General features: G+C 36.9%; 3 protein-coding genes and 1 long non-coding RNA gene across 4 annotated transcripts; 2 read left to right on the plus strand and 2 right to left on the minus strand.

The window, feature by feature from the left end:
* Nucleotides 1-10,457: 10,457 nt before the first annotated feature.
* Nucleotides 10,458-12,753, minus strand: LOC141621904 (uncharacterized). The gene is made up of 3 exons (XR_012532773.1): nt 12,605-12,753; nt 12,398-12,507; nt 10,458-10,647 (listed from the first exon to the last, which is right to left on the minus strand). It is a non-coding gene; the product is annotated as an uncharacterized LOC141621904 (long non-coding RNA).
* Nucleotides 12,754-33,862: 21,109 nt separating this feature from the next.
* On the plus strand, nt 33,863-35,803 carry LOC141620392 (uncharacterized). The gene is made up of 4 exons (XM_074437276.1): nt 33,863-34,171; nt 34,256-34,627; nt 34,769-35,032; nt 35,084-35,803. The coding sequence occupies exons 1-4, from the start codon at nt 33,863-33,865 to the stop codon at nt 35,801-35,803; spliced, it is 1,665 nt and encodes a 554-aa protein (XP_074293377.1).
* An 18,529-nt stretch (nt 35,804-54,332) lies between these two features.
* Nucleotides 54,333-55,739, plus strand: LOC141621905 (vascular-related unknown protein 4-like). Its single transcript, XM_074438039.1, has 3 exons — nt 54,333-54,666; nt 54,978-55,040; nt 55,503-55,739. Exons 1-3 carry the CDS (start codon nt 54,418-54,420, stop codon nt 55,629-55,631), a joined length of 441 nt encoding a protein of 146 aa, XP_074294140.1. The 5' UTR covers nt 54,333-54,417; the 3' UTR covers nt 55,632-55,739.
* Nucleotides 55,740-58,630: 2,891 nt separating this feature from the next.
* Nucleotides 58,631-60,541, minus strand: LOC141621906 (uncharacterized). The gene is made up of 2 exons (XM_074438040.1): nt 59,217-60,541; nt 58,631-58,920 (listed from the first exon to the last, which is right to left on the minus strand). The coding sequence occupies exons 1-2, from the start codon at nt 59,665-59,667 to the stop codon at nt 58,886-58,888; spliced, it is 486 nt and encodes a 161-aa protein (XP_074294141.1). The 5' UTR covers nt 59,668-60,541; the 3' UTR covers nt 58,631-58,885.
* Between the last annotated feature and the right edge of the window lie 11,548 nt (nt 60,542-72,089).

Consider the following 72,089-nt stretch of genomic DNA (forward strand, 5'->3'; position numbering starts at 1 on the left):
AATTTGTATCATCAAGAGGTGAAACTAGTGTGATTTCCTTGGGCAATTAACGGTATGAAATGAATTTTTGTTTCTAGAGGCGAAAAAAAGAAAAAAAAACATTGATTGTGTGGACTGATTGGTGACAAGTGTGAGTGATAGCATAATGAGAGAAGACCCATGGTAGGAAAGAGTGAGATGGTACTGATATGAAATAATGTGATTTGAGTTTAGGAGCAATGAGAAGGTAATCAGAGCACTAAAGAGTTAGGAAGAAGGAATAACGAGTTGAATTGTTAATTGATTTTAGTCAAGTATAAAACGAAAAGAATGGGGGGAGTAAACTAAGACAATGTTGACCGGAGTAATGCGATATAGAAGTAAGGAATCGTCGAGATGTGGGATACTATCATGAGGGTGTGAGTTAATGGTTATATAGGAATTTCAGGACGACATGTTAGTCATGAGTTTTGAGGAATTAAGGGAGTAAGAAGTTGGTAGAGTATCTGCACGATATGAGATTTTGGTGGAGAGTTAGGTGACGATACAATTAAGGATAGAATTGGGAAGAATGTTGAGGTAAGATTTGTTGATGGATTTGATGCTCGTTATTTGGGATGTTAATCGAAGATAGGAAATGAACTGTTATATTTAGAGGTGAGTGTAAGAGATTTGTTATATGAACAGTGGTGGTGTTGTGGTGGTGTCACTAGTGGTTAAGGATGATGATTAATAGAAAAGGTAGCCATCTTAAAGAGGTTGATTTTGTAGAGGCCGGATTGGTATGTATGGTTGTGATGGAGTATAAGATGTGGTTATAGAAGACGATTGCTAGTAGTTCAGTATTAATGATATGAGTACTTTTGTCAGGAGGTAATAGTTATGCGAATGGGAGAATGTGTTATGAAGGGCATACGAATTAAGCTCTGGCGAGAGATAACCTTTATCAAGTGGTAACTTACGTGATCAGGATTGACTAGTTAGATGTAATTACAGGTCTATGATGTGTGTAAATGTTTACGTGAGGCTCTGACCTCACGAGTAGTGGTATGGTGTGATAGTTGTAAAGTCGTTACCTGAGTGTTCCGCGTCATATGTTGTGTACGGTAACTTAAAAGGATGATATTCAAAAAGTAGTAATTTGGGTGATCTGGCATGGCTAGTTATACTTGTATGTGTATTTATGATATATGTAAGTTATAGTGTGATGTTCCGACCTCATGAGTAATAGTATGGATGACATTCGTATATTCCGTGTAATATGTTGCGTTGTGATCTAGTAAAGCGGTTTTATGGGAGTTTTCTCGTCAAGGAAGTTATACTGAGTCAGTGTTTATGGGATTGTATAAGTTGGAATGACTATCGATGTGGTTGTTGTGCCTCAGGTGGCGATCCGGGCACGGTACTTTGTGTTGTGATGCATGTACTTTCGCGCTGCGCTACGGTGCGGCTGTTGGTGGCGGTGTCGTGATGCCATCATCGGTTGTGGTGGAGTAGACGGGATACTTATGAGACGAGTTTTCGAAAGTGTATACCAGTTATACAGATTGTTGTTTTGTTTGCTGTTGTTTCCTATGAGTTTCGGTTTGGACATATAGACTGTTGTTTTGTTTATTGATGTTTCTTAACAGATTCGGCTTGGGAGTGAGGGTAGAGTATGATATGAAGGAGAGTTGGGTATGTTTCCGTTGTTATCATGGTATAATAATATTTTGTTAATGGGACATAGTTATGAGAGGTTGTTGGAGTACTTTTGCTTTTGTTTTAGAGGAGGCATCGGTTGACATAGTAGTGGCAAGTGATTTGTGGAACATGTGTTGTACTGAAATAGAAACTATATGTGGTTTATAACTTTTATCGGGGCAGTAGGTACGTAGTGTTGGGACTTAGTATCATGTTAAGTTATGGATGAGTTTTGCGGTAATAAAATAAAAGAAATTGAGGATCTAGTGTGAGTGTGTGTAACAATTGTGGATCGTCAGTTATGATCGTGGAGATAAGTGCATGTATAAAGAAGTATGTCATCTTGCGGTAATGTTGAAGGAGTTGGGGTAGTGGTTATGCTGAGGATTTTATGGTATAGGTTAGATGGGGTGCAGAATAATTTGAGGTAAGAGAACTGTTAGAGAAAGAGAACCCTGGATATAGGAATGGTTGTAGGTGTTGAGGTTATAGGTGGTTATCATTGACATACGATGATGGTGAGGATAATGAGAAGATATAGCTAAGGATCTAGTATTAGTGAGTTACGAGGAAGTAACATTTATTTTAAGAGGAGTGGGATGCGACAAAGAGAGTTTGATGGTTGTACATGTTGTAGTATAATTGGAAGTTTGAGTGTTGGTGTAGAATAAAGAATAGATTTGTATTGTGGTTGATATTATTAAAGGTCATGGCAGTACTTGTAGTAGTATGATGTTTATGCGTGTGAGTAAACTTCGATAGTGTAGATGGATTGGGTGATGATGTTTATGTGTATGAGTAAACTTCGATAACGAAGTTCGTTTTAAGGGTGGTAGAATATAACATTCCGTTTGGTGGTTAATCTCGCTTGGTGGATTGTCTTGATATTGGATTTGCTAGTGGCTAATATGTTAGTGAGACGGAGCTAGCGGCGTTTGTGGATGGTATTCGGTAGTGTGTGGAGTTAGTGACGAGAGGCTATAATGTAGTTGATACGATATCGTGAGCCATGTTGTGGAGCAAGGCATAGTTGGTGGAAATAGTGTTAAGAGTTCATGTTTTATAGGTTGGGTTAGAACTTCGGAGAGGAAGTTCGTTTTTAAGAAGGGAATACTGTATTACTCCGATTTTCTGTACTGTTGGGTACTCTATCGAGTAAGGCTTAGTCTGTCGAGTAAGTGACTTTTGCGTAAGAAATAGTGTTCTGTCTGTCGGGTACTCGATCGAGTAGGGGGCACTCGATCGAGTAAGTCACTTACTCGATCGAGTAAGTTGGTTTTTACGGGTTATTTGCCGGGTTTAGATAGCAATGCGAGAATGATAAAAAAAAACATATTCCGTCAGTTTCTTTTCACTTTTATCCTATTCTAAGTTTCATAAAGATTAAAACAAAGTACGTTGCTTCTCTCTTTCGCATTGCTATCAAATCCCAAGGCTTGTGTCGTCGGATTTCTAAGTTCTTTACGCCGTTGAGATCGTCGCATTGTGGGTAAGCTTCTAGTGTGATTTTTATATCGTTTCATTGTTTTTAGTTGAAACCCTAATTTGGTATTTTTTGGGGGTTTTGGGAGTATTGTGACTGTTAGATAGTAATTATATGATTGTGTGATTATAGGAGGTGATTTCGTAGAAGAACGGTTTTGATTAGCTGATTGTGACGATCTTGGTGATTGCCTTTACAGGTAGGGTTTCCCTACTCGGTTATTGATTATATTATATTTGATGGTTGATTGTGATTAGAGCTGGCAAGTCTGACCCGACCCGAACCCGAGCAAACCCGACCCGACCCGAACCCAAAAATATTGTGACCCGAAACCGACCCGGCCCGACCCGATGACGACCCGTAACCCGACACGACCCGATTATCAGTGACCCGAACCCGACCCAGACCCGACCCGATATTGACCCGACCCGATACTGACCCGATTAAATTGATGACCCGACAATTATTAAGCTTAATTTTGATCAAAATGAAAGTGATTTTGTGTTTAGATTGATATGTTTGACTTAGTAATGGATTAATTAAACCAAATAATAGGTTAAAAACTAAATAATGGTAAAAAATTATAGTAATGCGATTAAGTTACCGGACCCGATAATGACCCGACCCAAAACCGACCCGACCCGATACATCATTTGACTCGAAATGAGCCGACCCGATAATGACCCGAACCCGACCCGACTCGACCCGAAAGGGTATGCTGACCCGATATGACCCGAACCCGATATGACCCGACCCGACGTGACCCGACCCAAACCCGACCCGACTGACCCGATTGCCACCTCTGATTGTGATGGTTGTTAATGTTGGTTATCTATATCATATTGGTATTGGTAATTGGTAATTGTTGTTGTATAAGTTGGTTGGTTGTATTTGTCTGTGGTTCGCAAGGTGCGTCCTCGGCTGAGTGGAGTCACTTGAGGGAGTGACTTCACACCCTTGATCCGCCCCTTGTGGTTCCCGTCACAAGGGGGATGAGAACATTAAGGAACTTAGGTTTTCGCTCGGTGTTGATGAGCGGGGATTAGGTGGGAACGGCTGCGGTCCCCCACTAGTGGCAAGGATTACTGGTTGCGGTCGTAATCTGGCAGGACTAGACCTTCTGGCTAGTCAGGTGTTTGGAGATGTGACGGAGTTGGGTGATTGTATGTATTGTTATATTCCTTGTCTTGTACTGTGTAATCAGTAACTGACCCCGTTTAAATGTTTTAAAAACTACTGTGATCCATTCGGGGGTGGTGAGCAGTTGTCTAGCAGGTATACTGTGGATGCGCGCGGGATTAGCTGGGGATGAAGTCACCACGAGTCTGATAGTAGTCTTCCGCTGTTTTATCATTAATACTTTTGTTACTTTAGTTGTATTTTGGTTTTAGAACAGTTGTACTTTACTTTGCGGTTGGTTTTAATGTAATCACTTTAAACTTCATGCTTAAATTATGTTTTTTGATGGTCACTTTTGATTACTATGCCTCGGATAACCGAGATGGTAGCATTCTTAGGCGCTAGGTGGTCTTGGTAAGGTACCTTGGTGTATGAGGGTGTTACATCATGAAAGTGAATATCTGAGGAAAAGTCATGTGAGAATATGAGACTCGTATATGCCGCAAGAGTTTGATATGAGAAAAGAAAAAACAATATACGAGCTGAAATTTTGATATTCATACTATGACCAAAGTTCATAATGTTTACAGATATTAAAATTGTGGTCTGAAATTCATAATGTTTTTGTATGCCAAGTAATGAGGCCTTATTTGAGTCGAACTCTTTATTGAAAGAAAATAAATTATGACTAGAAGTTCATAGTCGTTCCTGAGAAATGTTTCCAAACATAATTTATCGTACGAGTATGAAATTTATCTTCATTTGGTTCTTGCAGTACTATATCCCCTAACTATTTCATTTTTTACTTGCACTAAGTTACGAAATTTTACATGGTCCTCCATTTGAGAGATACCCAAGACCACTAATAGTTAAAATTTGACGTGAATGTAATACGTGTATTTGATTTTGACCAATATCAAATTTATCTAATACAAATTTGTTTTCTTTGATACGATTAATCAAATAATTTAGGTAAATGTAATTTAAGAGGAAAACAAAGGAAAATAATTTCTCTCTCTCTCTCTCTCTCTCTATATATATATATATATATATACTATGTAAGATTCAAATGTTACCTAGTCCTTAGTTTGAGCTTATCAGTTTAATTCATAGTTTGTCAGACGTCAACCTTTTTGTTGCAACATGATAAAGGATATGACATTTGTGTTAATAAATTATCTGACTTGCATATCATTTTTGCCTAATTATGTAGAATCATAGACTTCCACATATTGGATTACATCTTGCTTTCAAGCATTGACTTTTATTAGCCACGAAGGTAGTTAATATATAATATTACTTTCAATAAATTATTAAGTTGAATGTTTTGAGAAAAGATACTCGTAGTAATAAGATGACATGTAATTTTTTATTTGACATGATTTTAGTGGAGTAATGTTATGACATTATACTATGTTAAAGATTATAATTGTTGGTCATATGTGTGATACTACGATTTTCTATGTATGTGGGTACTCTATCGAGTGGGACTTATTCTGTCGAGTAAATAACTTTTTACGCAAAATAGTAGCTGACTTGATGGGTACTCGATCGAGTAAGTGTGACACTCGATCGAGTAAGGGGCACTCGATCGAGTAAATCACTTACTCGATCGAGTAATTGTGTCTTACGGGTTTAATAGCCGGGTTTTTTTTTCTTTTTTTTTTGGTAACGAGGGAACCCGCAGCCGTTACCTTTGGTGCGATAGCTAGGTTTTAATAATGCGAGATTAATATAAAAAGGATTCCGTCACTTTGCTTAATCACTTTTAACATTCTAAAACCTTTCAAGAGAAGAACAAGAGTTACGTTTATCGCATCTATCGCATTATTAGCAAATCCCAAGGCTAGGATCGTCGGATTGTCTCGTTCGTTATACCGTTGTGATCGTCGTGTCAAGGGTAAGCTTCTTGTATAATTTTTATAATGATTTAGTAAGTTTGTTTGAAACCCTAATTGGGTAGATTTGGGGGTTTTGGGTGTATTATGTTGATTAGATGGTAATTGTGTGATTATATGTTATAGGAGGAGGAGTCGCTGCGGAAAGGTTTTGATTAGCTGCTGAGACGGTCTCGTGTGATTGCTATTTCCAGGTAGAGTTTCCCTACTCAATATTGATTACATAATGTGTTGGTGGTTGTTTGTTGTTGTTGTTGTATATCATATTGGAATTGGATTAGGAATTGGTGATTGTTGATAGTATAATGTGATTGTTGTATAATTGTATGTGGTTTGCGAGGTGCGTCCTCGGCTGAGTGGAGTCACTTGCGGGAGTGGCTTCACGCCCTTGATTCGCCTTCTGTGGAACCCGCCACAGAAGGGATGTGCACATTTAGGAACTTGGGTTTATCGCTCGGATGAGATGAGCGGGGCTTAGGTGGGAACGGCTGCGGTCCCCCACTGGCGGTGTGGAATACTTGTTGCGATGAGTATTCTGGCAAGACTACACACTTTAGTTTGATTGATTGGATTGGATTGTAGTATTGTTTTATTGCAGCTGTTTGTTTTGTGTAATCAGTATTGACCCTGTTTAATTGCTTTAAAAACTGTGGTGATGCATTCGGGGATGGTGAGCAGTTATTGAGCAAGTATGAGTTGATGCGCATGAGATAGCTGGGTTGAGTCATCATGAGCTGTTTAATAGTCTTTCATTGTGTCATGAACTAGTTTATTTCTTTTGGTTTGCAGTTTGAGGAACAGTTGTATTTTACTTTATCAGTTTTGGATTTTGATCTTGTATCACTTTAAACTATTCTATTAAAGTACGTTCTTTTATGGTCTATTTGATATTCATTGCCTCGGGTAACCGAAATGGTAGCATTCTCATGTCTTAAGTGGACCTAGTAAGGCACTTGGGGTATGGGGGTGTTACAATATGGAAATACGTAAAGAATAATACATTTTTTTATTGAAATATTAATGAGTTTTGCCTATGTATATGAGACACTTATTGTGTCTTATGTCACATCATTTATCTGGCGGATAGAGAAATCTAAATATTGTTAACCAGAAGATTAGCATGAGAAATATTGTCAACTAAAATGTGGTATATAATAAGTGACTGAGACACATTTTAATCTTATGAAAGATTGCCATGGATTTTGAGCAATTAAGAAAGTTGACACGAAATGATCCAGATGTGACAATTAAGGCCATCCGGGTTCCTATTATACCCGTTTTGATATAACTGAAGTTTATCTTAAGGAAGATATAAATGGTGAAACTCTCTCGTGTAAATTTATTAAAGGCAATATATTACACGGAGAGTGAGTATATTTAAGGGAGATTTAACTACTACTAGGAGTGTAATAAAGAACTTAAATGTTCATATAATATTAAGTTGTTTATAGCCACATAATGATTTTCCGAGTGGTTATTGTGTGGAAATCACAATTTATTTATAATATGAAATCGTTAGTCCCCGAATTGGGCATTGTAATTTAGCACATTTAAAAAACCAACTGCATAAGACAATTAAGGTGGATATAATGATTTATTGCCCATTAAATTTATCTGATATAGATTATTTTTACCACCTTAGGGGGAGAATGATAAGGAAAAGCTGGTAAAAACAAACCAGTATGTTATCCCCAACTGAACCTGAAGTTCAACGGTTTGTTTCACTATGAAATACATCAAGTAGAGGTTCATGGAATTATAAATGATGGTATTCATTTGGTTATGAAGATGTATTATGATACTAGTTTGGTCACCTAATGTGATATGTTCATACATTGAATTCTATGATTTAATTATAGACAGATTATGTAATACTATGGTTTTATGTGTCTATGGGTACTCTATCGAGTGGGGCTTACTCTGTCGAGTAAGTAGCTTTTTACGCAAAACAGTAGTCTGCCTCTAGGGTACTCGGTCGAGTAAGTCACTTACTCGATCGAGTAAGGGTGTTTTACGGGTTGATTAGCCGAGTTTTGTTAATAATGCGAGATTAATATAAAAGGGTATTCCGTCACTTTGTTTAATCACTTTTAACACTATAAACCTTTCAAAAATAAGATTAACAGTTACGTACTTCGCATCCATCGCATTGTTAACAAATCCCAAGGCTAGGAGTGTCGGATTGTCTCATAGAAAAACGTCGTTGTGATCGTTGCATCGAGGGTAAGTTTTTTATATAATTTTTATAGTGTTTTGATAAGTTTGGTTAAACCCTAATTGGTTAATGTTGGGGGTTTTGGGTGATTTGTATGATTGTGGTGGTAATTGTATGTATACGTGTTATAGGAGGGGGTTTCGTTGAGGAGAGATTCTGATTAGCTGCTAGATCGTCTGTGGTGATTGTTATTCCAGGTAGGGTTTCCCTACTCAGTATTGGTTACATAGTATTGTTGGTGATTATTGTTGCCGTTGTTGACTCTTTATCGTATTGGCATTGGTTTTGGTAATTGTTGTTTGTATAAGGTGATTGTTGTGTAACTGTCTGTGATCTTCGGGGTGCGTCCCTGGCTGAGTGGAGTCACTTCCGGGAGTGGCTTCACGCACTTGATTCGCCTTCTGTGGAACCCGCCACAGAAGGGAAGTGCACATTAATGAACATAGGTTTATCGCTCGGATGAGATGAGCGGGGCTTAGGTGGGAATGGCTGCGATCCCCCACTGGCGGAAAGGAGTACTTGTTGCGATGGGTACTCTGGAAAGACTACACACTTCAGTGTGTTGTCAGGTGTGTGGAGATGAGATGGAGTTGTGTTGATTGAGTTGTGCTGATTGAGTTGTTTGTAGTGTTGTTTCATTGCAGCGGTTATTTTGTGTAATCAGTACTGACCCTGTTTAATTGTTTTAAAAACTGTGCTGATCTATTCAGGGATGGTGAGCAGTTGTTGAGCAGGTATGATGGCTTACGCGAGGGATAGCTGGGATGGAGTTATCACGTGTCGTAGAGTCTTTCCCTGTGTCATGAACTAGTTGCTTTTAGTCGTTTGGATTTTGGGAACATTTGTATTTCTTTTACCAGTTTTGGATTTGGTTTTTATCACTTAAACTTTATTAATATTTAAGTACGTTTCGTTATTGTCCATTTGATTATCATTGCCTTGGGTAACCGAGATGGTAGCATTTTCATACCTTAAATGGTCCTGGTAAGGCACTTGGAGTATGGGGGTGTTACAAAGTGGTATCAGAGCGACGATCTTGAAACTTGTAACCAATGAACCTAATGAACATAGGGAGTCAAACTAAAATGAACCTGGGTAGGAGTTGTAGGAGCTAATGCAAAGACTTGGGTGTTGGAGCTTGTGTCCTCCACAAATTAGTGTGATAACATTTGTAAATCTCTTACAGGTTCACAAGGGTATACTTCGTATATTTAATCAGTTGATTAACGTTTACCTAATAACGGTTGGCTTGCTAGAAAGTTTGACGTTATTATTATACAGATGGCGGTGATCAACTGGTCCCTAAAGGTCACACCTATAGGATGTGTTTGAGAAATGTGGTTATAGAAATATAATCACATTGATGCCCAATATGACTAAAAAGTTAGTCAATGTGTTGATGAGATAATTATTTAATGAAAATTAAAATAATATTAGTTGAGACAAATTAACTGTCAATTCGTAAATTAAATATAATAAGTTATATTTAATTAAATGTATATAATGTTAGCTTGGACGAATTAATCTGTTAATTCATAATTAAATATAATCAGTTATATTTAATATCAACAAGATGAATGTGTCATAGTGGTAATAGTGAGGGTACACAAACCAAGAGGTCTTGGGTTCGATCCTCACTAGATCACAATTCAACACATATTATATATTTTTGGAAAGACCAAAATAAGGAGGAGATACTCCTTATTTCGGTCACTTTGACCGAAAATTAGGAAGGATATTTCTTTCCTAATTGACTCCAAGTTTCGGTCTGTATAAAAAGAAAGGGAGAGAATTATTTCTACCCTAATGCTTTTTCTTGACCTGGCCTCCTCTCTCTCATCAGAAAAAACACAAAAACAACTAAATTTTACAGAAAATTTTAGATCGATTCTAGCATAATCAAAGGGCTCTGATACATCTAGCCTTAATTAATTACGTAAATTCTACAGAAAAACTGGTAGGATATGTTTGTAAATGGTTCAACTAGTCAAAAACCTGCAATTTCAAAAAAATTTCTTCCTAAACCATTCACAACTAATCCAACTCAAGAAGAGTGTCAAAAACCCCGCTTGGTGATAAACTAATTTACATACATAACTAAAGACGCGGAAATATAAGGATACAAACCAAAAATAGAAAAGGGAGACATATGTCCCTTCAAATAATATACAAACCAAAAGTGTAAAAGGTTTACTAATAGAATAGCCAAAACTAGGACCAAGGTTCCTTGCTCACTAGCCCGTCTGTGACCCCAACTAAGCATCAACAACCTGTCAATCGCATTTTATACAAACACGAAAGCCACAATTCAGTGGGGAGTAACTTCGAGTCCTCCCAGCCACGAATCGTCAAAATTAATGTAACATGTAGTAAAACATGTAAACAAGATGATAAATAAATCAATTATCCAATATTCTAACATATGAGCCCTAAATTGACCAAACTAGACTATCATGTGAAACATATAACAACTTGTAATCCAAACTCTATCAACCATAGCCGGCTTGCATCTCACCTTCTATGATTCATAAAATCATCAAACAAGAAAGGGCAATATATCAAAGACAGGCACAAGTTCTTAGTACCGTCAATAGTCACTTTGTAACTCGAGTTTATACCACGAGGTAGGGAAGGTAATCGAACCGGTATCTTGGCTCAGCGGTTACTATTAAAAAAACATGGCCAAGAGACAACACAACCCTAGCCTAAAATCTGCGCAGACCTAGACATGCGGATACACACCACCGCACCCAAGACCCACAACTTTTTTTTAAAACAAAGTGAAGTGAGTACCCTAAGGACACCACCGAAGGGTTGGCTAGTACTTAAGCTGACCCCATACTATCAAAATAAGTACCTGAGATCATGCCCCAACTTGGATATAAATCCACTAGTCAGGAACACAAAGGCTATCAAGCAGTGAACATATACTCGTCAGAGACTATAAAGACCTATCTATGATGAAGGCCGAAATACTCACCTAGGACCTAGTCCCAGCTAGTCCCAGCTTGAATACTTTAGCCCACACCACACAAGACTCACCACACAAGTCAAGTAAGACACCCACTTAACCTTAAGAGGGCAAAAAGTCCTACTTACCAACATAAAATCTAATATTCTATCATGTGAAAGGCTATATAAATGTCTATATACAGCATACAATCCAACAGAATCCTCAATACTAATTTCTAATTCTAACAATAGTAATCATATTAAAGGCTTCAGGGAATCTAGGGCCGTTTTTACAATATAAAAAGCTACTTAAATCAACTAATTACACATGTGAGATAAAAATATAATGAATGGCCTAAAACAAGAAAAAGGCCGACTATCTAATTCATTCAAAATTTCATCCAACCGAATTTTTACCCGCAACCCCAGCCCTGCGACAGGTACGGGTTAAATTGCGGCTGACCAATCACTCAATTGACTGACATCGAATCAGTCAAAGGAATTAAGGCTCAGTTTTCGGCACAATCAACAAAGCATTACAATTATCGCTATACAATTCATTCTGAGCCTATTATTTACAATTTCATTTTGTAAACTATCCTAACATGTGATAACTATTAATATAAGCATAGTTTTACCCTTAACATAATTTTTATTACTAATATGATTCAATTCAAAATACTACCCATTTGTTACTTATACTATTCTATTATTAATTAACCCGAAAAGACCAAGATTGTACGAAAACCCGCGAAACAAGCACGGACCGACCCGGGGCAGCCGTGGGCTAGCCGTGGGCCTGCCACGGGCCTGCCAGCCTGCTGCCCCGCCCTTACTCCTCTTATTTTTTTCATTTTTGCTCAGTATAAGACCGTCTGAAAATTAATTAATCGTCCCCAATTCAACTTTGATAATTTAAACTAACAAAAGGCATAATTTAAGCTAACAATTGACATGCATGCAACCATTCTAAACATGTGAAAATTACCACACCAACAAAAATTACAAAACATACAAAAACAACAAAGATTGTGACGATAATCCGTCGAGTGACTCGAAATATGTTACCTTAAGCTAGAAAATGAGCAATTAGCACCTCAAAACCGAAACCCTAACTAGCAACTATCCGCTATCTTCAATAATATACGAGTCCCCAAACTCGTCTTCCAATCCTTCACCTAAATAAACAATTAAAACACAATAATAAGCATATAAACCGAAAATTCCGAAATTTGGTCTTAAAACAACTTAATGAAAACTGAAATTAGAACATACTAAGTTGTAGATCTCGGCGAGGGGATTCCGGAAAGGTAAATTTCGTGAAAAACCGCTAAGAAACGAAGAATTTATGGCCTAAACAGCTTGAAATTTTGTTGAAAATGGTGTTTGGATGGTTTTTGGTAAGTTGAAGGTAAGAAAATCAGAAAAAGAAAGATAGGGGGAAGGGGGTGCGCGTAAGAGAGGAAGGAAAGGAGGAAAAAGGAAGTGCGGGATTTTTAGTCGGGATTTTTACGAGTCGGGTTTGACTTGTTTCAATAATAATTAAATCCGTAAGTCAAATGCAAATTCCGTCAAGACCAAAGTCTTTAAACACGAGATTACAATAAAATTGAGTATTCATACGACCCATTTCCAAATTCGTTTACCCAACGTTCAAACGAATTGTCATTTTCCCCCCCGATACGCCCTTATTTCGAAATAAAAAGTTTTACACGGTTTAAACTATTTTTAAACATTTCGAAACTATCAAAATAAATACTTTTCTTCAAAATATAATAAAATTATATTTCTTTGAATTATTTTTACTTTAAATACACTAATGTCAAATTTTACTTGATTAATTAATTATTTTCGAAATATATTAACGGTCCGAAATTTACGGGGCGTTACAATATCTCATATCGTCTTGGGTGCAACTAATAGGTGAATATCAATTTTGATATTGTTCTTAGGCCATATTTGCTAGGACCGAAGGTTAATTCTAAATCCTTATACTTTGTTTATGTATTTTGTTTATGACCTTTAATCATCATTGTTAAATTCATTATAATCCTTCTAGTTTAAGGGAAGTATACAGATTATTTCCCACAAGTGGTATCAGAGCACTAGGCCACGTTTTTAATCTTGATGATTTTCATAAATTTGTATATGAACAATGAGAATTTTCGAAAAAATTTTAGGGTTTCGAATTTTTTAGTTCGGCAAAAAAAATTTTTTTGTGCCGATTTGTTTTTTTTTTCCTCTGCCGTTTTTTTGTTCTTTTAGTTTGATGATATTTTTCCATGTTATTTTTCATATTATAGTTTATAATCAGTTAAAATTATCATATGAAGAATTGGTAGTTTTTGATTTAATGCAGATTAAGTTAAAATTAAATGGAATCATCATGTTTATGATAAAAAGATTGTTTTTGCTATATAGTTTTTGGCATATAAATTAATCATGTTCATTATTTCATATGCTAATCATGTTCTAATAGCAAAGGTAAACAATTTAGTGATCAAATCTTGTTTTAGGGCATATTGCTGCAAAAGAAAGAAAAAAAGAGGGAGGACGTTTTTTAGGGTTTGCCGTATAAAAAAAAAATACTTTTTGTTTTTGTTTTTTTGGTAAACCGAGAAAGAAAAAAAAAAGGAAAGTTTTTTTTTGCCTTATTGCCGAAAAAGAGAAAAAAAAACAATATGGAAAGTTTTTTTCATGTTTTTTTCCTAATTGCCGAATAAAAAAAATGGGGGAAGGGACTGTTTTTTTTATGATCAGCCGTGAAGTAGCTGTTAAAAATAAAAAAAAATAAAAAATTTTTTTGTTTATTTTTCCAGCCGAACCAATTTTAATTGGATTTTATTTTATTTTTTATTTTGGCCAATTAGTTATTGTGAATCGGTTCACAATTTAAAGATACCGAGTTATTTTAAAGCGGTTTAAAATTTTGACCGATAGAATACATATTACAAGTTTAATATGGATTGAGGATGAAATTAATGTGATTAAATTGCGGAATTGTCACTTAATTTAATTTAAATAGGTGGTTTGGATAAATTAATCAACATAATTAATGTATTGTATTATGTATGTTTAATTTATTTTAGTTGATGCTTTTATTTTTGTTGAATGAATCGAATGAATGAATTTTATTTACGTATTTATTTTAGCAATCGGTTGTATTTTGTAATACTTAGTGTGGCCTTAGTCAAATTATGTTTTCGTAATGAAGGAAACATGATTTCTTATGTAATTATGAGATCTCGAATCTCCTTTATTTTAGTTTTGGGTTTTGAAATTAGAATGTAATTAATAGGTCAATTATGTAATTTTATTTATTGTAATTTCAAAGAAGACTAAAGATGAAGATTCAAGCTCACTCCCGCTACATGGATCAAGATGGAACATCAAGACAAGCTTCTCGGGTCCAAGGATGGATTCCAAACTTGTATTTATTGTTCATTTTGATAGGATAGGCCACACTAGGACTTTTACTGTTTTTTTTTACGTTTTTCATTTTATTGCTTTTCATTCACATGCTAGTAATTGCATCATATTCCGCCTAAAACCAAACCACCTACTACTAAAATGCATGAAAATTGACTCATATAGTTGTATGTTAGTTTTCATGGACATGCAGATGTCACAGTCAATAAGCCATCACCTTAGTTTATTCATTCTCGCATGCTAGTTTATAGTTCACTTAAAATGAATTAAAATAAAGTTGATGAGATCTTCCTCTAAAACGGAAATTGAGATTAGTCTTTATAAGGGCAAACATCTATGAATCCCTTCTTCGTCGGTAGGCCTAATATGACCCCTTCTACGTTGGGTAAGTAGTTGTGTTGACTTAGTTTACCTCAACATCATAGTCTGAAGAGTTTCTCGTGATTATGATGGACTAAAGATAGATTTTACAGAAATTTATTGACCAAGAATTCTAACGGTAGAATTAGCTAAAAGGTTAGCTTATCAATTTGCAGAGAATTGAGTCTTGGGGTCATTTATATAATTCTTGAGGGAGGTCAATTGTATAAATGTTTTGAGTCTTCGCGTTATGACATTAGTTCATTAGACTTAAAATCAAAACGATGCACATGCTTATTATTTTATTCTTCTTTCGCAGTGTAGAACAAGTTTATTATCAATAATACTGTTACAACAAATGGCTGGAAATAACGCAATCTCAATGCCTAGTGCCACACTAGATCGTTCGTCCTGGCTAAAAATGTTCATGGACCAAATGAATCAGTCCACTCGACTGAATAATGATGGGTCCAATTTTATGGATCGGGAGGCGCACTACGGAATGCGGCCATCTGGCGACGGTAAGCTCAGGTATTTAACTGAGCCATTACCGGTCAACCCAGGCCCCAATGCAGGAGCCAACGAGTCACTCGCTTATAGTGATTTTGTTATGGAAGCGGGTGCGATAAAGAACGTACTTATCTTTGCAATGGAAACCAATTTGCAGAGACGCTTCATTGCCCAAGGTGCAAACAAGATTTTCACCACGCTCACTAACGAGTTCTCAAAAACACCGAGAATCGTTACATATGAGCATACCTGTCGCTTCTTTGATGCGAAACTCCAGAAGGGCCAACCGGTTAGCCCACACATTCTTCACATGATTGAGAATGTCGAGAAGCTGGAGGCACTGAATTGTAAAATCAGTGAGAGCATTGTCATTGACCGAATGCTTCATTCTCTTCACGATGGTTTTGACCTTTTCAGGGCGAACTACTACATGAATGACTTGAAAAAGAGTCCTCATGAGCTACACTCCCTTCTCGTACAGACCGAGAAAGATATGAAATTGAGTGGGAGCATGAAGCAGGATGTTCTCACGATTCACAACAAGAGTAAAGGTAAGGGCAAGGCTCATGGCGACCTAGCTGTAGGTAAGCCAAAGTTTAAGAAGCCAGGAAACGGTAAGAGTGCGCCTGGTGAGACTAGTGGCTCACAGGGCAAGACAAAGAGCAAGGGCGGTGACATAGAGTGCCACCATTGTCACAAGACTGGACATTGGAGGAGGAACTGTCCCGTCTACCGTGAGGACATCAAGGTAGCCGCGTCGTTCCTGTTGGTATGTCATCTTATATTCATATGATTGAGATTAACCATGCAAGTTTCGGAACTTGGGTACTAGATACTGGTTGTGGTTCTCATCTGTGTAATCATTTGCAGGGCCTAAAGAACATCATACCTCTCGAAAAAGGTGATGTGGACCTGCGAGTCGGGAATGGAGCACGAGTAGTAGTTTGCCTCGAAGGGAACATATGTAATCCAACTCCTAGTGGTTTTGAGTTATCTTTAAATAACTGTTACTATGTACCCAGTTTATCTAAGAACATTATTTCTGTTTCCGTACTAGCTAAAGACGGTTTTGCATTTTCAATAAAGGATAATAGTTGTATTTTCTCTTTTAATGAAATGATTTATGGCAAAGCAGTTTCCATGAATGGAATTTATATCTTAGATCAAACCACGGAAATATTACACATGAATAATAAGAAATTAAAGGTTGGTGACAAAGATCAAACCTATCTATGGCATTGTCGAATGGGACACATAAATGAGAAACGCGTAAAGAAACTCGTCGATAATGGGACTATTCCCTCATTCGGATTTTCTGCATATGGCACGTGTGAATCATGTCTCATTGGCAAGATGACTCGAATTTCCTTCAAAGGTGTTGGAATGCGCGCTAGTGACCTATTAGGACTCATACATACGGACGTATGTGGACCTATGTCAATTACCGCTAGAGATGGCTATAGATATTTTATCACTTTCACGGACGATTTGAGTAGATACGGATATGTCTACTTAATGAAGCATAAAAGTGAGTCATTTGAGAAATTCAAGGAATACCAGAATAGGGTACAAAACCAACTGGGTAGAAAGATTAAAGCACTCCGTTCAGATCGTGGTGGCGAATAACTTTCAAATGAGTTTGATCAACACCTAAAAGACTGTGGAATCGTTTTGCAGTTAACTCCACCTGGAACACCTCAATTGAATGGTGTATCCGAACGGAGAAATCGAACCTTACTTGATATGGTTCGATCCATGATGAGTCACACCATAGTGCCTGATTCATTATGGGGTTATGCTCTTTTGTCAACTGCTCTTATACTTAATCGAAGTCCGTCTAAAGCTGTCGACAAGACTCCATATGAAATGTGGAAGGGAACAGTACCTAACTTGTCCTTTATTCGGGTTTGAGGCTGCGAGGCTTATGTCAAGTGGAGACACGAGGATAAGCTCGGCCCGCGATCGGTCAAGACATACTTTATAGGTTATCCAAAAGGAACATTTGGTCATTACTTCTATTCGCCAACCGAACATTGAGTTTTTGTTGCGGCTAGTGCGACGTTCTTAGAGAAAGAATTTCTCGAGAACAAGTCGAGTAATAGAACCTTCGAGTGTCGGAGATTCGGAACCAACAACCGAGGAACAGATGGAGGAAGTTGTACCTCCAATCGATGATACGGTTAATATTCTGAGGAACCTAGGAGGTCGGGTAGAGACTCTCATCCTCCGGACAGATACATTGGTATGGTCGAGGAGAATGACGTTTTACTTCTAGAAAGTAATGAACCCGCAACCTATAAAGGTGCTATGGCCTGTTCCGACTTAAAGCTATGGCTCGAAGCCATGCATTCCGAGATGGACTCCATGTATGAGAATAACGTATGAGATCTAGTTGATTTACCTAATAAGGTAAAACCTCTACAGTGCAAATGGCTTTACAAAATAAAGCGTTCTGTAGACGCGCAACCAGATATCTATAAGGCACGACTTGTGGCAAAAGGTTTCACTCAAGTGCAAGGATTGCATTATGATGAGATTTTTGCACCTGTAGTCATGCTACGTTCCATTCGGATAATCTTAGCGATTGCCGCATTTCATGATTATGAAATTTGGCAAATGGATGTGAAAACCGCCTTCTTAAACGGTTATTTGGAGGAAGAGTTGTACATGGTGCAACCCGAAGGTTTCATAGAACCTAAGCATCCTAAGATAGTATGCAAGCTTAAGCGTTCCATTTATGGACTTAAGCAAGCTTCTCGGAGTTGGAATCATCGTTTCGACCAAGTGATAAAAGAGTATGGTTTCACTCGATCGGTCGAAGAACCATGCTTATATATCAAGTCGAGTGGGAGCAAGATTGTATTCTTGATATTGTATGTCGATGACATACTCTTGATTGGGAATGACATTCCTCTCCTTTCTTCGGTTAAAGAATGGTTGAAGAACCATTTCCAGATGAAAGATCTGGGTGAGGCACATCGTATTTTGGGAATCCGTATCTACCGAGATAGATCACGACGGACGTTATCACTTAGTCAGGAGTCTTATTTGGATAAGGTTCTTGAGAGGTTCAGCATGACCAACTCCAAGAAGGGGAACCTTCCTATGACGACTGGGATGCAGTTGAGCAAGTCTCAGTCACCCACGACGCCTGAAGGGATTGAGCGCATGAGTCGTGTTCCTTATGCATCTGCAATAGGATCGATCATGTATGCCATGATATGCACACGTCCAGACGTGGCATATGCATTGAGTATGACGAGTCGGTACCAAAAGACCCCAGGTGAAACACATTAAATAGCAGTAAAAAATATCCTCAAGTACCTACGGAGGACTAAGGATTGGGTATTGACCTATGGAGGCGATACTAAGCTAGGCGCAACCGGTTACGCAGATGCTAGCTTCCAAACGGATCGAGATGATTCAAAATCTCAGTTCGGGTTCGTCTTCACTCTTAATGGTGCTGCGGTCAGCTGGAAGAGTTCCAAAAAGAGTGTTGTACCAGATTCTACTACTGAATCCGAGTACTATGCCGCTTCGGAGGCAGCAATTTAAGCGATATGGATGCGTCAATTCTTACAAGGGCTTTCGGTAGTTCCTAGTTCGAATGACCCGATCACCATCTATTGTGACAATAGAGGTGCCATCTTCCAGGCTAAGGAGCCAAAGTCTAGCAACAAATCTAGACATGTACTTCGGAAAGTTCAACTGATCCGTGATTACGTGGAGCAAGAAGAGATAGTGATTGACAAGATTGCGACGGATGATAACATCGCGGATCCTCTCACCAAACCGTTGAATTATGATAAGCATGTAGGGCATGTTAATTCCATGGGAATTAAACATGTTCCTGAGTTGTAGTACTTGATTATGGATTTGATACATTATCTTTTTCATATATTATTTATAACTTCATCGTTTTATATATAATATTTTGTTTTTCATGTGGATTGTACTGACAACATTGAACACCACAAAGTGAACTGAATTACATTATATTTGTTTTGGTCCGTAATCGCCAATGTGAGCTGATAACTCCGGCTATTATATTGTGCAGTCGATTGATGGTGGGTTCAACGAGCCATAAGTTAAACGGTTGACTAATTGATCACAGATACGAGATTATGACGATACCTCGTAGGACAACTTTTTGTGACAACGTAATGGAGTCCTAAATGTTTAATAACATTCGGTGCCAGGTCGTGGATAGGACATCCATTGTGTTCCTAGAGTCGATTCTTTTGACTATCAACTGTCTCTTGAGATTAAGGCAGTTTTTGGATGACTTTGGTTTCTTTCTCACGGTCTACCGTAACTGGGGCTAAGTAGATTTTTTCTGGGTCATTTCATACTGTGCTTACATCTGCAGGATTAGAGTTGAGGAAAATATCCAACCCTTATCAGGTATAGTTATTTCGCAGGGCCACTCGAGGAGTTGTAACTGAAATGCATGGCCATGCTCGAATGTTGATTCGTTTATCAGTTAAGTTACTCTCTAGTCGGGGAAACCACTCTTGATATTGATCACTTGCAAAATACGACCTTTGTGAATGCGGATTTGCAAATTGTTTTACATTGAGTGGGAGAAATTTTATAGGATATGAGAATCGGTTATCGCACATACACTTGTGAGGACAAGTGGGAGTTTGTTGGAGTTTGTGTCCTCCACAAATTAGTGTGATAACATTTGTAAATCTCTTACAAGTTCACAAGGGTATACTTCGTATATTTAATCAGTTGATTAACGTTTACCTAATAACGGTTGGCTTGCTAGAAAGTTTGACGTTATTATCATACAGATGGCGGTGATCAACTGGTCCCTAAAGGTCATACCTATAGGATGTGTTTGAGAAATGTGGTTATAGAAATATAATCACATTGATGCCCAATATAACTAAAAAGTTAGTCAATGTGTTGATGAGATAATTATTTAATGAAAATTAAAATAATATTAGTTTAGACGAATTAACTGTCAATTCGTAAATTAAATATAATAAGTTATATTTAATTAAATGTATATAATGTTAGCTTGGACGAATTAATCTGTTAATTCATAATTAAATATAATCAGTTATATTTAATATCAACAAGATGAATGTGTCATAATGGTAATAGTGAGGGTACACAAACCAAGAGGTCTTGGGTTCGATCCTCACTAGATGACAATTCAACACATATTATATATTTTTGGAAAGACCAAAATAAGGAGGAGATACTCCTTATTTCGGTCACTTTGGCCGAAAATTAGGAAGGATTTTTCTTTCCTAATTGACTCCAAGTTTCGGTCTGTATAAAAAGAAAGGGAGAGAATTATTTCTACCCTAATACTTTTTCTTGACCTGGCCTCCTCTCTCTCATCAGAAAAAACACAAAAACAACTAAATTTTACAGAAAATTTTAGATCGATTCTAGCATAATCAAAGGGCATATCTCATATCGTCTTGGGTGCAACTAATAGGTGAATATCAATTTTGATATTGTTCTTAGGCCATATTTGCTAGGACCGAAGGTTAATTCTAAATCCTTATACTTTGTTTATGTATTTCGTTTATGACCTTTAATCATCATTGTTATATTCGTTATAATCCTTCTAGTTTAAGGGAAGTATACAGATTATTTCCCACATTGGGAGACGTCCTAAAGTCGCAAACTCGCCTTACAACTTTGAACCGGTCACTATGGGGTGTGTGTCGGGATCGCTATGTGTTTATCTTGTGAGTTGTGTATCTATATAGTAATGCGTTGTGTGAATTGGTGGATGCATGCATGTGGAGGATGAGAGATGTAAGGTGAAGGATGATGATGATATGAATATATATGTCGTTGATTGAATACGTGAATTGCACGATAGTTGATTTAAAACGTGGCATATTAGAAACATGGAAAGGAAGTTATTGTTGTTTGTGTATATAAAGAGATATCGTATATATATGTTTGTTTGTCGTTTTCATAAAAGTATAGATGGTCGGAAGTGTTGAGTTGAACATGCGGGTAGTATACGATTCAGCATGACTCGATCGAGTGGGAGGCACTCGATCGAGTAGGTGTAACTCGATCGAGTATGTAGTTTTTCGTTTCTGGGCAGTAGTCTATTTTTGGGCACTCGATCGAGCAGGTTTGGGCACTCGATCGAGTGGGGTCAACTCGATCGAGTAAGAGGTGGCTCGATCGAGTACGTTTTTGGGTGCTTTCTGGTCAGGTTCTGGAGTCGAGGCACTCGATCGAGTAAGTGGGCAACTCGATCGAGTGGGTTGTGGCACTCGATCGAGTAGGTGTTGTACAAGTCGTTATTGTGTTTTGAGATATGGGATGTGTGTTCATGTTTACCTTTTCTTATATAGTTTCAAGATGCAGCCGAAAAGAAACGCGTTGTATGCTAGGGCCGAAAACATGAGCGTGGACGAGATTGTTAAGATGTTGGAGCACCAAGATGCTCTTACTAAGGTTTTGAAGAGAGTGGGGAAAGATAAAGAGGCGGGGCCAGATCACTCCAAAATAAGTATACATATAGCGAGATTTAATCCTAAGGAGTACATGGGAACTGGAGCGTCAATTCTGCTGGATAATTGGCATAGAGAGATGGAGAATATACTTAATTTGGTTCATTGCCCAGAGGAACTTCGAGTGGAACAAACTGCGTTCTACATGAGGGAAGCAGCCGGTGAGTGGTGGGATAAGGTTAAGGTGATTGCTCTGGACTTATATGTGAAACAGGGGTTACCTACTATACCATGGGATGAGTTTAAGAGAGCTATGAGGCAAGAGTTTGTGCCGGAACATGTGCGTAGTAAGCTGAGAGAGGAGTTTGATGACTTTAAGATGACTTCTGACATGACAGTTACTGAGTACTACCATAAGTTCAACGAGAAATATAGGTACGCCGAGGATATGGGGCTGAGCCAAGAGAACTTGGCATTGAGATTCGAGAAGGGGTTGACACCCAAGATCATGGAAAAGTTGTCGGTAGGGGTCCTTACAGATGTTAAGGAAGTGTATGAGCATGCCGGGAGAGCTAAGAGGTTAGTTGAGACGACTAAGGAGAACCGAGAGAGAGCTTCTGAGAAGAGGAAGGCTGAGAGTGAGGGTGGTGGTCAATCTAGTTATAAGAAGGGCGGCCATAACAGGTGAGAGCTTACTCTTTAGGGTCGGGGTTTAGCGGTGGAGCTTCTTACGGGCGTGGCCGTGGTGGTGGTAGCAGCAGTTGGGGCTTTTCTTGCTTTAACTGTGGCGGTGTGGGCCACAAGAGGCATGAGTGTACCAGTGCGGTGAGCGGGGGTTTCCAGAGGCCATCACAGGGGAGTTTCTCTCAGGGTCCGTCTCAGAGTTATGCTAGTAACAGGCCGACGGGGTCGTGGAATAATCGGGTTGGTCAGAGTAATAACAATGGTGGGGCTAACTGATACCGTCGTTTTAGTACCAAAAATAAATACCTAAGTACTACTAACATAAGTCAGCGGTAAGTAGGGTCGATCTCGGAGGCGGTCACTATCTACTTGTCAACTCGATCTGTCTACGGTCACAGTTGGGGGTTTTTAATTGTTTGAACTAAACTAAAGGAGATTAAAGCGAGAGAAAAGGATAAGAGGGAATAACAATAAGAGAGGGGACTAGGATTGTCGGGTCATCAATGAATGTCAGTTAATTGCAGCTAAGGTCACAGATCAGTCGATGTGTCGGTCTAAGGGGCAATGAATATCTCCTTCCGGTCTCAATTCGCCCTAAAATACTATTAGCTTAGCTCCCGCCCTCACTAAAGCATCCTATTGTTCACTGCGGGTCTCACCCCTTCCAACCTTCCGGTCTAGGTTAAGGTTTACCAAAATTAATTAAGCTAAATGCATCGATTCAAAGAGCTAGTCACAATTAACGGCAGTGATTAACAACATAGACAAAACGATAACAAAGGATCTGTAACCTAATTAGCAATTAACATCAGTTCACTGACTCCCCTAAATCCTAGCAGGGAAATTAGCTAGACATAATAAATAAAATAAAAGCAGGAGATTTAGAACTAAATAACATTGCAAAAATAAAGAGAGAATAGAGAAAGAATTACTAAATAAGATCTGGAAGAAAGGCAGTGTTCAACAGAGAGAAGGGGAAAAGATTAATGTATGAGGTGGTGTCAAAGTGATCCGTCATCTTTCCTATTTATAGGAAAGACAAATTATTTGACCTAAAAATGAAATAAGACTGAAAAAGCCCGAGCCCAATAGAAAACCACTCGATCGAACAATTTAGAATCACTCGATCGAACAGATTCCTGGCAAAACCTCTCGATCGAGTAGAAAACCTACTCGATCGAGGAACTCCAATTATGCGCATTTCGATCGAACATAAATGTTACTCGATCGAAGACTTCTTCTATCCAAAACTACTCGATCGACCACAAAAGCTTTCGATCAAATAACTTGACTCAACCAGCTACTTGTTTCGTTGATTTCAGCTTTGACTTGGTGATTTAGCTTCCGAAATGACTTCATGCATCCCATAATAGCAGTATTTCTGCTCCAAATCTACTCATCCTCCAAATGCATGCTAAACGGACGATAAAAGGCTTGATTCCATCACTTTCAGGTCCATTCCTGCAAATAAAGTAAAACAAACCAAAGTAGAATATTCGGGGCATTTCGTAGCATAAAACTACGAGGATAGCATAGAAATACATGCATAAAGAGACCTAAAAAGACTATTATAAAATGCATGTATCACTAACCGCAATGGCGATAATTCATATCAGAGACCGGTGACGAATAACAACAACAACCAGGGGTCGGCTGCTAAGCCGTCTACCTCAGCTAGTACTGTCCAGGGAGGTGGGCAGAAGACCAGTGGTAAGTTGTTCATGATGGAGAAGAAAGCAGCAGAGGATGATGCTCACGTTATCACCGGTACTTTTCTTGTTAATGGAGTCTTTACCTTTGTTTTGTTTGATTCGGGGGCGTCACAGTCGTTTGTATCCTCGAGTCATGCTAAACTTTTGGGTTTGAGTGAGTATGAGTCTGTAAAAGAGGAGGTTTTTATACCGTCGGGTGAGTCTGTATCTTGAGGGCGGTTGTATAGGGGTGTATCTATGATAGTTGGGCAGGTTGACCTACCAGTGGACTTGTTAGAATTTTCTTTGGAGGGTTTTGAGATGATAGTTGGTATGGACTGGTTGGGTAAGTACAAGGCTAAGATAGATTGTCATCAAAAGAGGGTTTCTTTGAGAGGTCCTAATGGGATTAGTGTGTCTTATCGTGGGTTTGTTGTCAAACCCAAAGTTAAGTTGATTGCAGCAGTGACCTTGAAGTCGTATCTGAGGAAGGGGTGTCCGTTGATCTTATGCCATGTGAGATACCATAGTATGGTGACTCCGACAGTTGAGCAGATACCAGTGGTGGAGAGTTTCCAGATGTCTTTCCAGATGAGATACCGTGTTTGCCACCGACAAGGGAGATAGATTTCAGTGTTAAGTTAAAACCGGGGACGGGGCCAATCTCTAAGGCACCGTACCATATGGGTCCTAAGGAGTTGGAGGAGCTGAAGAAACAGCTGGATGATATGATTGAGAAGGGATTCATTAGATCTAGTGTATCACCGTGGGGAGCACCAGTCTTGTTTGTGAAAAAGAAAGATGGGAGTTTGAGGTTATGCATCGATTATAGGGAGCTGAACAGAGTTACAGTGAAGAACAAGTATCCTTTGCCGAGGATAGATGATTTGTTTGATCAGTTGAACGGTGCAGCGGTCTTTTCTAAGATCGATTTGAGGTCAAGTTACCATCAGGTGAAGATTCGGGAGGAGGACATACCAAATACAGCTTTTACATCGAGGTATGGTCACTATGAGTATGTTGTGATGCCGTTTGGGTTGTCTAATGCACCTGCAGTGTTTATGGATTTGATGAACCGAGTCTTCAGTAAGTTCCTGGATTGGTTTGTTGTGGTCTTTATCGATGATATCTTAGTCTTTTCTAAGACTAAGGAGGAGCATGAGGAGCATTTGAGGATAGTGTTGCAGACTTTCAAGACAATCAATTGTATGCAAAGTTGTCTAAGTGTGAGTTATGGTTAGAGGAGGCTGCTTTTCTAGGCCATGTAATTTCAAAGAAGGGTGTTGCTGTGGATCCTGCAAAGATAGAGGCAGTTACTCGGTGGGAAGCACCGAAGAATGTGGCAGAGATCAGGAGTTTCTTGGGTTTGGCAGGGTACTATCGACGGTTCGTTAAAGACTTTTCCAAGATAGCCAGACCAATGACAGCTTTGATGAGGAAAGAAAACAGGTTTCGTTGGGATGAAAGTTGTGAGACGGCGTTCCAAACATTAAATGAGCGTTTGACCACGGCTCCAATCTTAGCATTACCTGAAGGGAGTGAGAACTTTGAAGTGTACACAGATGCTTCAAAGAATGGATTGGGTTGTGTGTTGATGCAGAACGGGAAAGTGGTTGTCTATGCTTCTAGGCAATTGAAGCCTTATGAGGAGAACTATCCGACACATAATCTAGAGTTGGGTGCGGTTGTGTTTGATCTCAAGATTTGGAGGCGTTATCTGTATAGGGCGACCTTTAAGGTGTTTTCAGATCACAAGAGTCTCAAGTACATCTTCACTCAAAAGGAATTGAACATGAGACAGAGGAGGTGGATGGAGCTGATTGGAGATTATGACATGGATATTATATACCATGAAGGGAAAGCTAATGTGGTTGCAGATGCCTTGAGCAGGAAGAGTGTGCATTCTCTATGCACAGCTATGTCTTTGATGAGGTTGAGAGATGAGGTGGGGAAGATGGGGATACATATGATACAGAAAGGGGATGTTATAGGGGATTTGACAGTGGAACCAGACCTTTATGATGATATTCGTAGGAAACAGGCTTTGGATCCAAAGATTGAGGAGTGGATAGCAGGAGTAGAGAAAGGGACGGTGTCTAGATTCTCTATTCATACAGATGGCAGTGTGAGATTCGATGGGAGGTGGTGTGTACCCAACGATGAGGAATTGAGGAAGATGATCATGACAGAGGCCCATTGCACACCATATTCGGTACATCCAGGCGGTGACAAGCTATATAAAGATTTGAAGAAGACTTTCTAGTGGCCTGGGATGAAGAAGGAAACAGCTGAGTTCGTGGCTCGTTGTTTAACATGTCAGAGAGTTAAAGGGGAGCAGCGACGACCACAAGGTAAGATTCAGTCTCTTGAGGTACCTGAGTGGAAGTAGGAGTCCATTTCTATGGATTTTATAGTGGGTTTGTCGAGGAGTCAACGTGGTAATAACATGATATGGGTAATAGTTGATCGTTTGATCAAGTCAGCTCACTTTGTGCGGATGAAAGATAATTGGACTAAGATACAATTAGCTTTGGCTTATAGGAAGCATGTGGTTCGTTTGCATGGGGTGCCTAAGGATATAGTGTCCGATAGAGATGCGAGGTTCATATCACGGTTTTGGAAAGAGTTACAGGAGATGATGGGGACTACTTTGAAGATGAGTAATGCTTTTCATCCTGCGACAGATGGCCAGACAGAGAGGACCATCAAGACTTTAGAGGACATGTTGCGAGCTTGTGTTATGGATTTTGGTGGTAGCTGGGAGGAGAGGTTGGATTTGATTGAGTTTTCCTATAACAACATCTATCACACGAGTATAGGGATGGCACCGTTTGCGGCTTTATATGGGAGAAGGTGTAGGAGTCCAATCTGCTGGGATGATAGAGCTGAGGCAGTGGTTTTAGGGCCAGAGATGGTACAGGAGATGGTTGAACAGGTTAAGCGGATTAGACAGAAGATGAAATTAAGCGGCCCAGGATCGACAAAAGAGTTATGCGGATTTACATCGTCGTGACATAGAGTTTCAGGTTGGGGACAAGGTTCTTTTGAAATTGTCTCCTATGCGTGGGGTCATGAGATTTGGGAAGAAAAGAAAGCAGAGCCAGAAGTTTATCGGACCATATGAGATTTTGGATCGTGTGGGTGAGGTTACTTACCGGTTAGCTTTACTAGCTGTTTTGGATAGAGTGCATAATGTGTTTCATGTGTCTCAACTGCGGAAGTATGTGAGTGATCCTTCACATGTATTAGATGTAGAGAACATCGAGCTGGATGAGTCCTTGTCTTATATTGAGGTGCCGAAACAGATTCTTGATCGCAAGGTTAGGAAAACTAGATATGGGGAAATAGTGTTGCTTAAGGTTCTTTGGTCTAACCATGAGGTTGAGGAGGCTACTTGGGAGGCAGAGGAGGCTATGAGGGAGCGGTATCCGTCTCTTTTTTATCAGGTATGTGTGGTTACGGGGACGTAACCATGTTTCTTTTAGGGAGGATAGGAGATGGTCGCATAGAGTTTTTGCATGTTTTATGTTGGTTTAGTACATTTAGTAGTTGTCTTGAGTCGGGTTGAGTGTTGTTTTGGGAGGTGAGTTTTGAATTTTGTTTTGAGTTTTGTTATGAGTTTTGGTTATGTTGTTATGTCGGAGTGGTGATGGTGTGTTCTGTTTTTGTCTATGGGTTGAACTTTGGGGACGAAGTTCTTTTTAAGGAGGAAAGACTATAATACTACGGTTTTATGTGTCTATGGGTACTCTATCGAGTGGGGCTTACTCTGTCGAGTAAGTAGCTTGTTATGCAAAACAGTAGTCTGCCTGTAGGGTACTCAATCGAGTAAGTTGGGGACTCGATCGAGTAAGGGTCACTCGATCGAGTAAGTCACTTACTCGATCGAGTAAGTGTGTTTTATGGGTTAATTAGCCGGGTTTAATTAATAATGCAAGATTAATATAAAAGGGGATTCCATCACTTTGTTTAATAACTTTTAACACTCTAAAAACCTTTCAAAGAGAAGATTAACAGTTACGTACATCCCATCCATCGCATTGTTAACAAATCCTAAGGCTAGGAGTGTCGTATTGTCGCGTTCTTTACGCCGTTGTGATCGTTGCGTCAAGGGTAAGCTTTTTATATAATTTTCATAGTGTTTTGAGAAGTTTGGTTAAACCCTAATTGGGTAATGTTGACGGTTTTGGGTGATTTGTATGATTGTGGTGGTAATTGTATGTATACGTGTTATAAGAGGAGGTTTCGTTGAGGAGAGATTCTGATTAGCTGCTAGATCATCTGTGGTGATTGCTATTCCAGGTAGGGTTTCCCTACTCAGTATTGGTTACATAGTATTGTTGGTGATTGTTGTTGTCGTTGTTGTTGATTTTTTATCGTATTGGCATTGGTTTTGATAATTGTTGTTTGTATAAGGTGATTGTTGTGTAACTGTCTGTGATCTTCGGGGTGCGTCCCTGGCTAAGTGGAGTCACTTGCGGGAGTGACTTCACGCTCTTGATTCGCCTTCTGTGGAACCCGGCACAGAAGGGATATGCACATTAATGAATATGGGTTTATCGCTCGGATGAGATGAGCGGGCTTAGGTGAGAACGGTTGCGGTCCCCCACTGGCGGCGAGGAGTACTTGTTGCGATGGGTACTCTGGCAGGACACAAGTGTGTAGTCAGGTGTGTGGAAATGAGATGGAGTTGTGCTGATTGAGATATGCTGATTGAGTTGTTTGTAGTGTTGTTTCATTGCAGCTGTTGTTTTGTGTAATCAGTACTGACCCCGTTTAATTGTTTTAGAAACTGTGGTGATCCATTCGGGGATGGTGAGCAGTTGTTGAGCAGGTATGATGGCTTACGCGAGGAATTGCTGGGATGGAGTCATCACGTGTCGTAGAGTCTTCCGTTGTGTCATGAACTAGTTGCTTTTAGTCGTTTAGATTTTGAGAACATTTGTATTTCTTTTACCAGTTTTGGATTTGGTTTGTATCACTTAAACTTTATTAATATTTAAGTACGTTTCATTGTTGTCCATTTGATTATCGTTGCCTCGGGTAACCGAGATGCTAGCATTCTCATACCTTAAATGGTCCTGGTAAGGCACTTGGAGTATGGGGGTGTTACAGATTAGCCCTATATGTTGTATAGCGAGCTATAAATTAGTCATAGAAAATATATAATGAACAATTATATTCTTGCCAAAATTGAACTATAATCACACATGAAAGGTAGTGTGAAAGTCATATCGGTTCACATATTTCAAGTAATAAGAAAATGGCAAGCATGGGCAGTTGGTACTCCTATGGAGTAAAGAAATTTGGATGTCCCGGAAGTGACATAAATATCTGAATGATAATAGATGGCCTATATAAAAAAGGAATGGTACCGTATATATATTTAGATATCACTAATTCAGTATTGACAATATCATGAGATGTTGAAATTATATCGATATGGTTAAGGAACCGATATGCATTTGCGAGCGGAGTTTAATGGACTAGAAAATGGGAATCTTATATTTAAGTCCATTTTGATTATCGACATATAATCTATGATTATAAATGAGCTCATGGACTAGATGTCCAGTTATTGACTTGGAGTCAATTTAAGTTATGAATATTGAAAAAGGAAACTGTACAGTTTGCATTTTGAGTCATCATCATGTGCATATAGATAGTAAGTTTATCATTGCATTTTAATTTTAATATTTACATTTTTATTATTGCATTGTTTTGGAATATGTTATTTTGAAATTTGTTTCATATCATATGCATGCACATGTTAATAAATGTTTAAAAAGGAGAAATGTTATCCTATGAGATACTTCAACGAGGATAACTCTCTATAGGAGTCTTTTATAAATGATCATCATTTGATGATGATTTATTAATTGAGTTTTGGGAACTCGTGATTATATATGAACCTCTAAGACACGATTAAAAGGTTATCGTGATTATTTCCAAAATGAAATATTAAAACTCCTGTAGAGTTTAGTTGAAGAAAATTATTATTGTCTCAACCTGAAGGTTGAGCATATGAGAATTCAGATTTAAATCTTCTTGCTAAACATGTGAAATTAGCTTATGGTCCTGAAGTACCATAACGATTGGAAAATAATGTAGTTAAAGTCTACAATGAGAATGACAATCCATACATATGTGGTTTAGCAAAGAAAATCGCTCAAAGGTATTGGATGATTTATTCAATAATTATCGGATTGATTCTCCTTAAAACAATAAATTAAGGAATGATGGCTACACTCTTTTTCCCTTCGACTAGGTTTTTTGTCTAAACGGGTTTTTCCTAGCAAGGTTTTTAACGAGATAGCAGTATAAGCGCATTATTACGCTATAGTCGTGATCATCAATATTGTTGAGATGACAATTATTTTAGACATAAAATGTTATGTCGTTTATTGAAAAGAAACTATATCACTATTGCGGAAGTATTAATTGAAATGAAGATCCAAGAGTTATTATGAAATGATTATATCCAGACTCTGAGTTCTCAAAGAAATATGATATCGACGCTGTCATGGATTTCTATTGATCGAAGATTCAAGTTTATTAACCACAATGGGTACTACTTCAATGATCGAGAAGTTATGTCAAATCATGGTTCAATTCAAGATTTATCTAGTTATGTAATCATCAGAGGGAGTAGCACGCGCTGTACTCTTTTTCCTTAGCTATGGTTTTGTCTCACTGGATTTTCTATGGAAAGGTTTTAACAAGACAGCTTGTTATACGTGTCTGAAGATTAGTGTACTTTTTGCCTTCACTAGTGTTTTTCCCATGGGGTTTTCTAGGAAGTTTTTAACGAAGCATCTTCTTCAGTGATAGACATCTAAGGGGGAGTGTTATAAAATATTATGGTATAATATTATATGGATATCCATATCTTAGAATATTCTAGAGAATATTATCTTATGGAAACTTTACTCTCATTGTATTTGTATATATACCCCTTCATAATGGAATAATATACAATTCTGTCTCTCTCTATATTCTCTCTTTTCTTCTTTCTACTTCCTCTCTATAATTATCTCTTATTTTTATTTCACAACAATCTTTTATTTTTTTTCTATAGGAGAAATATCGGACAAAGATAACTATTGATTAGAACAAGTAGCGGATTAGGGAATTATATATTTTGGCTAGCTTGTGCTGTCACTCTTTGTGGCTGAAACAAGTGGTGAATGATGTCACACTTGACACATGGAATTGTTGATAGATACCCTGGCCTCCAAATAATGAGCAAACAGTTAGTTAGTTAGTTAGTTGGTCCAATCACATTCTTGATTTGTCAGATAATTTAGGGGAAAGGGGGTGAGAGAGTAATGATTGTAACTAATAAATTCAAGAACAAAATCTTCCTTGATAGAAAAGTATAGTACTTCGTATTCCCTCCGTATCACACAAAAGGTAACGTAGGGAAAAGTGAAATATTTAAGAAAAAGTGGAAAAAGTAAGGGTAAAGAGGGGAAAAATAGGTGGGGTATGTAATTGTGGGTTTAATTGTGGGTTGATAGGTGAGGTATGTAATGACATTTTGTGTAAATATCAAATAGATATAAGGATAACTTGATAATGTTGTGGGCCAAATAAGGAATGTTACCTTCGTGGACCCCTGCACTTTTTCGTTTTCTAAAGTGTATCCCTCGTTTTTTACAAAAAAAAACTTTGACCAACAATAATTCTTTGTTACGAGTTCAGAAAACGATAATTTTTTTTCAAACTAATTATCTCGTCAAGGCCTTAAATTTGAAAAAAAAAAATCACCGCTTATTGAACTCGTAGCCTGTACTTATGGTTGGTCAAAGCTTTTTTAACGAATAAACTTTGACCGACCATAATTCCCGACTACGAGTTGAGACGTCGGTGAATTCTTTTTCAAACTGAAGACCTCTTCAAGATGGTCAATTTGGAAAAAAAAAAAGTTTATTGTATTCTGAACTTGTAGTCAGGAGTTATTAACGGTCAAAGTTTTTTTTGCAAGAAAAAAGGGGTAAATCTTAGAAAATGAAAAAGTTGAGAGTTACACGAGAGAATATATCCCAAAAATAAATAAAAATTAAACATATGTCAGTCTTCAATTGTGTCCATCACTTAGATTTCATTATAGAGAATTTTGCTGCGAATTTTTTAAGATGTTGATATTCCGTAAAATCAACTTGATTTTATGGCAAATTCTCGTTTAAGACGGATATTTATCTGCTTTAAACTTAAAACAGATCAAATATGCTCATGTCGGAAGAACAAGTCAAAAGCATAAACCATTGAGAAAAAATAACATATTTGCCCTATATAACTATGTGGAATGATATTCGACCCGTATTGTTATTAGATGGATATCAACTTCTTAAAGAAAGAAACGGAATTACTTTTTCACATACTGATTTTATTTTTCACATACATTTTTTCATTAATTTTCCAGGTTGTATCTAAACGACTAAACCTAAGAAAATTATCTTATGCCAACCTTTTTCTCCCTAAAATTTAATCCAATTGCTTCAAAACTTAAACAATGGATCATAAATCTCCAATTAGTGAAGTAATTAAGTTGTTTATCAATTATTAGTATCTTTTGTTGAGTTTTATTTAAATTTATCAATGATTATTTGTTATTATAGAATGAAATTAGGGTTTATAGTTATGGTTGGTGGATGACATGTACTCGCTTCTAATGCATAAATGTACACCAACAAATTTTCGTATATTATCAAAGCTTTGTGCAAACCTAAATGTTGATTAAAACAAATAAATTCAACATAAAACACACCATGCTTTAGCCAGGGTACAAACTTGGCCGACAATAGAAACTATCTCATAATCATTCACGGACAAAACCAATATTTTAGGGCCATTTGTGAATCAGGTGCCTCTATCCGAGCAAGCAATCAAAGCCAACTCCTAAAAGTGTTCAAGCTTAGAGGATGAAGATGATGACTAAGCATCAAACCTGGTAGAAGTACTAGAAGAACCTAGAAGGTACCATTATACAGCTAGCAACCTCAGCTAACAAACTTTGACTCTGTAACAACCCGTTAACTTAGTTAGTTAGAAGATATTTTTGATGACAGTTCTATATAAGCTCAAATGTAAACAGTGATGGTTAAGTTAACACATTCACAAGTTCTATTTTCTCTTTCTCTACTTCATTTTACTTTTCTTCTTGCTTAAGCTTTGACAACAATGGCGTCTTTCAACCCTCTTAATGAAGGATTACTTTGTTATTCTACTCCATTTTACATGGCATCAGAGCAGGAATAGCCTGTATCTGTTTCAATTTCTTCACTGCTTCCGCGTATTACTTTGATTTCTTATTTTTATTCCGCTCGTTTACATTTCTTCAATCACTCATAATCAATTAAATTCGCATTTTTCTGAAAATTTTACTCAAATTTTTCTTCAATTCAAATTCGAATTCAATGGCGACTGAATATGCTGTTGCTAGTGATGCTTCTTGCAACAATCCTTATGACGATCCTACTTTTCTTGCTACTTCTGATTCTCCTGCTATGGAGCTTGGTAACACGAAGTTTTCTGGCAAGAATTTCTTGCTATGGAGTCGTTGTGTGGTTATGGCGTTAGGCACCAAAAACAAGCAAGATTTCTGGACTGGAGCTGTTGCCATGCCTTCTTCGACATCTCCTAAGCTTCAGCAATGGCAGCGAAGTGATCATATGGTGCATTGTTGGTCGTTAAACTCTATTGCTCAGGAGCTCAAGGAAAACTTTGTTACTTGTAAGTCCGCTAAACATCTCTGGACAACAGATCTATGTGAGAGGTATGGACAGTCTAATGCACCTCTATTGTTTTAGCTTAAGAAGGAATTAAGGAATGTTGCTCAAGGAAATGATTCTGTAGTTGCTTATTTCACTAAATTGAAGCGTTATTGGGATGATATTGATGAATTTGAGGTCATTCCTCAATGTGATTGTGGTGCAATGACTGCTTGTACTTGTTATTTGTATAAGCAAATGCTTGATCTGTCTTCTAGGGAGAAGGTTCTCAATTTTCTTATGGGATTAAGTGATGTTTATGAGCATCCTAGGTCTAATATCCTAGCTATGGATCCAATTCCACCTTTGAACAAAGTGTATTCAATTATACATCAAATTGAGAGTCATAAATTGATTTCAAATGTTGTTAATTGTTCACAAGATGATAGTGCATTGAATGTGTCCAAATCTGTTGGTAAAACTCCCTGAAATGTTTGGAAAAGAGAGAATAAGGATGATAAGAAGGTCAAGAATGATGACAGGGAGTGTACACATTGTAATAAGAAAGGTCATCTTCCTGCAAATTGCTTTATCAAATTTCCTGAATTGAAGGCAGAGTACTTCTCTAGATTCTCTGGTAATGCTGCTGGAAATCAATTTCCTGGTTCTACTTCTGGTGGATTTAGTGACACTAGCCATATGTATAGCCAGCACCCTCCAGGATCTCAGTTTTTTGGTCAATCCTCACAGTATGCTCCACAATATTCTCCACAACATGGCCAGGGTTCTTCTTTTCAGAATCAGCAAGGTTTTGTTGCTGCATCTTATCAACATCAGAACCATCCTCAGCAATCAGGGCCACATCGTATTTCACCTGTCCAGTTTAATCCAGCTATGCTGACTGCATTGTTCAATCACATGATGTAGGTAGCTCAGGCTAAATATGATACACCTGTGGATGTTTCAGATGCTTCTGTCAAATTTGCAGGTATCACTCTAGCTTCTCCTAAAGATTGTGATACTTGTTATGATACTTGGATTATTGATTCTGGTGCTATAGATCACATGACTGGTCATAAGCATTACTTTGATAGTTTGAATTTGCTAAAAAAGCTTATTCTGATAGGTTTGCCTGGTGGTTCATCTAAGTATGTGTCTCATGGTGGTCACATTACTCTAGATTCTGGTATAAGGTTGCATGATGCTTTGTATGTATCAGCTTTTAAGCATAATTTGCTGTCAGTTGGTAAACCGTTGTTGACCACTGGTTTGCTACTTCACTTTACTGTGGATAAATATGTTATTCAGGACCCTGCTTCTAGCATTCCTGTGGGAATTGGTTTTCAAGAAAAGGGTTTATACAAGCTGAAGAATAAGACTGTCAAGCTTGCTAATACTGCTGTGTCTTTTCTACCTGTTCATTCTGCTGATAGTTGTAATTGTTCTAAACCTGTCACTTGTAATAATCATACTGATATAGCTGTTTTTGATGCTAGGTTAGGCCATACTTTATTAGCTAAGATGCAACATATTGATGTAGTTCCTTGTAAAAGCATGAAACAGTATGAGTGTGAGACTTGTTTACAAGCCAAGATTTATAGATTACCTTTTAATAGGAGTGCAAATAGAGCTGCTTGTAAATTTTAACTCATATATGTTGATCTTTGGGATCCTTATAGGACTGCTACTATTACTGGTGCACATTATTTTTTTTACTATTATTGATGATCATACTAGAGTTACTTGGACTTGTCTGATCAAGTATAAAACTCAAGTGGTTTCCATTTTAGATAATCTCATTGCCCAAGTAGAAAATTTATATAATTCCAAAGTAAAAAGAGTGAGAAGTGATAATGGTACTGAGATGTTCCAAGATACTTGTTTGGGTGTTCTGGCCAAGAGAGGCATTATCCATCAAAAGAGTTGAGAGGAAACATAGGCATTTGATTGAGACAGCTAGAGCTATGATGTTGTTTGCCAAGTTACCAAAAAGGTTTTGGGGTGAAAGTGTTTTGACTACTACTTACATTATCAACAAGCTCCCATCATCTGTGTTAGGATGGAAGAGTCTTTATGAGGTTTTGATGGAGAAGGTCTCAACTTATGATGAGCTAAGGATTTTTGGTTGCCTATGTTATGCTCATTTCAATTCACCCACTAAGGATAAATTTGCTCCTAAGGGGAGAAAATGCTTGTTTCTAGGATATCCTTTTGGCCAAAAGGCTTACAAGCTTTTTGACCTAGATAATCAGCAGATTATAGTTAGCAGGGATGTTGTTTTCTTAGAAAATAAATTTCCTTATTATACTGCTACTGTCAACACACATCTGCTGCCTTCTGGTTCTGATAATTCTCAACAGCTTTCATTTTATACTCTTTACATTATTAATGAATAGGTTTCTATTTATGTTCCTTCTACTCAAATTTCTTCTCCACATATGAATTGTGAGGTTGACAATTCCTCTGTCACTCATTCAGATACAAATATAAGTCCAGATGCTGAGATTTCTTTTAATCAAGTACATACACATTTCACACATCCTGAACATCATGATATTAGTAATACTATTACTTCTAGAAAATCTTCAAGCCCTAGAAAAATTTCTTCCAGATTACAACATTTTGTTGTTCCAATTACTATACATAATATTTTGCAAACTAATATCTCAAACACAAATCCTCAATCTTTTTCTATAATCAACACTGCTAGTCATTCGCCTGCATTGAAAGCATCTTTAAATGTTGTTCTCCAAACCCCAGAGCCATCATCTTACAGTCAGGCTAAGACTGATCCACGTTGGGTGTCTGCTATGAGTAAAGAACTCCAAGCTCTGGAGGCCAATAGAACATGGGATTTGGTTACTTTACCAGCTGGTTTTAGGGCTATTGCCTCCAAATGGGTTTATAAGGTGAAGTTCAGGCAGTTGCAGCCACTAAACAGTGGCAAATTCATCAATTAGATATTAATAATGCCTTTCTTCATGGTTTCCTTGATGCGGAAGTCTATATGAATCCTCCAGAAGGTTATACCAAAGCTTTGCCAGGGCAAGTTTGCAGGCTAAAAAGGTCCTTATATGAAGCAAGCATCCAGGCAATGAAATATAGAATAAACCAAGCTTCTCATTTCTCATAAATTTGTTCAATCTAAAAGTGATTACTCCTTATTCATCAGGCAGAAGGGTGATTTGGTGACCATTGTACTGGTTTATGTTGATGATTTGTTTATCACTGGAAATCATACAAGTTTTATACCTATTTTGAAGAAATCTCTTGATCAGGCATTCACTATCAAAGACTTAGGTCTTATCAGATACTTTCTAGGTTTAGAAGTGTTACAATCCTCCGAGGGCATTTTATTAAACCAAAGAAATTATGTTTTGGATATCTTAAAGGATACAGGGCTGTAGGAGGCCAAGACTACAGATTTCCCTCTGTCTAGAGGGTTACATCTTTCCATAGTTGATGGAGTGCCATTAGAAGACCCTGAAAGTTACAGGAGATTAGTTGGGAGGCTTCTGTATCTCAATTTAACTCGTCCAGATCTGTCATATGCAGTACAACACCTCAGTCAGTTCTTGAGTGTTCCGAGGGAACCACATTTTCAAGCTGCCTTACATGTAGTAAGGTATCTTAAAGGGACTATTGATGCTGCACTCTTTTATCCTGCTCACAATGCTCTTAACTTAAGGCATATTATGATGCAGATTGGGGATCTTGTACCTTTAGCTGAAGATCGATCTTTGATAGGACATTGTGCTTTCTTAGGAGATTCATTAATTTCATGGAAAACAAAAAAACCAAAAGACCATTTCTAAGAGTTCTGCTGAATTAGAATATAGGGCAATGTCTTATACAACTTCTGAAATAGTGTGGATACAAGCATTGTTGCAGGACTTTGGTGTACAAGTCTATTTACCTATTCAGCTCAACTGTGACAATAAAGTTGCACAACATATTGCAGCCAATCATGTCTTCCACGAGCACACTAAACATATCAATATAGATTGCCACTACATCAGGGAGAAGATTCGGGAGGGGTTGATTTCTACTAATCATGTTAAATCTAGTTTACAGTTAGCTGATCTAATGACCAAGCCTCTTGGTGCTCAACAACATCAATTTTTGTCTTCTAAGTTGGGATTGCATCTCACTCCATTTCATGCACATCTAACTTGGGAGGGGGGGGGGGGTCAATGCCAACTCCTAAACTGTTCAAGCTTAGAGGATGAAGATGATGACTAAGCATCAAACCTGGTAGAAGTACTAGAAGGACCTAGAAGGTTCTATTGTACAGCTAGCAACAGCTAACAAACTTTGACTCTGTAACAACCCGTTGACTTAGTTAGTTAGAAGATATGTATATAAGCTCAAATGTAAACAGTGATGGTTAAGTTAAGACATTCACAAATTCTATTTACTCTTTCTCTACTTTATTTTACTTTTCTCCTTGCTTAAGCTTTGACAACAATGGCATCCTTCAACCCTATTAATGAAGGATTACTTTATTATTCTGCTCCATTTTACACCATTTAATAAGTCCATAATCACAGGCCATTTATAGTCGCAGCGGGGATTGGGTGGTCGGTCAGAGGGGAGGTTCACCGCCTAAGGGACAACCGTCGGTGGTGAAGGGAAAGGTTGGATAAAATAAATTGGGGGAGGGTGATGGAAAAATGACAAGGGTGAAATTGTAAAAAAAAAACGTATGTAAAAAAATAAAATTCGTATGTGAAAAAGCACGGCCCTAAAGAAAACTAGATGTAATTTTATTATTTTCTATGAAAAATAAGAGTGTTTTTACTACCTATGACCTTAATTCCCATCGTAAATTATAATAAATATTGGACATGGTAAATGTTTAATCAAATATTATATTATTATTGCTTCTCTAAATCCTCCTTCTCTCTAAAAAAAACAAACCCTAAATCCTCCCCCTTTGCTGCCGTCGTTCTCCTCCTTCCTCCCACCGCCACCCATCAACCCCCTACCGTGTCGCCGGGGATGGGGTCATTCAAGACCTTTCTCCGGCGACCCATCTCCCCTCTTCCGATTAACCCTCCTCCTCTTTCTTACCCACACTCGGTTCTGGATCGTACGGATCTGCCCGTTCCTCTCGGTCTGCGTGGTGTATGTGGGCTGTTTGGGTCTTATCGGACGAGTTTGTTGAGGTTGGTGTGGCGGGGTGGTGCTTGGATCTGGCGGTGTTGTGGGTTGGTAGGGAGGCGGTGGCTTCCGTTTTTTTACTGTGTTCCGCTTTGTTTCCTTTATGTTTTTGTTTAATTTCCGCTTTCGTTTTTGTTTCGTCTCTCTTTATGAGGGCTCTGTCCCCGTCTATCGGTGTTGTCCTTCTCTCAGTTTGAGAGCTTTCGTTTTCTGGTTCGTTTGCAGTTTTCTAATAAGTCAGCAGAAGATCAGCGTTGTTATAGATCGTTATATGGTTTTACATATTTTGTCCGATTCATGGCTACAATCAATCACGTCAGAAGAAATGGATACTCGTCAAGGAAGATTTGGAGACCCTCTTATGAATGAAAGCCTTTTGCGGCGAATCGATGATAAAGACTCTGTTGTAGTGTTTCATTCTTTGAACAAGAATTTATTTCCTATGGTTGTAATCGATTTGTATCCGATTGAGCTTGGCATATGTTGTAGATGTCGTATGACTTTTTATTAATGATAATGATCTTTTCTCAAAAAAAAAAAAAAAAATATTATACTCCCTCCCAGTCACTATAATGTTCCCTCTTTCCCGAAACGGATTATTCAACTAATGTTCCCCTTTCTATTTCTAGAAACTTTTACTCTTATTTTATTCATTCCTCTCTCCTATCACCAAACCCCACTCAACTCTTTTACTTCTATTTTATTACTTTCCTTTATGTTTTGGGCCCACAATTCTTTATTTAACTACTAATAATTCATCCCTCTCTCCTATCATCAACCCCACACAATTCTTTTACTCCTATTTTAATACTTTTCCTTAAGTATTGTGCCCATATTAAATGGGAATAATATAGTGACTGAGAGGGAGTATTATTATTGCTCAGGTTCTAAAAAGAAGTTTATAATTACAAAACAAGATCGTTTGGCAGCATGAAAGAATTTTATTGATTAAACAATCACTTGTTAATTAATTTCAATCTATATATATATATATATAAGAGAGTTTTTTCGGGCGATCTGAGAGCGTCCACATCATCAAAAATCAATTTAGGAAAGTATAATTTTTAATGTAAAAAATAAAGTGTAGAATCTTTTAATTATTATAATATGTGTATTTCCCAAATTATATTCAAGTGATATTTCCAATTTTTATATCAACCTTCTACATTTCATTTGGCAAAAAAATATCGTTAAAAAAATTATGAAAATAATATAATTAGCTTTGTGGTAAAAAAAATGCTATCATTAGAGTATAGATTTTATATTCTTTGCACATATTAAAGATGGTGTACTTCGTAATATGTAAAACTAGAAGTGGAGCCCGGCTTCGCCCGGGTTACCTCTACTTACCATTAAATTTGTTTTTTCATTATATAAAATTATTAAAGCTGCATAACCCATAAATTTATCATTAATATATTTTTCTATGACATATCCTAAAATTACGATGAAATAAATTTTGACATATTCATTACTCCTGCTATTAATATTTTACTCTTATTAGTGAAGCAATAGTAATAAATTTCACTACTTGCCAGTAATCATTGTTACTTTCACTACTCCCGTCGTAATTATTGTTACTGTCACTACTGCCACATTGATATTGATAATTTCACTACTTCCACCGTAATTATTGTTACTTCTACTATTGCCGCATTAATATTGATTATTTCACTACTCCCATTGTTGTTTGTATCCCTTTCACTAATCTCGCTGATAATTAATATTGTTACTTTTATTATTCAAATTGATTATTTCACTACTCCCATTGTTGTTTGTACCCCCTTTCACTAATCTCGCTGATAATATTGTTACTTTCATTATTCAAATGAGTGATTACTGTAATATAACTATATCCAATATTACTACAATTCTTTTCTTTACCGACGAAATTAATTTTACTAATTAGGCATGCAATTTTAAGAGGATTATATATTTATATAAATATATTACATATATATGCATTAAATCAAATCGAAAGAATTATGCAATATTATATATTATGGAATCTAACTTGAATTATTTATAACTTACTTATTATATTTTTGTATGTTAAATTATTAACATCTCTATGCATCTAATAAATTATAAAATTTAATAAAATTGCATAGATTTTAAATTTAATATATAATTTTATGATGATAATAATTAATACCATAAGTGCGCATGTTTATACTAATTAATTATTTTATTTTAAGAAAATTGACCATCTTCTCGTCTTTTATAAATATTTAGGAAAATTACCAAGCATTTCTTTCTTTTAGTATCCTTAAAATTGACTATCTTAATTAATTATTTTATTTTAAGGAAATTGAACATGTTTTATTCTCTTATAAATGTTTAGGAAAATTACCAAAGCTTCTATATAATTTAATTTTAACCCAAACCATATAATATTTGCATTGAGATCCCTTAATCGGGTCCATCACACGGTGCTATTAATTTAAAACTATATAGTATAATTAATTTGTATAACTTTCTTTAATTACATTGAAGTCCCTTGGTTTCTGGATTTAATATATAGTATTGATTGTGTACTTTTTAGTATGTTTTGTACCACATTGGAAAATATCGTAGGTGCGGTGAATATGCTACATATAAATAGTAGAATTGTCCCACATCGAAAGATTGGTATAAGGTGATGTGATCATATGATTATAAATAGGAGGCATATTTGGAACTTATGATCCACCCAAAAAAAAATGAGTCTTATAAATATTGTTTTAAAGAGGCTCTTAAGATTTTCAATCATTATCTACGATATGATATAAAAAATAAAGTGGAAATCGTTGGGAACTACCTGGGAAAGAGTTAAGAACATGAGCAAGAAAATCAAAAAATACAAAACTAAAGGTTTTACTAATGGTAGTCTCCTGACAGAGTACAAAACTAAAGAAATAATGTCGGTAAAAAAATTACGAAAATAATATTATTAGATTCATGGTAATAAATGCTATCATTAGAGTATGTATAGATTTCATATCATTTGCACATATTAAAGATGGTGTATTTCATAGTATGTTATATGTCCCACATTGAAAAATAATATAGGTGTGACAAATATACTACATATAAAAAATAGAATTTTCCCACATCGAAATATAACATAAGGTGGGTGATTCCATGATTATAAATAAGAGACATCCTTGGAACATAGGTATCAACCCAAAATCATTTGAGTATCTTAAGTTAGACCTGGCAAACATATCGGGTCGTGCCGGGTTCGTGTTGGTGTCACATGTAAACGGGTCACAATCTCTCCAACCCAAACCCGACCCAATTAAGTCTCGTGTCGTGTCCGTGTCGACCCACTTACATAAATGGTCCATAAGGCCTCAACCCTAACCCGTTAATTTCGTGTCGGGTTCGTGTCGTGTTTTCGTGTCACGTCCATATTTTGAAAGTTTAAGTATATTTATATGATGCAGGATCAAGAAAAATTAGGATTAATTTAGTAAACAGGTCATTCGTGTCGGGTTCGTGTTTAGAGAGGTCAACCCTAACCCAACCCAATTAAATATCGTGTCGTGTTCGTGTCGACCCACTTACATAAATGGGTCATTAAGTCTCAACCCAAACCCGTTAATTTCGTGTCGGGTTCGTGTCGTGTTTTCGTGTCGTGTCATTGTTTGCCACCTCTATCTTAAGTGCTATCTTGGAGTGCTCTTAAAAGTTTATATTATTATATTTTCTACCTATTGATTTTATATGTCCCACATTTAAAAAATAATGTAGGTGTGATAAATATACTACGTTTAAATAATATAATTAGAATTGTGTTAAAAAAACTTCTATTATTAGAGTATAGGTTCATATCATTTGCACATATTTTTATTATGATAAAAAAATAGAAAACAAATGTATGAATATTAATAGATAATATAGTATTTACTTATTATTAAATCGGGTTGGATGTCGAATTAGGTTAAAAAATATGATGTACTTTTAAATATGTTATTCGTCTCACATTGAAAAAGAATGTAGGTGTGATAAATATATACTACGTATAAATAGTTGAATTGTCCCACATCAGAAGATTATCATAAGCTGAGGTGATCCCATGATTATAAATAGGATTTATCCTTGGAACTTAGGTATCACCCCAAATATATTAATCTCTCAAAGTATACTTATTATATATATAAGAGACTTTAAACATAATCTTGAATTAAATGTTAAATTTTTAAAGTTGTAACATTTTTTTTAGGTGGGAGAAAGAGCGATAAAATGGTCAGTATTATAACGGAAATTTTTCATGATACCCTCGAATTTTGGTAGATTACACATAATACCCCTAATTTTAAGTTTCGACATATAATACTCTTGTGTTTACTTTTTTTTCATAACGCTATTACTCATATGAGTAACTAGATGAGTAATTGAGCATGCCATGCTATTTGTGTTTTGTTATTTAGGTATTAAATGTTAGTTTATTAAATAAAATATGGATTTAGGAATTAGATAATGAAGTGTTTGTGTAATAGATAACAAAAGAAAAAGGCGTCCCCAAGTCATAAGAGTAATGGGCTTATGACGGAAGTTGTCAAATGGTATTCTGAGAAAGAAAAAGGTGAACACAAGGGTACCATTTGTAGAAACTTAAAATTAGGGGTACCATGTGTAATCTATCAAAGTTCAAAGTTACCATGAGAAATTTCTAATATTATAATGAAATAGTTAATTAAATTTTCATTTAAAAGAGAGATATATTCGTACCAATAAAACAATAAAGGGGGAATTATTTTTTAATTGTTATTTTATTGCCACACCATCAAACTTAACGTCCATTTAATAACCTTTACATTAGGGGTACCATGGGCAAAAAAATGGAACCTCAAGGGTACCGTAGACAGATTCTTAAAAGTAGGGGTAACATGGAAAATCTGACAAAATTAAGGGGTACCACGGAAAATTTCCGTATCTCAATTATGAATTTTTTTTTTTTTGAAAAAAAACAACGTACAAATATTAATTGAGAGTACTTGATCATATTATTAAATTTAAATATAACTATTAGATATAATGAGTAGTAATTGTCCGTATTTGGTATTTGGGATCTGGTTGGATGTCAAACTAAGTGGAAAAAAGATAGTGTAATTCTGAGTATGTTATTTGTCCCACATTGAAAAATAATGCAGGTTTGATGAATATATATTACGTATAAATAGTAGAATTGTCCCACATCAGAAAAATAATCCAAGTTTGGTGAATATATTACGTATAAATAATAGAATTGTCCCACATCGAAAGACTAGTATAAGGTAGGGTGATTATATGATTATAAATAAAAGTTAACTCACGTATATATTAATCTTTTATTTTTTTTGAAAGAGATATTTTAATAATATGTAAACCAAGCATTAGACATAAAATGTAAACATTAAACCCTTATAACGTTTTTTTTTTTTTTGCATTATAAATAAGTTTATTAACCCGTTGCAACGCACGGACATTCAAACTAGTAAATGAGTATTTTCAAATATAGAGTACGTGAAGTATAATATAAACGGATCATTATACGCTCTTAGAGAGACTTGCATAGTAATTATTGATTTTGTTACTTAAAGACAATACATATACATATATCTTCCTGTAAAAATGGAGGTCGGCCTATTTGATGAGTATAGAGTAGACTTTAGATAATCTTGTAAAAAGATACAAGTAGCATTGAATATTTGCTTACTTATCAAAAGAAAATTGGATATTTGTTTTAATTTGATGATCCTAACATAAAGAAGATATAAGTAAACTCATATATAACAAGAATAAAAGTAAAATAAACAAATTATAAGTAGTCAGCATTAGCCAATAGCAAATGGCACATCTCTTTAAAATATCCTTAAAAGCATCTTTTGACCATGTATTATAAATTGTAATTAGGACATCTGTTGATGGCCAATTCAAAAGCTTGTACTCCGTATTAGTTTATTGGTTAAACTACGTATTCAACGATTTTCTTAATATTAATAATTAATAAAGAATTTGATTCTAGCTGAAGTCATGCATATAAATCATATGCTAATATATATATATATATATATCCTAATCTCCCTCCATAATCCTGTATAACTCCTCTTAATTTTGTATAACTCTTCACCATTCTAATCTCCCAACTCACTTCCTCATTCACTCATCCTCTCTCATTTCTCACATTACTCTTTCTCTCTCATTTTCCTCCCACCCTCTCTAAACAAAAAAAAAAAAAAAAAAAAAAAAACCAAACTGAAACCAATAACAACAACGACATCAACACCAGCCGGCCTCCATCAACCAACAACAACAACGACAACAACCAGAAACAACAACCATCAACAACAACCAACAACAACAGCGACAACCCCACCGGCAACCACCACCCCATCACTCCCTTCTTCCCGTCGCCTGCCACCACCACATCCCGAGACAACCATTCACACCACACGCCTTCACGACAACATCCCGACCACCCTCTGCCGGCAGCCACAACTCGCCCACCACCACCCGACACCGGATCTATTCCCTCCTTGTCGCCGCCTTTCTCCCTACCTGATGCCGCCTCACCGACACCGATCTCCCTTTCTCCTTTTTCCTTTCTCCCTCCCTGCTCTTCCTTTCTCCATTTTTTCGTTCTCCCTTTCTCCTTTTTCCTTTCTCCCTTCCTGCTCTTCCTTTCTCCTTTTTTTCGTTCTTTGTTTCGTCCATTTTTTTTTTTAAAAATGTTCGTTTGGTTTTATGTTGTTTTTCTGTGATTGTTGTTTTTTTGTGGGTGTTGTTTTTTTGTGATTGTTATTGTTATTATTGTTATTATTGTTATTTGGTTTTTATTATTGGTATTTGGAATTTGGTATTTGGTTATTTGGTTATTTGTTTATTTGTTATTTTTCAAGTTTTTTTAAGTTTCATATTTTGGGCTAAAGTTATACAATAATCAAAATAGAGTTATACTGTTAATGTCTAAAGTTATACATTGTATAAATTGAAGTTACACAAATTTTGGACTAAAGTTATACATCTTGTCTATTAAAGTTATACACTGCGTGCATTAAAGTTATACACTTCTCTATATAAATTTTTCAAATTTTAATATTTAAATGTTTAGATCTGACGTTTTTTATTTCAATTATTGTTATTGTATTGTATTTCATTGTTAATTTTTTTTTTGATGAATCATGATTTACTTCTAGGGTTTTTTTTTTGTTATTGTTATTTGTTTTTTTGTTTATATTTGGTTTTTTTTGTTAGATTTACAGGTTTTTTTTATAGATTAACGGTTTTTTGTTATTATGGGTTTTTTTGGTTTTTGTTATTATGGGTTTTTTTTGTTATTGTTATTTGGTTTTTTTTTTATTATTAGTTTTCATATCTAGTTTTCTTCTTCTCAATTTTCATCACTTTTTTTATTTTGGATTTTCAAAACTATATGTAAATACAACTAAAGTTATACTATTTACGACTAAAGTTATACCCTTAAAACATTAAAGTTATACTATTTACGACTAAAGTTATATCCTTAAAACATTAAAGTTATACTATTTACGACTAAAGTTATACCCTTAAAACATTAAAGTTATACTATTTACTACTAAACTTATATTCTTCAAAAATTAAAGTTATACAATATACTATTTTGTTGTGTGTTGTTATTTACTTATTATGTTGTTATTTAATATTTTATATTTTTTTTATTTCAATTATGTCTTATATTACATTTTGATATTTAGATAATGGCTTTTTTTTTTCAGATCTAGTATTGTTGGTTTAAAGTTAGTATTGATGGTTTTTAGGATTTCGGTTATATATTGGACTAAGGTTATACGATTTTGGACTAAAGTTATGCGATTTTCTAGTAAAGTTACACAATTTTGGACTAAAGTTATACAAATATAGACTAAAGTTATACATATGAAGGACTAAAGTTATACCAAAATGGACTAAATTTATACAAATATGGACTAAAGTTATACAAATAAGGACTAGTGTTATACAAAAATGGACTAAAGTTATACAAAAATTACCTAAAGTTATACAAATATGGACTAAAGTTATATAAATAAGGACTAAAGTTATACAAAAATGAGATTGAAGTTATACAAAAATAGACTAAAGTTATACAAAAATGGACTAAAGTTATACAAAAATAGACTAAAGTTATACAAAAATGGACTAAAGTTATACAAATATGGACTAAAGTTATACAAAAATTGGACTAAAGTTATACAAAAATTACACACATTTTACTGGAGTTATACATTCATTGAGTAGAAGTTACTCATATCGTTACTAGAGTTACACATTTACTGAGTATAAGTTATACATTTACTGAGTGGAGTTATACGTTTAGTCCATTTTTGTATAACTTTAGTCCATTTTTGTATAACTTTAGTTCATATTTGTATAACTTTAGTCCATATTTGTATAACTTTAGTCCATATTTGTATAACTTTAGTTCATTTTTGTATAACTTTAGTCTATTCTTTGTATAACTTTAGTCCACCAAACTACCACCACAAAATGAGATAATAAAGTTATTTTTTCAAAAGATTAAAATTAACTTATTATATGAGATTTATTTTACCCAAAATCTTAAGAAAAAAAATGTAAAAAAAGCGAGAATGAGAAAATAGATAAAAAGACAAGAATAAACAAAATAAAAGAAAACAAAAATAACAAATGAAAAAAACACAACAAATTAAAATTAACTTATTATATGAGATTTATTTTACCCAAAATCTTAAGAAAAAAATGTAAAAAAAAGCGAGAATTGAGAAAATAGATAAAAAGACAAGAATAAACAAAATAAAAGACAACAAAAATAACAAATGAAAAAAACACAACAAAAATAACGAATGAAAAAAGCAACTCAAAACATAAAAAATAACATCAAAACGAAAAAAAAAAAAAAAAAAGGTACGGCGGCGGTGGTTGTGAGACTGTGGGTCGTGGCGGTGGGTGGTGTAGAGGAAGAGAACTTTTTTATTTGTTTGGATTTTTGATTTTTTGGGTTTTTGATTTTTTTTGGGTGTTTTGGGTTTTTATTTATTTATTTGGATTTTTGGGTTTTTTTATTTATTTGGATTTTTGGGTTTTTTTTATTTATTTGGGTTTTTTTTGGAGAGTTTGAGAGAAGAGAGAAATGAAATGTGTAAGATGAGAGAGAAAGGGATGAGTGTAAAACAAATATATAGTAAATTAGTGATTAATTAGAGTGGATTAGTGAAGGAGGAGAGAGATGGTGAGATTAGCTATTAAACACACTTTTTTGGGGTTGATCTTGGTCATTCATTTTCACCATCCAATGGCCCTTAATAGAACTTAAGGACTCAATACTTATATATGGCCTTAGTTGATCTCATATATATATATATATATATATATATATATATATATATATATCACCAATTTTCAACGAGTAACTCACCACTATAATACCTAAATAGTTTTTTTTGTTTTTTTACACTATAATACCTAAATAGTTACGATTACTCCATAATAAATAGTTCATTTGTTTTTAAAACGGAAAATTTTTCATTGATATATTCATTTGCGAAAACCCTAAAATGTCAAATCAAGAAATTTATCTAATTTACTTGAATAGATTAATTTAAGTTGTTCAAATAAATAAATGAATTTAAGTTGTTCAAATAAATAAATGAATTTAAGTTTCATGTTCTAATAACGCTTTGAAAAGTATTCAAGCCTGGACTATATCTTTTGAGTTAGAGTATGTCAATTAAAAAGGTTAACCAACATCGTGCGCGAGATTATGGATTATCATGCATACCGTAAATTTACCTAGTGTTTACCAAAAATAGCGTAAATTTTAACAAGTAATAAAAAAAGAATTTAGTTGAATAAACTTACGAATGAATTATTTCTACTTATATTGTGGAGCAACATTACCTTGACACAATTTTTTCTTGACAATTTTCATGCATTATAGGTCATGGTTGAATTTTGTGTAGAAACTCAATAGTCCCACGTGTATTGTCTATAAGATGAGGAAGTGTTTTTTTTTATGATAAACAAGAGCAATGTACATGAATTTATATACTTTAGGTATTACCTAAACCTAAGGCTAAAAATATACAAGTATAAGGAAAGAATAAGCTAAAAGAAATATATACAAAGATCTTATAACTAAACTAAAGATACACATATCAAAACCGTATAACAATACTTATAGTTTGCTTGATGGAGAGGAGCGAAAAACGAGTAGCAAACTGGTGAATGAATGAATTGAGGACGCTATTGGAGGGACCTGTGACGATGATATCGTCCACGTAGACAAGCACATAGATGATTTTGTTGTTGATGTTGTAAATGAATAAGGAAGGGCCGGCCAGAGATGCAGTAAAACCGAATTGGAGGAGAGAATTTTTGAGCTCCGTATACCAAGCCCGAGGGGCTTGTTTAAGACCATAGATAACTTTCTTGTGGCAGCAAACATGAGTAGGATGCGAATCATCAATGAAACCGGGAGGCTGAGACATAAACACAGTGCCATGAAGGGTACCTTGAAGAAAAGCATTGCTAACGTCAAGCTGGCGAAGAGACCAACCATGAGCAAGGGCGAGAGAGAGGATGAGACGAATGGTGATAGGCTTGACAACGGGACTGAAAGTATCAGCGTAGTCAATCCCATGTCGTTGATGAAAGCCGCGACCAAGCGAGCCTTGTATTTTTGAATTGAGTTATCAGGATTATACTTGACACGAAAAACCCATTTGCAACCTATGATGTTTTGAGCTTCGTGTGCAGGAACAAGAGACCATGTATTGTTATGAATTAAAGCATTGTATTCTTCAAGCATTGCATCACGCCATTGGGGTGAGGAGAGAGCTTGTTTGGCGGTTGTGGGGAGCGAATGTGGTGAAGGGACAATAGCTAATTTGGCATACTTGGGGTTAGGCTTCCTAATGATGTTGGCTAAGCGATTGATGACACGGGAAGGTGGAGGTGGTGGTGGGGGAGGGGGAGGTGACTGGTCAGGAGGAGAGGCAGAAGGAGAGGTGTCAGGGGTCTTGGACAAAGGAGAAGATGGCTGGGAGGAGTCGTGGGATTGATTAGGAGTGGCAGAGTGTGGTGTCGGGTTGGCAGGTGAGGAGATGAATGCAGGGGGGGGGATTATGGGACTGGTGGCAGGGAGAATCTGCACAGGTGAATCACACCAGTCCACGACAGAGGGAGCAGGTTCAGCGGGTGGAAAGGAGGTAAGACGAGGATATGGGAAGTCAGTTTCGACAAAGGTGACATGTCGAGATGTATAAATTCGGTTAGATGTAGGGTCGAGACAGAGATACGCGCTTTGTGTCGTAGAGTATCCAAGAAAGACACAAGCTAATGACTTGGGATCGAGTTTGTTGGTGGTGTAAGGTTTGAGCCACGGGTAACAGAGACAACCAAAGGCGCGGAGTTTATTGTAATTAGGAGACTTAGAGAAGAGACGAGAGTAAGGGGAGTCATGGTTGAGAGTGGGCGTTGGCAAACGATTTATTAGATAAACCGCTGTGGCAAAAGCATACGGCCAAAAGGAGGTGGGAAGATGAGCATGTGTAAGCAGTGAGAGACCTGTTTCCACAATATGACGATGCCGTCGTTCGGCATATCCATTGTGCTCGGGAGTATGTGGTGGCGATGTGAGATGAGAGACACCATCTTGGAGAAGGGAGGGCGTAATTTTGATGTATTCTCCTCCGTTGTCGGAGAACATCTGAATTATAGGCCGTTTAAAATATTTTTCGACTAATAGCTTGAATTGTTTGAAGATGTTAAATGTGTCGGACTTACGTTTGAGCGGATATAGCCAAGTGTATTTCGTAAAATGATCAACAAAGAGTACATAATATTTGAAATTATCATGGGATAAAACCGGAGAACTCCAAACATCAGAAAAAATTAATTCGAGAGGGGCGGTAGACGTAAGAGATGAAGTAGAAAATGGTAGTTTATGGCATTTTTTAATTTTGCAAGAATGACAATGATCAAAACTAGAAATAGAAATAGGTAAACTAAATTGTCTTTTTAGAAAAGAAAAAACATTGGATGAAGGATGGCCAAGACGATGGTGCCATAAGAGTGGAGCGGAAGCAGTTGATGTAGCTGTGAAGGCGTGTGAGGCAGACGGGTTCCAGGAGTAGATACCACGATCAATTGGGCCGTGGAGAAGGATTCGTCCCGTCATTGAATCCTTAAAAAAGAAATGAGACGATGTGAATTCGATGAAGGCGTTATTATCATGACAGAATTGAGATACAGACAAGATATTGCGAGAAATAAGCGGAACATGAAGTACATTACGAAAGTAAAGAGAGGAAGAATGAGAGTGAATGTCAAAAGAACCTATGTTAGATATGGGCAGCGAGGAACCATCACCAATGACAACGTCATCGGGACCGTCATATGGAGCATGTAGAGCAAGATTGGATAAGTCGTTTGTGATGTGGTGAGAGGCACCACCATCAACTAGCCACGAGTTGGGAGAGGAAGGGGTTGCAGTGGCCGTGTTTCCTTGAGGACGACCACTAAGAGGACGGTTGGGACGAGTGTAAGGAATCACGGTGAGAAAGGGGTGTGCTTTCTTGAAATTGCGACAATTGGTGAACGTGTGACCTTTGTAGCCACAGTATTGACAGACCGAGACATCAGGGGACAGATTGGGAAGGAGGGGAGTGGTGTTGGGGCGATTTTGATAACGGGGTTGATTAGAGCGATATTGAGCAGCAAAGGCAGTGGTGGGAAGTGGTGAGGCAGACGTGGTTTGAGGATTTTGGAGGTCATGATTGATAAGCTTCTCATGTAGGGCATCGAAGGTTATAGAGGTGTCCCGGGCTTCAACCGTTTCCTTGATGGCTCGATAGTGTGTCGAGTCAAGGCCACGAAGTACCTTCGAGATGATGTCTTCGGGGTCCATAGATTTACCAAATTGGGCAAGTTCTAGGGTACAAGTTTTGATTTGATGCATGTATTCGGTGACAGTTTGGTCGGGTTTCTTGATGATGGATTCAAGACGATTTTTGATTTGGAGTATGTGACCCCGAGAGGGGTTGGCAAAGGTGGAGGCAAGGGTAGACCAAGCCTCGTGAGAGGACGTGGAACGGGTGACTAAAGGGGCAATATTGGCGTCGAGGGTTCCAACAAGGGAAGCAAGGAGAAGACGGTCTTGCCGAGCCCATGTGGAGTATGCGGGGTTGGCAGTGGATTTGTTGTCAACGATGACAGTTTTGGGAGGGCTAGGATGCGTGCCATCGAGATAGTAGAAGAGATCGAGCCCCTCGAGGAAGGACTGAATTTGGAAGGACCATTGGGTGTAGTTTGTGGTGGTTAGGGTTTTGCATTGTGAGAGGTTGATAAAGATGATAGGGGTGGTGTTATCGGTGGTATTGGGAACAATTAGGGCGTTGCTTGCCATGCTTGAAGGATACGATGTCGAGGATCGAAGGCGATTGATACCATATAAGATGAGGAAGTGTTTTTTGTATATGATAAACAAGAGCAATGTACATGAGTTTATATACTTTAGGTATTACCTAAACCTAAGGCTAAAAATATACAAGTATAAGGAAAGAATAAGCTAAAGGAAATATATACAAAGATCTTATAACTAAACTAAAGATACACATATCAAAACCGTATAACAATAATTATAGCTTGCTTGATGGAGAGGTAGAATTATTTGTTTCCTTAACATTGTCCACATTGATAAAAGAGGAGCGAGAGTCTACCACTTTACAAGCTAAGGGTCTATTTCCTCTATTACTAATTCGTTTTTAAAGTGGAATTTCCTTTGATTTACAAAGCGGATTCTCTATCTCTTTCATTTAGTTAGACTAGTTCTGTTGCATAATTTAACAAATTTTTAATTAAATATGTTTTGTAGGCCCAACATCTTATCAATTCTGACATACCGATAAGGGCATGATTTAACAAATTTTTAATTATAAGTATGCTCGAATTCGTGAAACGATTTGAATACCAGAATTTGCTTGAGTGTTACAAACTCATGACATCGCATTTCTAAAAGCTCTCATGTGCCAGCTCAGTAGGCAAAGTCTACAAATTTGGAAATTTGGTATTATAACTTGGTGAGTAGTTCCTTTCCTTTCGCCTAGAATTATTATTTTTGGTAGGCCTACGGCCTACCAATGCCACATTACTAGATTTTCAACAAATTTTTGGTTTTATATGCTCATGTTTTAACCAAAACAATGTGATTCTGTTACACGTCTTTACCTGATTATTATTAACAGACCAATTACGAATATACAAAGATTTATATAGTTTTATAAGACAATCGGATCATATACTTTGAATAACTTTGTAATAAGTTATGGTTAATATAGGCGCAAGGGGGTTGGGTCAGCCCCCTCCCGACATAACTCTGGTCCTCCACTGGTAACACTTGATCGATGACGTCCTATCATTTTTCATTCAGAAAAATATGTTATTTTTTTACTGATCCCATTCTCTATCTACATGATACTCAGAGAGGTATATCTTAAGTGACTAATTGTTCAAAACTTGTGTAGTACTCGTGAGAGTTTAGGTGCAATATAAATATAAATATAAAACAGTTGTATCAACGCATTCTTTCCCACAGAATCTATTTAGGAAGGAAGCACCAAAGGTCAGATACCCTTGTACTTGTCTTATTATTAGAGCTGGCCATCAGCACGGGCTGACCCGGCCCAACCCGGACTTGACCCGCCTTGACCCGTTATTTTATGCAACTTGGCCTGACTCGACCTTAGCCCGCCGTTAACCCTAGCCTAGCTCGGGTCCTGAAATTCCAGCCCGGCCTTGGCCCGCCATTTTAGCAAAAATAAAAAATAAAAAAATAAAATGGCAAGCACGGCAGCCCGACCCGCCATTGGCCCACCTCGGGTCGTGGCCCGGCTCAAGCATATGACAGCCTGGCCTGGCCCGGCCAAGCTCGCCCCTTCCCCCTGGCATGGCCCGGGTCTGACTTGGAGAGCCCGGCCCGAGCACATGTCTACTTATTATCTTATAAATATGATCCTCTAGGAGCCATATTACCAATTCATCAATAACTAAGAACCAAAATATACCAACTTTTTTGTGACACACTTCAAATCTTTCTAAAAATTAACTTGATAGACGATATGGAAAATTCTTTGAGTTCTACAAATTTCATGATAAAATCTTGTTCTTCTAGAAATAATATTTCATGTCGTTCTGAGGAGAGTGGCTGGACTTTGTACCTAAATGACTTCATGGCCGGCGGTTTCGAGGTTGAAGATGAAATGTCCTCTGTAGTTTCTGATAGTTTGATCGTGAAAAGAACTAATAAGGGATCACATGTTGATCATGACTTGGAAGATACTGCTTCTTCTCCTAGTCATAGTCCTATGGTATTTGCATATCAAGTAGATATTCATATGTATCTTACTATCTTAATTAGATAATTAAAATCACAAATTTTGATACGAAACGGTTTCATACTAATTTTATCGTGAGACTAACCTATAGTATGGGCGATTAGCTATTTAATTTGTTGAATTTATTTTGATACAAAACGGCCTCATAATAATCTTATCGTGAAACTGACCTATAGTATGAAAATGCTTTTATACTCCGTACTATATACGATGTATTTATAAATATATTTGTAATTTTTTTCCATGGTGAACTAATCTTGCGCATTGGTTTGATTTTTGAGCAGGTTGATGATGAGAACCACTTACACAAGAACTTAAACGGATTGCATAATAGAGAAACTTCCCAGGTAAATTGATAATCGGCAATTGAATCGAAATTCATACGTATTTGTGTTGATTGTGATGTCAACTACTTCACCTTGTCTATTAAGCAGTATTTAATTTCGATTTTAGCTTCATTTTTCTTTGTTTTAGCAAGGTTTTATATATGTTTTCCCTTAAAATGTTTTTTTAATTTTCAAACTATATACTCCTACAATATATATGGACATAATACAACATGGTTAGCTCTTTTCTAACATGTAATTTTGACTACATTTTCCATAACATTTTAGTATTTTAGCAATAAAATGACCTAAAATACTTGTTTCATGCAATTTATTGCGCACAAATTCTCCTATAAGACTGTCTCCTAATAGATGATGAACTTTCATCTATCGTAATGTGCATTTTGCTATTATGAACATTTGATCTTAAAATTTATATATGCAGCATGAATTATATTAACTGTATATCTTGCTGTCTTGTAGGAAAAAGGGAATAATTCACAAAAACAAGCTGAACAAGGCATTGACATGAATTGCATTGAAACACAACTGAGGAGCAAAGGACTTTGCGTAGTTCCAATGTCTATGTTATTAGGCTACTTAAATTATTAATTAAAAATGATTATCACCCTAATTAGCTATAGTTTGTATTCTGAAACTGATAAAATGTGAAACAGAGAATTATGTGGGAAGGCTTTAAGCCTTTACTTTCATTGATAATGATAACTGCGTACAAGCCAAAGAATATATACAAGATACAACTACTACCCTAGTCAAACGTGATCCTACATACAAGGAAACAAACAATATACAAGATAAGAATATAATATGTACTAGGATATTATGAAATATATTATATGGTAATCAAATCATATAATATATTTCCATACTCCCCCTTAAGTTGGAGCATCGGGTAACCGAATGCCCAACTTACGCTGCAAATAATCGAACGCTTCACCGCCAAGAGCTTTAGTGAAAATGTCTGCTATTTGCTCCTTACTTCGAACATGGCTTGTTGCGATATCCTTGTTGACCAAATGTTGTCGGATAAAATGACAATCTATCTCAATATGCTTAGTACGATCATGGAACACGGGAATCTTAGCAATATGCATTGCTGCTTCATTATCACAAAAAACTCGCATTGGTTGTGAATGCCTTATGCCGAGTGAAGTCAAGAAACTCCTGATCCAAAGTAGCTCGCTCGTGACCGCGACCATTGCCCGATATTCTGCCTCGGCAGAAGACATGGATACAGTGTGCTGTTTTTTTGCTTTCCAGGAGATAGGAGTGTGCCCTAAGGAAACAAAATACCCGGTTAAAGATCTCCTCGTCATAGGACATCGTCTCCAATCTGAATCCGAGTAGCCATAGAGCTGGAAAGTCGTGTCTCTGCTCATCACAATACCCTTTCCTGGATTCCCTTTAATATATCGAATCACACGTAGAGCGGCATCCCAATGTTCCTTTCTTGGCTTATGAACAGATTGAGATAAAATGTGTACTACATAGACCAAGTCGGGTCGAGTGATGGTTAAATACACTAAACGACCTACCAACCTTCGATACATCAATGGGTCCTTTAAAAAATACCCCTCGGCCAGCGCCAATTGGTGATTTTGCGGGATAGGAATATGGACGGGTTTGGCTCCCTCCATTTTTGCTTCTCGGATTATCTCCATGGCATACTTACGTTGGCTTAAAAACAAACCCTTTGTTCCATGTGCAACCTCAATTCCCAAGAAGTACTTAAGGCGGCCAAGGTCTTTAATTCTGAAACGGGTGTCAAGAAATTGTTTCAAATCATCACAAACTTTAGTATTATCACTAACTACTACCATATCATCAACATAAACTAAAATGCCAAGAAAGACACCTCCCTTGTTTTTCGTGAATAAGGAGTAATCGGCTAGTGATTGTGTGAACCCATATCCTTTTAAAGCATCTGTTAATTTAGCAAACCAATTTCTTGACGCTTGTTTCAAACCGTACAAAGATTTTTGTAATCGACATACCTTATTTTGCTCAGTTGCCGTGAATCCCGGTGGTAATTTCATGTAAACTTCTTCGCTCAAATCTCCGTGAAGAAACGCATTGTTTACATCTAATTGTGCGATATTCCAATTTTTTGCTACTGCAACAGCTAATAGACACCGAACACTGGTCATTTTGGCCACCGGTGCAAATGTTTCGTGGTAATCTACCCCTTCAACTTGGCTAAAACCTTGGGCTACTAATCGCGCCTTATATCGCTCTATGGTCCCATCCGCCTTATGCTTGATTTTATAGACCCATTTGCAACCTATTGACTTCTTCCCAATGGGTAAATCGACAATCTTCCAAGTCCCATTTCTTTCGAGAGCTTCAATTTCATTAGCCAATGCAACCTTCCATTCTTCTCTCTTAACAGCCTCGGAATAGGTCCGTGGTTCTTTGATAGCATCAATGGCGGTTAGGAAATTCCTATGACACACTGAAAAACAATTACTTGTGACATAATTAATCATTGGATAACGAGTACCTTTCATGGATGACGAAGATTTGGAGGTGTGAGCAATGCTTGTAGATATGACACGAGTGGATTTACACACATAATCCTTTTTCCATGCGGGTTCGAACTTTTGTCTTTCACCCCTACCAAGCTTCGCCTCTTCCTCATTATGGTCCGTCTCTTCCTCAATAGTGGGAACCCGTCCTCATTACTGTTCGTTTCCTCTTCCACAACAGGAACGGAGCTCACCTCGTCCTCCATAGTGGCATTTCCCCCTTCAACCTGTTCGATATATGTGGGTTCTGTTTGTGGGTTTGTGTCACTATTTTCACGAAAGATCGTGCTATTTGGTTGGCTAGTAATTGGATCCGTAAAAGTTGTTGGCTCATGATTGTTAAAGTCAAATTGTTCTCCAGCTTGCGTGGAAGCATCCAAATCAACATATGGGAAAATGTTCTCATAAAAAATTACATCACGTGATTCAAATTGTTTCCGGGTTTTTAAGTCGTATAACTGCCAACCCTTTTGATGTTTCGGATAGCCCATAAAAATGAACCGAGTCCCTCTTTCTTTGAATTTATCTTTTTGCTTCGATTTGTTATGGGCATATGCAAGACACCCGAAAACACGTAAATTAGTAAGATCAAGTGGGTGACCAAATAAAAGTTCATAGGGTGTTCGGCCTTGTAATATTCTTGTAGGAGTCCGATTAATTAGGTAAGCTGCCGTTAGGACACATTCCCCCCAAAAATGGATAGGTAGGTTTGCTTGGAAACGAAGGGCCCTTGCTTTCTCCAAAATATGCCTATGTTTTCGTTCTACCCGCCCATTTTGCTGTGGGGTATCTACCATGCTGGTTTGGAAAATCATGCCATTTTCATTATAGAAATGTTTCAATGGTCCCGAAAGAAATTCGGTGCCATTATTGCTTTGAACAATTTTAACCTGTTTTCCAAATTGGTTGTGTACCATTTTACAAAAATATTTCATTAAATCCCCTACTTCTCCTCTATCTTTCATGAGGTGAACCCAAACACTCCTACTGTGATCATCCACTATGGTCAGAAAATAATATGCCCCGGATAAAGTGTTGGCCTTGTACGGTCCCCAAATATCACAATGAATCAAATTGAACAAAATAGCATGTCGTTTGTTATTTGGTTTAAAACTAGAACGGGTTTGTTTGGCGCGACAACAAGGATCACAAACATATTCGGAATTATTAGGTAAAGTTTTCCGAATCAAAGTACTTATAAAAGGTAAAACATTATTAGAAGGATGGCCTAGTCTTCGATGCCATACCCGTCCTTCATCAACAGTTGTCTTTGCCGCCACTTCTTCCACCCGTGTCATATAATAAACTCCGTCTCGTTTCTCACCCTGTCCAATCTCCGTCTTCGTAGACTGGTCCTGTATTATACAACAATTAGATTTAAAAGTCACAATGCAATTGTTTTCTCTAACAAGCTGTTGTATCGAAATAAGATGGCAAGTCAACGAGGGAACATATAAAACATCTTCTAATTCAAAGGTTTTATTTAAAACAACTCTCCCATGTTCATACGCCATTATGGTCGATCCATTCGGTAAACCGACAGTGGACTGTTCTCCCTGCCATAAATTTTCAAGCAAATCCCGGCGTCCCGTCATGTGGTGTGAAGCACCACTATCAAGCATCCAATCACACGAATTAGAATGAGTCGTACCTGCCAATTTTTCGTTACCTTCGGACGACTTAGCACTGAGTAGAGATCGAAGTTGTTCTATTTCCTCCATTGTGAAATCCTTTTTTGAGGATTCAACCATATCAGTCGTCGCGGCTGCATTAGCCACCTGAGTTGTGTTCCCAGAACTTCTGTTACCGCGGCCGCCTCCACGACCACCACGTCTTCCTCTACCGCGTCCTCTGCCATTTATGCCAAGCTTTTCCCAACAATTTTCTTCCGTATGATACCACTTCTTGCAATGGGTGCATCTAGGTGGTTCATACTCCTTCTGTTCAGTGTTGACGAATCCTCCACGACCATGCCCTCCACCAGTCCGAGCAGCCATGGCGGTTTCGGTGTGTTCTTCACGAATCCGGGTCACCGTTTTGTGACGTTCTTCTCTTAAAACCAGAGCATAAGCACGGCTCAAAGAGGTAAGATTATCATCCATTATAAATTCGAGCGGAGTTGATCGTACAACGCGGTATTAAGACCCATTGTGAACTGATGCACTTTCTCTTCCTCCTTTTCCTTGACAAAAGCTGCTTTTGCACCACATGTACAATCAGGTACGCGGCTATACTTGGCTAATTCATCCCAAATGGACTTGAGATGGGTATAATACTCCACAACTGATCGAGTCCCCTGTTTACAGTCGGTCAATTCTGCTTTGAGTTGGTGAACACGAGGCGCGTTTCCAGCCGAGTAACGCTCCTGCAATTCTTTCCAGATTTCGTCAACTGTGGCGCCGTTGAAGGTGATGCTGGAGTGCAATTTTTCGTGAATAACGCTACGCAACCAAGCTTTCACCATAGCATTACACTGACGCCAAGCAACAGCTTCATATGAATTTTCATTTGCGGGTTTCGTGACGGTGCCATCGACAAAGCCTAAGTTGTTCTTTGCGTCAAGTCCGTTACGAACCGCATCGGCCCATAGATCGTAATTTTCACCATCAAAAATTGTCTGAGTCAATTTGAGACTCGGACTATCGGAAGGGTGAAGGAACAATGGTGATGATGGTGGTATAGTCATCTTGTCATAACCATCATCAGATTCGCCCCCTCCTTTCCCTGCATCTCCGATTTTCGTCATGGAAGATGATTTGTAAAAAAATATTGAATAGTGTGTGTTTGGATGCAAGGATCAAACCTGCTCCGATGATACCATGATAAAATGTGAAACAGAGAATTATGTGGGAAGGCTTTAAGCCTTTACTTTCATTGATAATGATAACTGCGTACAAGCCAAAGAATATATACAAGATACAACTACTACCCTAGTCAAACGTGATCCTACATACAAGGAAACAAACAATATACAAGATAAGAATATAATATGTACTAGGATATTATGAAATATATTATATGGTAATCAAATCATATAATATATTTCCATAGAAACCTTCTTCATGATCTTGATTATTAGATTATTATTTATCCATTAAACCTATCTAGTTAATAGGTTGTACGGAGTATATTGTATGCCTATTCTAGCTATATATACGAGTAGTTTTTATGTATAGTTTTTTAAATCATGCTTATATTTCAAAGTTCGAATTTGTCGATCGGGCAAAGCTGACTCGACACGATAAGAATGTTCAAGGCTTGAAATTATTGACCTGAATTTCATAACTTGCCAATGACACAAAACTCAAATTGACCCGACCAGGCCCAGACTCGGCTCGTGTACTTTGCTAGACCCAACATATATTGACCCGGCTCAAAAATACTCGACCCATTATTGATCAATCTAAAATGGGTAAAATGGTTAATTTTAAGCCATAATTTATTATATATGCACTAAAATAAAAAGTTTGTTTGAAGTACTTCCTAATAAATAATGTTTGTTTGTTAAATTATTACCAGTTCAATTATACAATACTCGAAAATTACTCGATCTAATAAGGTAGCATACACTTTACTATGGAGGAATGGGGTACTAAATTGCAGCACCTATTTTTAAGCATAAAGCAGCATTAATAAGGGGTCATTTTTCATCAATCATTCGATAAGCATGCAATATCATAGACTAATATAGGGGTCATATATTCACTAATCATTAGATTTAGCTAGCTCCAATCAATAGCTTAATGAAAGACTAATTAATCCTTACTAACTACATGCAACGAAGAAGAACATATATATCTATTCAAGGAGATTAAGGTTAATTAAACCAATCATTAACCTATTACGGAGTATTTTTTTTTTTTTTTTTTGGAAAAGGAGAACATAAATAGATAAAGTGCAAAAACGTTCGGTTACATCAAGGGGGCGGGTCAGGGGAAAGTGGCGTACATGCCAAAACAACGTCAATAGTACAAAGATCAAGTACAAAAGGAGGGGCGGAATCCCACTCAAAAAGACCCATAGAAGAGCCAGTATCCCGTATGGAGTAGTGGGCAATAGCATCCGCATCCGCATCAGCTTGGTCGATCTCTTCTCAAACACAAGCTTCAAACGGGGTGAGTCCTGCAAAAGATCCCTACACTTAAGAATAATGTTAGCAAAGGGGCTGCATGGGACATCCGACCACAAAATAGAGTTAAGAGCATCCAAGCAGTCAGAGGCAATCAAGACATTATTCACATGGACACTAGACCGTTTAATCTCTTCACGAATGGCAAGGACCTTGCAAGGGAAGGGGTTAGGGGCAAAAAGGCGGGTAGACCAGCCTAAGACCCAAGAATCATGACAATCTCTAATGACACACCCCAGGCTGGCTAAGGGGGAAAAGGGGGATAGGGCCGCGTCAACATTGGCTTTTAGCCAACCATGCGGCGGAAGGGACCAGCTAACAGGGTAGCACAAGGCATCGGGAGGAGTGGTACCGGTACAGGGGGCAGCAGAGGTGCGGTCATTGGCTTGAACCCAGACCGAGGCTTGACAAGCAACGGAGGCACAAAAGGTGGGAGGGGCAAGAGGGTATGAGAAGAGAAGGTCAAGTCGCAGCGTCTTTGCCAGATACGCCAAATGAAGAAAGAGAAGAGGGTGTTTCAGTTATGGCAAGGCGAGGTGCAGTTGTCGAAGATCTATCTCTTAAGATCAGGTGTGTAGAAAGCCTGGGTGAAATTAAGAAGGGCCCAAACACTAGAGGCGAAGCTGCAGTCACGAAGGACATGAAGAGAGGACTCGGGGATGGATGGGTTAGGGCAAAGGTGCAAGAAGGGTTGGGTAAGATATTCTTGGCGAAGAGGGAGGCTTTGTGAGGCAGTTTGTTCCACCACACTAAACAGATGAAGACTTTAATCTTAGGTTGAGTGGGGAGATCCCCACAACCACATCAAGTCGGTGGAGTAGGAAGGAGAGTGGGGAGGGGAGGGTTAAGAGAGAGAGTGATAGGCATCGCTAATGGAGAACTTGCCCTTAGGGGCGAGGGAGGTGGTGAGAATGTCAAGTCTAGCTGAAGAAGGGATGGGGAGGGAGAGAATATCAAGAGTGATATGATCGGGAAGGGCAAAATCCAGAGAATCAAAGGACCACATTCTGTTAGAAATAATAGAGCTCAAGTTTGCCTCAGAAGAAAGGTAATTTAAGTGCAAGGGAGGATTTATCAAGGAGAATTTTCCAGCTTAATTTAGTCAAAAGGGCATCATTGAGCGGCTTGGCAGACTTAATGCCAAGACCCCCTAGGGATCGGGGAAGGGTGACAACATCCCAATTGGCATGGTGGAGTTTATTAGCAAAGTGGCTAGACCAAAGGAAACTCCTGGTGATCTTATCAATGTCTCGGATGATAGAGGAGAGGGGGGAAGGCGAATGCATTGCATTGCATGGGTGGGAATGGCGTTGAGGGTAGACTTGATTAGGCATATTCTGTCTGCCTTGGACAGGCAACGGGATTTCCAAGTGGCGAGTTTGGTTTGGACGGTGTCGAGAATGAAGTGGAGATCCGATCTCTTTGGTTTTTTTACCAAGAAGGGGGAAGTAAGCCCAAATAGGTACCGAGGTTGTTGGGTTTTTTTTTATACCAAGAGCTTCCTCAAAGTGGTTAACTTCATGAGCGGGAGTGTGCTTTGAGAAGATGATTTTACTTTTAAGGCAATTGATTTTTTTGCCCCGAGTTGGAGCAAAAGGAAAGGATGGTGTCTTGGAGGGCACAGAGGTTCTTTTTCGAAGATCTCCCAAAGACAAGGATATCGTTAGCAAAGAGGAGATGGGAGAAAGAGACCTCGCCTTTCCCAAGGAGGAAGGGGGTCCATTCATTGTCACGACAGGATTGGTGGATGAGGCTAGAGAGGGCTTCCATGAATATGATGAAAATGTAAGGAGAGAGGGGGTTATCTTGTCGTATTCCGCGGGAGGGAAGAAAGTTGTCGAGAGGTGAACCATTGAGGTTAACATGAGCAGAGACGGTGGAGATGCAGCTCATGATGAGAGTAGTAGTTTCAGGGTCAATGTTGACCGAGATAAGACAAGTTCTGATAAAGTCCCATTCCAGTCTGTCGAAAGCCTTTTCAATGTCAAGTTTAAGAGCGAACCAGCCCAATTTACTCTTAGAGAAGTGCATAGAGTGGAGGATCTCTGATGCAATGATGTAATTGGTGCCGGTTCCTCTTCCTGGGATGGAGCTGCCTTGGTTAAGGGAAATGATTTTGTGCATGTGGGGCTTGAGGCGGTTGACAAGAATTTTTGTGACCATCTTGTAGGTGTTGTTGCAGAAGCTGATGGGTCGGGAATTAGAGATGGTTTGAGGGGAGGGTATCTTGGGTATGAGGGAGATAGAGGTCCTATTGATAGTGGCAGGGATGGTTTTTGATAGAAAAATGTTTTGAATGAAAGGGATGATATTAGGCTTGATCACGTCCTAGCATCTTTTGAAAAATCCAGCGTGAATCCTGTCTGGTCCAAGGGCTTTGTTGGAGCCAAGGGAGAACAGGGCAGTTCGGATCTCTTCTTCATTAGGGATCAGAAAGGACGTGATAAGAGGGAAATCAAAGGAAGGATAAACTGGTGAGGGGAGGAATTGGACAGTCTCTTTGCCTGATGTGAAAAGGTTAGTGAAGAAGTGAGTGATGTGGGTGTTAAGAGCATCATGTCTAGTGATAATTATGCCCACACCATTGGTTAAGGAGAGGATCCGGTTGAAGCTCCTACGGAGAGTGACGGATTTCTGGAAGAAGGAAGTACTGCGGTCTCCATCAGTGAGCCAGTTAATGCGAGCTCTATCATTCCAATAGTGATGCTCAAAATCAAGGACGCAATTGAGGTCACGGGTGAGGGAATCGTTGAGGTTAAGAAGGAAGTCCGAATTGGGATGGGTGCATAACTCTTTTTGGACCCCAAGAAGCCGGGATATAAGGTTCTTTTTCTTTTTTTGGGAGACTGCCGAAGATCAGAGACGCCCAATCACTCAGGGTAAGACTAAGGTTGTAGAGTTTAGCAGGAACACAGTTAATCAGGGAGGACCAGGTTTGGGACATGAGAGGGAAAAAGGACGGCTCACAAAGCCAGAAATTTTTAAACTTAAAGGACCTAGACACAGGGGGAGAGGGGAGGGAAGTTTTAAGGTTAATGGGACAGTGATCTGAGGAAAGACGAGTCAAGTGGTAGTTACGGGAGTTAGGGTACTGGTCTAGCCACGATTGATTTAACCCAAACCCGATCGAGCCGTTCTAAGATTGGATTAATATGGCGTCTATTAGTCCATGTAAATTTTGGTCCAGAAAACCCAATATCAATTAAGTTGCAAGAGTCCAGTGTTGACTTATAAATTTCGGTCTAGCAACGATTGATTATCCCAAACCCGGTCGAGCCGTTCTAAGATGGATTAATACGGCGTCTATTAGTCCATGTAAATTTTGGTCCAAAAAACCCAATATTAATTAAGTTGCAAGAGTCCAGTGCTAACTTATAAAGTTCCACTCTATTTAATTTGATGTCATCGCCCCCTAACTTATCGACTCTGTAGGTGACTTCATTGAAGTCTCCCATACAGACCCAAGGGAAATTCTGGTTGACGGAGAGGTTAACAAGGTCAGTCCACAGATTGCAAGGCAACCTAAATTTTGAGCTTGAATAAGAAACAGAAAGCAAAAAGTTAAAGTATGTTGAGGGTACCTAAACCACCACATTGATAAGTTGTGACCAAATGGGTGACCAAATGTTTACGTGAAAGATCAAAACAGAATTATATTGCAAATTGCAATGTGACCCTAGTAATATAATTGGTCGCTTCATGAATTCTTAGCAACTTGGTTTTGTTTTATCTTTTTGAAAATATGATTTCAAATGTTTTATTGAAGCCAAGTTATAACAATAATGCCAGCTACGGTGTATAATGCACATGAAACATACTACTCTTGAAATTAGAATATGCGCCATGCATGAAGATAAATAGATAATTGAAAACATATACTCCGTATATGAGTGAAACACAATTTTGCCATAGCTTGTTGCCTTGGTTATGTTTTGACAGAGCCAAGGACGGATCTAGGAATTACATGTAGGTTGGACTAGAAAATATACTAGGTGAAAAAAAATAGATTCTCCAATACAATGAGGTCTGAAGTTCTTAGTTCTCCCTGGCTTTAACCGAGCAAAAAATATTTTACGCGTCATTTCCATAATATTTTAGTAAAAAATATAAATATGAATTTTCAAAATTTAGCGATACTATATTACTAAAAAGTATTTTTTCTGATTGTAATATTTTTTTTTTCTGAAAAAGATATATCACGTCATTTCAAAAAAAAAAAAAAATATATTCAAGTGTTTTGATTGTTATACTCTTAAAATAAGGTTTTAGTTAAAGTGCACACTAAATAGTTAAGCTAATAATAATTTTTAACTAACATTAATTTTTTTTTTTTTTTTGGTGATCTTTAATTCATTATTTTTTTTTAACTTGATTCTAAAATATGTGATCACCAGCTTAGGCGCTTACATAGGAAATAATCCCTCTTACTACTAAGAAAATAAAAACTCTTTAACTAATTTTTCTTCCAAAAGTCATCTATCTAAATAAGAAAATAAGTAAAATTTTGTTTTATTAAATCACTAGTTTGAATGCCCGTGCGTTGCAACGGGGTAATTAACTTATTTATAATGCAAAAAAAAAACGTTATAATTATAAGGGTTTAATGTTTACATTCTATGTCTAATGATTTGTTTGCATATTATTAAAATATCTCTTTCGAAAAAAATAAAAGATTAATATATACGTGGGTTAACTATTATTTATAATCATATAATCACCCCACCTTATACTAATCTTTCGATGTGGGACAATTCTACTATTTATAAGTAATATATTCACCAAACTTGGATTATTTGTAACACCCCCATTTATTTAAGGGCCTGAACTAGGACTCCTCAGATAAAGAAGGGTGTTACCATCTCGGAAACCCGAGGCAGTAGATAACAAAGAGAAAGATAAACAATACTTTAAATTAAAAGTTTATAATGTTTACAACGGGAATGAAATATGTCTCAAACTGAAAATAAAGTCTGACAACTAAACAAAACGAAAGTGGGCTAGCTCTAGGTCAGGTGATCCATGCTCTCTCCCTGCCAGCTCCCAACGTCTCAACAACCTGTCAATCTGCTCCCCATTAAAAGGATCATCACAGGCATACACGAATACACAGGGTCAACCGCGAGGCTGAGTAGGTAATACGATATAATAAAGAATGCAATGCTATGATCCTCCATTCAACTCCATCACACACATCCCCGGAACGCTCAGCCATACCGATCCCCGGTAGACTATATATCGACCGTAGTCGATCCGCACCTTGTTGAGGACACCAGGGCAAGTCCTGCAGAACCCGCCTGGGCCTTAATCACAATAATCTCATCTCCTCCAACTCCAACTCCGATGCAAATGCAATGTATGAAACGTATGAAACAATAATACTCAACAAGATAATTAAGGTAATCAGATAAGTCATATAATCACCAAACATGCCAACTCTTTATAATCATAAGAATTCAATCAGTGTATTCCCCTACCTCAGTACTGCAGTCAAAGAGTCGGGTGCTCAGTAATATTCCACAATAAATTCGCCCTCTGAAAGATAAATAAATGATAAACAATTACTTAAACCATTCCCGTTCCCAAAATAGAAAGTTACTAAAAATAGAAACTTCTTAAAATGGAAAGTTTCCTTAAATGGAAACTTTCCGATCTAATGACTTTTCTATTTTACCAACCCGACTCAAACCCGTCTCTAAACATTTAAATAACTCGGGAATTAATTAGCTAAATAAGAGTACGAAGATAAAACAAGTTATACGATTAAAAGGATCGAAACAACATTAACTAAACCTATCAACCTGCCTCCTACAACCCGCACCTTCACTCTCTCTCACACCCCTCACGCGCCGCTTAAAACCACCACGAACACCACCAGGCCTGCTCCCCTCTTCGACCCCACCACCAACAACCGACCCCAACCTGGTCGACTGCCGCCGGCGAGTCGAACCAGGGCCGTCATTTGGCCTGTTCACCACCGTGCCTCACCAAACACCCCCCTATCCTCGACTCACAACCACCGCAGCCATCACTTAACCCCTGCCAAACCACCACAGCCCTGCTCACCGTCAGACCACGCACTCAGATGCCGTGACACCACCATTTCGACCTCCCCCGAGTCCACGGTGGTGCCACCCCAACCTAAACATCTAAAACCCGCCTGAAAACCCCTGCTAACACCCGTTTGACCTACCCTGTCAATAACACCTCTCGCCGCCATTTCTGCCGCCAAGAACCTCCCTAACCGCCACCAATAGGGACGACACAAACCACCCAATACCATATCCCCGACACCAACCACCAACATCACCTCCCTGAGTCACGACACAACAAACAAAACCCGACAGAAAACGAAAACAAAAGAGAAGGTTGCACTCATACCTTTTTCCGCCACCTCAACAGCCACCAGGGTTAACTATGGACGTCGACAACCACCCTAAGACCTTCCTTACTGCTCCGTCAACACCCACACTCACTCTCCCTCTCTCGATTTGTGTGTTGGTTGGGAAATGTGCCGCTGAAAATGAGATAGGCGGGTGAGGGAGTGGGGTTTTGTAGTGTTAGGGTAGAATTAGGTTAAACTTAGGTTAATAGGTTAATTGGGTCATGGGTAAACGGGCCTGGGTCAACGGGTAAATGGGTAAGTGTAGTAAAAGAATTAGTTAACGTGACTTCGTTCAGTTAAACCCGTCTTAACAAGTTTACGAATAACTCGATCTTACGATATCAATACGACTAAACAATTAACTCGACTCAATTAGCGATATAAAATACGGAGTATTACATTATTTTTCTGATGTGAGACAATTCTACTATTTATACGTAATATATATTCATCAAACCTGCATTGTTTTTCAATGTGGACAAATAGCATACTTAGAATTACACCATCTTTTTTGTACTTAGTTCAACATCGAACCAGATCCCGAATACCGAATACGGACAATTGGTACTCATTATATATAATAGTTATATTTAAATTTAATAATATGATTGAGTACTCTCCATTAATATTTGTACGTTGTTTTTCTTCAATTCTTTTTTATCATAATTGAGATACGAAAATTTTTGTGGTACCCCTTAATTTTGTCAGATTTTCCATGTTACCCCTACTTTTAAGAATCTGCCTATGGTACCCTTGAGGTTCCATTTTTTTGCCCATGGTACCCCCTAATGTAAAGGCTGTTAAATGGACGTTAAGTTTGATGGCGTGACAATAAAATAATAATTAAAAAATAATACCCCTTTTATTGTTTTATTGGTACAGATATCTCTCTCTTTTAAATGAAAATTTAATTAACTATATCATTATAATATTGGAAATTTCTCATGGTAACCTTGAACTTTGATAGATTACACATGGTACCCCTAATATTAAGTTTCTACAAATGGTACCCCTGTGTTCACCTTTTTCTTTCCCAGAATACCATTTGACAATTTCCGTCATAACGTCATTACTCCTATGACTTGTGACGCCTTTTTCTTTTGTTATCTATTACACAAACACTTCATCATCTAATTCCTAAATCCATATTTTATTTAATATAAACTAACATTTCTACCTAAATAACAAAACACAAATAGCATGACATGCTCAATTACTCTAGTTACTCATAGGAGTAACGACGTTATGAAAAAAGTAAACACAAGGGTATTATATGTAGAAACTTAAAATTAGGGGTATTATGTGTAATCTACCCAAATTCGAGGGTGCCATGAAAAATTTCCGTTATAATATTGACTATTTTATCGCTTTTTCTTCCACCTAAAAAATGTTACAACTTTAAAAATTTAACATTTAATTCAAGATTATGTTTAAAGTCTCTTATATAATAAGTATACTTTGAGAGATTCAATATATTTGGGGTGATACCTAAGTTCCAAGGATAAATCCTATTTATAATCATGGGATCACCCCACCTTATGATAATCTTCTGATGTGGGACAGTTCAACTATTTATACGTAATATATATTTATCACACGTACATTATTTTTCAATGTGAGATGAATAACATATTTAAATGTACACCATATTTTTTGAACCTAATTCGACATACAACCCGATTTAATAATAAGCAAATACTATATTATCTACTAATATTCATACGTTTGTTTTCTATTTTTTTTATCATAATTAAAATATGTGCAAATGATATGAACCTATACTCTAATGATAGATTTTTTTTAACACAATTCTAATTATATTATTTAAATGTAGTATATTTACCACACCTACATTATTTTTCAATGTGGGACATATAAAATCTATAGGTAAAAAATATAATGATATAAACTTTTAAGAGCTCTTCAAGACAATACTTAAGAGACTCAAAAGATTTTGGGTTAATATCTAAGTTCCAAGGATGCCTCATATTTATAATCACAGAATCACCTACCTTATGCTATATTTCGATGTGGGAAAATTCTATTTTTTATATGTAGTATATTTGTCACACCTATATTATTTTTCAATGTGGACATATAACATACTATTAAATACACCATCTTTAATATGTGCAAATTATATGAAATCTATATATATATATATATATATATATATATATATATATATATATATATATATATATATACTCTAATGATAGTATTTCTTACCATGAATCTAATAATATTATTTTCATAATTTGTTTACCGATATTATTTTGCCAAATGAAATGTAAAAGTTTTTATATAAAAATTAGAAACATCACTTGAATATAAAATAAGAAATACAAAGTATATATTATAATAACTAAAAGATTTTCCAAAGATTAATTTAGGTTAGAAATCATTATTGTAGAGACAGTAATACAAACTCTTTTAAGAGTTCTCTCTGACAATACTTAAGAAAATCAAAAGATTTTGGGTTATGACTTCTATTTATAATCATAAGACCGCCCTATCTTATGGTAATCTTCCGATGTGGGACAATTCTAATATTTATACATAGTATATTCACCACACTTACATTACTTTTCAATGTAAGACAAATAACATACTAAGTACACCATTTTTTTTCGTATCTACTTTGACATCAACCTAATTTAATAATGAGAAAATACAATACAATCTGCACTCTAATGATAGCATTTTTTTTGTCACAATCTAATTATATAATTTTCATACAATACTTTTTTTTCAAATGAAATATAAACTTTTTATATCAAAATTATAAACATCACTTTAATATAATATAGAAAATGTGTATATATATATATATATATATGGAACGGTTCTATTATATACATAATATATTCACTACACCTACATTATTTTTCAATGTGGGACATATAACATACTAAAAAGTACATATCTTTTATATTAATCTTTAATTTTGGGTTAATACCTAAGTTTCAAGGATGCCTCTTATTTATATTTATAGAATCACCCTACCGTATACTATTCTTTCGATGTGAGATACATAATTTAATTACTTAGACGTAGTATGTTCATCATGCCTACATTATTTTTCAATGTAAAAGATATAACATACCAAAAAGTACATGTCTCTTCTTAAAAAACCACTATTGTTTACATATTATTTTTCTTTGAAGGTAAAACCACTTAGTCTCGATCATTAAATAAGGATCTCTACATCGTACATATAACGACTCATTAACGCTCTATTACTGCATTTAAAAGACAACCATTAGTAAAATCTTTAGTTTGTACTGTGTCAAGAATCTACCATTAGTAAAACCTTTAATTTTGTATTTTTTTTATTTTCTTGTTTATGTTCTTAACTCTTTCCCGGGTAATTCCCAACGATTTCCACTTTATTTTTTATATCATATCGTAGATAATGATAGAAAATCTTAAGAGCTCTTTAAAACAATATTTATGAGACTCGGAAAATTTTGGGTGAATACATAAGTTCCAAATATGCCTCCTATTTATAATCATAGGATCACATCACCTTATACTAATCTTTCGATTTGGGACAATTCTACTATTTATATGTAGTATATTCACCACACCTACGTTATTTTCCAATGTGGGACAAAACATACTAAAAATTACACAATTTTACATACTAAGAAGTTTTAATATGTGCAAATAATATGAAATTTATACTCTAATGATAACATTTTTTACCACGAAGCTAATTATATTATTTTAATAATTTCTTAACGATACTTTTTTGCCAAGTGAAATGTAAAAGTTTGATATAAAATTGGAAATATCACTTGAATATAATTTAGGAAATATATATTATATGATAATTTAAAGATTCCCCACTTTATTTTTTACATCAAAAATTATTATTTATGATACTTTCCTAAATTAATTTTTGATGATGTGGATGCTCTCAGATCGTTCGAAAAAACTCTCTTTTATATATAGATATAGATTAGTTTCTATTCAATGAATATATTCTTATAAGTAAACTCTAAACTTTT

Source organism: Silene latifolia, chromosome X (genome assembly GCF_048544455.1).
Source record: "Silene latifolia isolate original U9 population chromosome X, ASM4854445v1, whole genome shotgun sequence".
Lineage (NCBI taxonomy): Eukaryota > Viridiplantae > Streptophyta > Magnoliopsida > Caryophyllales > Caryophyllaceae > Silene > Silene latifolia.

Excerpts from the sequence above, each read along its gene's own strand:
- LOC141620392 (XM_074437276.1), top strand. The coding sequence starts at position 33,863 with ATGGCGACTGAATATGCTGTTGCTAGTGATGCTTCTTGCAACAATCCT. Across the intron at positions 34,172-34,255 it reads AGGAGCTCAAGGAAAACTTT|CTTAAGAAGGAATTAAGGAA; the intron begins GTTACTTGTAAG and ends CTATTGTTTTAG. Across the intron at positions 35,033-35,083 it reads GGCCACATCGTATTTCACCT|GTAGCTCAGGCTAAATATGA; the intron begins GTCCAGTTTAAT and ends CACATGATGTAG.
- LOC141621905 (XM_074438039.1), top strand. The coding sequence starts at position 54,418 with ATGGAAAATTCTTTGAGTTCTACAAATTTCATGATAAAATCTTGTTCT. Across the intron at positions 54,667-54,977 it reads CTCCTAGTCATAGTCCTATG|GTTGATGATGAGAACCACTT; the intron begins GTATTTGCATAT and ends ATTTTTGAGCAG. Across the intron at positions 55,041-55,502 it reads ATAATAGAGAAACTTCCCAG|GAAAAAGGGAATAATTCACA; the intron begins GTAAATTGATAA and ends GCTGTCTTGTAG.
- LOC141621906 (XM_074438040.1), bottom strand. The coding sequence starts at position 59,667 with ATGGATGATAATCTTACCTCTTTGAGCCGTGCTTATGCTCTGGTTTTA. Across the intron at positions 58,921-59,216 it reads AGGTAACGAAAAATTGGCAG|GACCAGTCTACGAAGACGGA; the intron begins GTACGACTCATT and ends TGTATAATACAG.